The sequence below is a fragment of the Glycine max genome, chromosome 9 (genome assembly GCF_000004515.6).
Source record: "Glycine max cultivar Williams 82 chromosome 9, Glycine_max_v4.0, whole genome shotgun sequence".
NCBI classification, from domain to species: Eukaryota; Viridiplantae; Streptophyta; class Magnoliopsida; order Fabales; family Fabaceae; genus Glycine; species Glycine max.
Genome location: NC_038245.2, coordinates 29255334 through 29327422, shown reverse-complemented (window position 1 = coordinate 29327422; position 72089 = coordinate 29255334). Strand labels below are relative to the sequence as shown.

Here is a 72089-nt window from a genome sequence, read left to right as displayed (position 1 = left end):
CAAACTCAGCAACTTAAATTTTACACTTAAATACATTTTTTCCCAGTAATATAGTGATTTTTATTTTCATCTCTTGTAAAAAAATATTCCTTTAATTCTTACAAATTTTTTATTTTTTATTTTTCATCCTTACGATTCAAAATGCTAACTAAAGCATTTTAAGAATGAAAAACAAAATAAATATATTTGGTAAAGACTAAAAAAAATTTTAATGATGAAAATAGAAAAAAAGTTAAATTATAGATTAATAAATGTATTTAAATCTAAATTTTACAAAATTTTATAGATTTCATTCTTATTTAATGAGTTAATAAATTTTAATTAATTGATAAAAAGAGTGTATTAGAAATAGATTTGTACAAAAAAAAATAATTCAATTGATTAAACACGTTTTGGTTGATTGAACAATTGTTAGTTATTATATATGTCTCCAATTTGTCTTGGAGTTTTATGGATAATTCTATTTTTTTTTTTTTTTTGGCAAATTGAATGTTGAAATGTGCTTGCTTAATTAGGTGGTTCATTTGCTTACTTGAGAGTGGAGCTTGGTGATTTCGTAGCATTCATAGCTTCAGGCAACATTCTTCTCGAATACGTGATTGGTGGTGCAGCAGTGGCACGCTCATGGACATCCTACTTCGCCACTCTCTGCAACCAACCCTCCGACAAGTTCCTCATCCAAGTCCACGGCCTCGCAGCAGACTACAGCCAGCTCGACCCTATCGCCGTCGTCGTGCTCGTCGTCATCGGCTTCTTCGCCGTCTTCAGCACGAAAGGCTCCTCCCGCTTCAACTATATCGCCTCCATAGTCCATGTCATTGTCCTCATCTTCATCATAGTTGCTGGCCTCACCAAAGCCGAAGCCAAAAACTACTCCGATTTTCTCCCCTTTGGCCCTCGCGGGATATTTCAAGCTTCGGCAGTGTTGTTCTTTGCCTATGTTGGGTTTGACGCAGTTTCAACCATGGCTGAGGAGACAAAGAACCCCGGAAGAGACATTCCTATCGGTCTCATCGGCTCGATGGCGTGCACGACGTTCTTGTACTGCATGTTGTCCGTGACGCTTTGTTTGATGCAGAAGTTTTCGGATGTTGATGAGAATGCTGCTTTCTCTGTGGCGTTTGAAGCTGTTGGGATGAGTTGGGCTAAGTACATTGTTGCATTTGGGGCATTGAAGGGGATGACTAGTGTGCTCCTTGTTGGGGCTGTGGGACAAGCCAGGTACCTCACACACATTGCTAGAACCCACTTGTTGCCTCCATGGCTTGCTAAGGTAATGACAATAATATTCTATAGATTTAAATACATTTTTTATTCATATAATTTATTTTTTTTCCTTTAAAGTATTTTAAATAATATTTTTTATGTTCACAACAATTTTTTTTTAGTATTTTAAAGCGTTATTTAAAATACTTTAAGAAAAAAACAAACACATTAAAGTAAAAATATTTTTTTTGCATGGGACGAAAATTGAAGAGATTTTATTACTTTTGGCATATATACAAGTTATATGGTTGGTACACTATTTATTGTAGAGTAATAACTTATAATCATCGCATGACAATTAACACATTAAAAAACAAGTATAATGTCAATAATCCTTCAAAGTTACATAACAATAATAGTTTAATGATTATATTATTAGTTTAAAATCTTTTACACTGTATCAATTAATAAAAAAATTATCGTTTATGTAACTTTTAAGATTTTCAAGATAACTAATATATGTAAAAAAAAAACCTAGTACTATATTATCGCCTCCATAGCTTTCTAATTAGGTAACGTTAGAAAAATATAGATAGGAGACTATAGTAAACAGAAGAGATTCTATATTTTTTTTACATACAAACTTCATGAGTCAATACTCTATTTATAGTATAGTCACCTATAATCATTACATCACTTTTCAATTAAGACACTAAATAATTATAATATCAAATACTGGTTTTTCAAATACCTTAGTAACATAAGAATAATAGTTTAATAGATTAAACAAAAGAGATTCTATTTTTATTTTTTTTACATACAAACTTCATGAGTCAGTACTCTATTTATAGTATAGTCACCTATAATCATTATATGACTTTTCAATTAAGACCCTAAATAAGTATAATATCAATAATGGTTTTTCAAATACCTTAGTAACATAAGAATAATAGTTTAATGACAATCTATTGTGAATTTAAATTTTTTTAAATCATCAATTAATCAAAAACTATCATTATTATGTTAATTATGATATATTTTAAAGATAATTATTATAAATACTAACAAACTTACATGTTTAATAATTTATAATTGAATGATAATGTAAAATTATTTTATATATAGACTTTTTTTTTTTCTAAGTACAATAATCCATAGTAACTCAGTTAATCTTTGATTTTCTAATTGTTGTTTCTAACAGGTAAATGAGAGAACTGGGACACCCATCTATGCCACGGTTGTTATGCTTAGTGCCACTGCTATTGTTGCATTTTTCACAAGCCTTGATATTCTAGCTAACCTACTTTCAATCTCCACTTTGTTCTTGTTCTCCCTTGTGGCCTTAGCCTTGTTGGTTCGCCGCTATTGTGCTAGAGGGGTGGCTACACAGTTGAATGTTGTGAAATTCATTGTGTGTATTATTCTCATAGTGGGCTCTTCTGTTGCCTCGGCGGTTTATTGGGCCAATACCACAAAATGGGTTGGTTACACCATAATGGTGCCTCTTTGGTTTGTGGGAACAGTGGGGATTTGGCTATTGGTTCCACTAACAAAGAAGCCGAAGATTTGGGGTGTGCCACTAGTGCCATTTTTGCCATCAGCTTCTATTGGCATCAATATTTTCCTTCTTGGGTCGTTGGATAAGGCTTCGTTTAGAAGATTTGGAGTGTGGACTGCGATTTTGTTGGTGTATTACCTGTTTGTGGGATTGCATGCATCTTATGACATGGCAAAGATACAGAAGAAGCAGAGATTAGAGGCCAAGACTGAGTCAAAGTTGGATGAAGAAAATGTTGCTCCATCCGTGACAGGGTCTGGTACAAATAATGAAGATCATATATAGGAGTTTAATTTAACTAGTTGATGATTATGTGGTCATTGTTATGTCCCACTTTGTATGTCATTATTGTTTTTGTGAACTTCTTTGACAAATAAGGCTTGTTTGGATTGATGGTGTTTCTCTTAATTTATTTTAAGCTAAAATATGTTTCATCTTTATAAATATTGAAAAAATTTAAAATTCATTCTTATAAAATTTTTAGTATATTTTTTGTCCTTGTAAAATTAAAATGTATTGTTTTTTGGCCTAGAGTCAAGCTTGGATGAATCCGAGCCTACGTGGCATTTTTTAAAACTTAAACTATAAGCTAAAAATATTTTTCGTTCCTATAAATATTGAAATGTTTGAAATTTGTCCTTGTAAAATTGAGTCATTTTTTTATCCTCGAAAAATTAAAATTTGTTACTTTTTGACTCAGACGTAGGTTCGGAAATCCGAACTTACATGTTATTCTTTCATTGATGGCTATGAGAGTGAGTGATTTCTAAGATTAAAAATTGTCACAAAATGCAGAGAGACCCCCCCCCCCCCCCACAAACTTGTATATCCTTCTTTCCTAACCTCCTTCTTCCCTAACATGCTTCATCTTCTCCGTCCACCAAGCTAATCCGAGAGAAAGGTGAATTCGGAAGCCATGTTGTTGAGTTTGTCGGGGACGTTTGATTCTGAGAGAACATTGAAATTGATATTTGTAGCATTGAGTTTGAGAGTGAAGATGTTAGGTTTTCAAAAGAAAGGGGAATTCAAAGAAGAAGAAGAAGAAGAAAACAGGGTCAATAAGTTGGTGTTGGCCATTACAGTTGAATATAACATTTAAAAAAGAAAAAGAAATTTTTTTTATTTAGATTCGAAGATGAAGAAAGTTAGGAAATAAGGAGGTTAGGAAAGAGGAATTTATAAATTTGTAGGTTTTTTTTCATATTTTGTTGTGGTTTTTAACCCCAGAAATCACTCACATCGATAGTCATCCATGGAACCAATGAAAGAGTGACACGTAATTTCGTATACCTGAACCTATGTTTGGGCCAAAAAGTAATAGATTTCATTTTCTTTTAAGGATGAAAAAAAGACTCAAAATTTTGCATGAACAGATTTTGAATATTTCAATATTTATATGTATGAAAAACATATTTTAGCCAATAATTTATATTTTAAAAAATGTCATGTAAGCTCGAATTTGTCCAAGCCGAACTCCTGATTAAAAAACAACATATTTCAATTTTACGAGGACGAAAAACATACCGAAAATTTTGCAAGGACGAATTTTGAACTTTTCAATATTCATATGGATGAAAAATATATTTTAGTTTTTCATGTTTCTTAATTACTATATGATACCATTCATTCATGGAAGATTTATTGAAAAACACACCTTTGTAACAAATGAATAAGTGGTATGAAATAAGATTTATTGAAAAATCAGTATCAATTTAGAGACTAAATTTTATTGCAAAAGTTTCTTATTCCAATTAGGGTGTAATCTATGCCACCTATGTAACAAAACTAGTATCAATTTGGAGATTAAATTAAGGTGTCTTTTTCAATAAATCTTATTTTATGACACAAAATCCTAAATGTCAATTGAACCCTAATTTAGCTTCATAAGTCACCAATTTTGTATGATAGTAATCCCAATTCTTAAAACTTGCCCAACAGTGATGATCAATAAAGCTAGTTTTCCTTCTGTTTTGAAATTTGTTTTTGTTTCACTATATTATGTCATGGATTTTCCTTCTCCTAGTGTGCTGCTGAACAATTTGAGTTTGTTTCGTACTATAAAGCACAAACACAAAACATAACACAGCTAAAATCTAAAACATAAGATGAGACACACGACACACACACACTCACTCACTCTCTCTCTCTCTCACACACACACACACACAAATTTAAAATATGATCAACAAGACAAAAATGTTCAAGGATCAACACATCCAACATAAAAGAAACATGCTTTTTTTCTCACCCCAAATACTAGCAAAAATGTTATTATTTCAGAATTTCAGTCATTGAAAGAAATGCTCTTCTAACATTACAACCAATGTAATTTTGAAAGATACCTTAATAAAAAAAAAATCAAAATAGCACAAACACTACAAAGTCAATGTTTCTCAGCTCAATAATATTATATTTGAATGATCTAAAATACTCATAGTTTTGATGATAACAAATATATAAATTGTTAATAAACTAATGAATTATATGAAGCATAATAGGACATACACGATATTAGCTCAAATGGTAAAAATCTCTATCCTTAAGCTTTTTATAAGTTATCATCCAAAGGCTATTGGAACTTGTTTCATTAACAACTTATTCAATGGGCCAACATTTTTGTGAAAACCAGTACTTATCTATTAAGTGTCTTTACACGTTCAAAAGGACTAACTTACATCAATTGTTTGTACTCAATTATTTAACGTCCACATATTTTGTTAGCACGCAAAAGCATCTCAATGATGATTCACTCTATAAAACATTCTAATATTTGAATTTTCCCTCTTGACGTATGTTGTAAAATTTTAACATTTGAATTTCAAGCGTACAAGGCTTAGACAATTTGGAATGTCATTAGCGACATAATCAATCGCACAATTAGTGGAACAAAGAGTAAAAAAACTATAAGCTACTGCTACATAGCATAAAAGACAAGTTATTGATAAGAAAATTATTAGAGGAAGATGCATATCCCATGATGAATATTTTTCTAAATCCTATAAAATCTAACTCAGCCTCAACATAATGCATAAGAATTCATTCAATCTTTACAAGTGTTGAAAGTCTATCAAAAGTATTAGATGCTCAAAAACATCAGAACCTACAAAGTTTATCCTTTGTTAGCAAAGTTATTTGTTATTCAAGATTAATTGTATATCCTCTCTTTGAGATATTTAAATATTGTATTCAATCAAATTATTGTTTGGAAAACTAGCAGTGACTTAGTGATCAAAGAATACTTGGGTGTTCTTAATCTCAGGAGGAGATTAAGGGGAAAACCAAAAATAGCATAGAGAATACGTGTTGTAGCCATAAGTGACAAAGTAAAATCTCATTTGCAATCAGTTATGATTACTGGAATCCTTTATAGTTTTGTGAAGGAAAACCAGGCGTAGCTTAAGTTAGAAAATCAGTATAAACATTGTGATTTTACTCTACTTTTGTTATAACTTGTTTATCTTCAATTGCTTCAATCTTATCTTTGGACGCATAAGTTTTTTATAAATTGACTTTGTGAAAATATGTTTTTAAGTGTAAACGCTCTTGTTAAGAGCATTCTATTCAAACTTGTGATAAGCTTTGTGAAACTTTCTATCTTATTGTGCGTGATAGAGTTTATTGATTTTAAAAACGAATTTTTATTATGTAATCTTTTAATTAGATTTTTGAAATTGTGAAGAAAAAAAATATCAAAAGTGTCTCTGTCCAGCAAATTAGGTTGTGTATTTCGCGATGCGTCCAATTGTTTGGGTTGTGTCCACAACATGTCCAAGTCCAAAAAAAAAAATAGGACACAACAAAAATGCGTTTGACACCATTTCCACCATGTGTTAGAGGAGTGTCCATGTCGAAAACGTGTTTGACACTTAGACATGACAACATTCATCAGAAGTGTCCATGCTTCTTAAGTTTGGTATGAGTTTTTATTTTTATACTTTGTTTTTTGTTATTTCAATGTTGTAGTGTATATGGAATATGTTTTTTTTTTCATTATTTCTTTTATTTATTTCAATGTTGAATTAAATAAACTCAAATGAAAAAAGAAATAATAGTGGTTGGGGATGAACTTATTGGTCTCGGTGGTGTTGTTCTTGAAACTTGAAAGAGACCAAAGTTAGCTTCTTTTGTTGAATTAGTTTTGGTTTTTGGGTATGACTTCTGCGTGTAAAAGCAAAGTTGCAGTCTTAAAATTTAGCTTAATGCAAATGTAGAGAAGCAAGTATGAAAATAGAAAAAGGTCGCTCACAATGAATGGGTTAGCACGGATCAACATTAATTTTGACAGTCAACACAAGTAACTTGATGGAGAAACCAAAATTCTTAATTTTTAAAACCAGGAACCAAATGTCTTAACTAAATTTTAGGGTGGCCAAAATTTCAAATTTGTCAAAACAAGATGACCAAAATTATATGTTAGCCTTTATTTAACAATGCATAGTACTATTTTAAAGGAAAATATTAAAAACACAGAGGCGTTCACACACTAGTGTCAATAATACGAGTTCATATAATCACTTTGTGAGTTTGAGTAAGTTAGTTCCCATGATTATAAGTGGTTTCAGTGATTTTTTTAAGCAAAACAAATTTATTAATATTAAAAGTAGCATCTAGTACAAGGTGTACCATGCCACTAGCCCTTCTTGTGATATTTTTCTTTACAAGTTCTTGGAGCCTCCCACCTACTAGGGTGAGAATTGGTATGTGCAACGAGTCATGTACATTGGGGATTTACATATTACCTTCAAGTTAGCTAGAGTTTCGTGTTTATCTCACTGATCATCAACATCACCTTGATATTCTCCCACCCGATTGACCAGACACTACTAGAAAATAGGGTTTTAATATCGGTTATTAAGGACTTTTACCGAGGTTGAAAGTAATATCGTTAACATCGGTTTTCCAAAACTAATGTTAATGTAAAAATACAACATCGGTTATTTAAATAACCGATGTTATATAATAAGAATTATAAAAAAAAATTTATATATCTTTAGATCAACATCGATTTTTTAAAAAACCGATGTTAACTACCATTAACAACATTGGTTTTTAAAAAAATGTTGTTAATGGTAGTTAACATCGGTTTTTTGAAAAATCGATGTTGTTAGTGGAAGTTAACATTGGTTTTTTTTAAAAAAAATTGATGTTGTTTTTAGAAAAAAAATTTAATATGCTGTTCGTTTTTTCAATAACCCTAAAATTAACCTGCAAATTTTAAAAGCAAACCGCACAATATATCATTTTCATTTTGTTTTGAAACAGCTTTTACCAGAAATTCCATGAGAAATTTATTAATTACTATGAATTAAAAAATATTTAATGTTAAGCAGACATGAATTGTAAAAAATGTAAAGTAAGTAAACTACAATTACAAAATTGCCTAAACAACCTAGGTTTCATTTTTAACTTTCAAATAATACTTTGCCCATTGGATGAGAAGCGCCTTCAATCTCTCTGGTTTCAATGGTCTAACATCATTGAAATACTGCATGATATAATAAAACATAAGTTAATAATATAATACCAATCATAAGAAAATGAAATTTGTTTGAATTAAACAATTACCGTTTCTCAATTATTCTTGAAACTTCCTAAGATTATAGTTGACATCCAGTGCATGACGTAATACCCACATCCAGTGCTTCCTTTTTGTCTATTACACTAAATACATTATAAAATTTAGATATTCAACGTTAAGTACAAATTAGTCTATAGTGTACTTAAATATAACTAGAAACATTGTTTAAATGATTTACTTTAACAACAATCCACCTAGCAGCAGCCTTGGATTTACTTTGTGGAGTATCGTCAAGTCCTTTCAAAGCACTATTGAATACAAACATTAATGCTTATTGTAAAATTAAAATATTGATGTTCCCGACTAATGCTAATGCAAATGTATTGAAAAACAACAATGCCTGTTAATTATTCCTTTGAGGTAGTTGTCTGGCCTATTATGCAACGAACAAAACCAGATGACAACATTTTCTTTAGGCAAAATGACAACCATTTGTCAATGTGCACTGCAGTGGAGACCAATATGTATAGGTTATTATACTATTATACATTATTTAAATTCATTTGTTTAGTTTAACTTATCCATTCAGGTAGGCTCCTAGGTACACATCCTGTTTTGAATTCTGCATCTAGTTCTTAATGTAACTTTCTGATTCAAATTGAGATTGCCCAAATCTCTGGATGGACTGTGGCTAGAGGAATCCATACACATCGGCATTCCCCACTCACATACTTGTTTCAGTCATATGCCTATTGTTGTTAACATAAAGTAAATTACATATGAATATAAAACAATAAGTTAGGTAATAAACAATAATGTAAACTCACTTACAGAATCCACAATTGTATAATAGAAATGCTGAGATATTGACCACCGTGTGTTATTTCAGACAAATCTTCATGCTTTATGTACAAGGGGAAGTTCTCATTAAACACCCGAAACACAGTAGCATCCCACATAACCTACAACGGCTTCAAAAAATGTTGTGGGATGGTCAATGTCATCAGATATAGGGGATCATCGACATCATGATCCGGCCTATCTGCAGGTTTCATCGGTCCCACAACTCCCTGTTTATCCAACATAGTTAATTAACATAATTTAATTACAACGAACACTTTAATTTAAAAAAAAAAAAGAAGCATTTAATGACACTGAAATACATGTTCTAATAAACTCTTGACAAGATGTGTTGGCCATGCAAGGAAGGTGTTAAGTGTCTGCCCCACTAACTTAACCTCTTCAGTAGGTACATGAATGAGAGCATATGCATCTCTAACCTCCTCAACACCAACCTTGACTTGATCATTGATGTGCCATCATTTTCTTCTATTTTCTAAACCCTTTTTGCACCATTTTAATTATTGATTGGTCTTAATTGTCAATTAATTAGGCAGTTTTATTATTTGGGCTCATTTAGCTAATTTGATGTTTTTAATCTAATTTCAGGAATTAATGAAACATTGGGCTTAATCCGGATTTTGGTTGTGGACTTGAAGAGGGCAAATAAAGCAGCGCTTACCTTAGTTAATTTCTAATTAGGAAATTTCGCAATTTTATTTTATGTTGTTCAGTGTTTATTTCGTTTTGGGCCAGAATATTGTAATAGGGCCCAGTGACTTTGAGTGACTCTTTTTAAATAGCTGCCTTGGGATTCGTGCAGGGCATTCTATTCTGCTATGCTATTTTCATTATTCAAAGCTTTGGTTTTAGGTTTTCACGTTTTTCTGTGCCCTTGTTACAGTTTTCGTTCTTAATGCAAATTTCCGTTTTCTGCTTCTAATTACGAGTTCATTCTTGCTTCTTCTTCTACTTTCATTTACGTTTCTGTTCATTTACGTTCTTGTTCATTTACGTTTCTGCTTCATGTTTCATTTGCGTTTTCTGTTTGAATCCATGGAAGGCTAGATTTTCTGGTGTTGTTTCCTTTTGAGGATGAAGCCCAACTCTCTTTGAGGTTTCGTTTGTAATGTGATTTCCTGGCAGTTTTCCCTTTACCAGTTATCCCAATTTCGTGAATATTAATCAGTGCACGCTTCGTGTTCGATTAATTGCCTCTGAGCCTAACTTGCGTTCATGCTTAATGGACGAAGGGCTAACTGGTGTATGTGGTGCCTAATCACGTATTGAAAACCCTAAGTTGATTTTCGCTTAGTAAATTGAAATAGGGTTGGATTAAGTGGTTGACTGTTAGGGACGAATTCTCCATAACCCAGGATAAGAGAGTGGCTTCTGAATCAGAGGAAACAACCCGTTTTTAATATTAGTAGTTTCGTATTCCATTTTATTTGTTCTGCTCTTTAATTACCAAACAACCAAACCCCCCCCATCGTTACTGTTAATGCAAGTATATTATGAACATTTGGCTTGTCACTACTCGTTGGGAAACGACCTAGGATCACTTCCTAGTTACTGCATTTTCATGTTTATTTGATTCGGGTATGGTCTCGATCAATCATGCAGCAAAGGGATGTTGTGAATGGTTGTGGATCTCTCATAAAGTCTTCCTAGAGTAACCAGGCGGGAAGGATTTTCTTTGACGTACAACCCGTATTTGTCTGAGTCACCCATGTCTGGATCATTCCCTGAGGGATCAACACAACTCTCCTTTGTTCTGACACGAGCAACTGAAGGACCAACCTCAAGCTCAGGAGGCAGTGCGAGTCCATGTGATTGCATCTGCAACTGAAACTGAGACTGCATCTGGCTGAAGGATAACATTAGCTGTCGAGTCACTTTTTATGTGATCGACTCCTCCAACTGGTCCCTAATTTGTTGCGTCAGCTGCTCCAAGTCTTCGGGAGCCATGGAGGAAGATGTGCAGGAGGTCCTTGGAGCTGGTCCAAAGTATTTCTTGATTGTGACACCGGCTCCAGTAGCACGCACACGACCAGGGTGTTCTAGTCGCCCAATGACAGCAGTCAGTACATCCTGACATCCATGGGCGACAAAGGAACCCTGTGAGGTCTGCTTCTCCAATGAATCCTATAAAGAACACGTAATTGGTTTACTCAATCACACAATAAACATAAATAATTGCAATTAATAATTGAAAGTGACTTGCAATCTTCTCAGCAATTTCCTTTGCTGCCTCAGACGTCATTTGCCCAATTTTCTTGGTGCGGGTCATCTTCCACTTCACGTGTCGTCTGATGGGAGATGGAGGATCTATCACGATGTCAGTGCTTCCGGATTAAGCAGCTTCCTCTAGTTTTTTCTTTCTCCTCTCATCCATCAACTTGTTTTCTAAATGTTCATAACCCCCACGAGACAACACATGAGGGGCAGTGTTTTGTTTCTAGATGGCATGTGCCTTCTTTCACACATCCTATACAAATTAAACATTATTGAAAGTTATCATTTCAATATATAATAGTAAATCAATTTATAGTTTAAAACAATGAAAATCACAAATTTACCTCCCACCAAGGGTCTCTGCGGGTCTGACAAAATTGGACCTACTTCTCCTTGCTAATGTCATACTTTTTGCATACAGTGTCGTCGACACTTTCCTTGTCAATTGCAAGTGCCGATTTTGACCTCAAATCAAACTTAATTGTCTCCACCGCTCCCCCACAGTCTGAAGTATTTTCTTTTTTGTCCTCAAATCAAATGCTTCAGTGATATCAAATTCAGCCTGACAAATAGAAAATTAAATTCTATTGTTACTAAATTACAATTTGATTGTCAATGAACAAAATGAAAGATTTAACTAAAATACCTGAATATCCTCCCATATCAAATCCTTCTGAGCAGCATGGACTTGTTTCCAATTCTCGTAAGGGACATTCACCTTATCACGAGCGACGATCCCCAAATATGTTCTTAACTTCTTTCTGTGGGGACATGATTTACTATGAGATAGTATACGCCCATTAAGCTAACACTCTAAAGCTAGATTGTGCTAGAACCTCTGATTATTATGCATTACCAACTACAATAAACTTGAAGGTAAAATACACTTTGAAGTTCAAACCATAAAAGGTTATATTGAATTTGATAAATATATCAAAAAGGTAGTTTTCGCATCCGAAATCATGTAAAAGATTCAAAATTCAAAAACAACTTCAAGTCTTCAATATGTTCAAAGCTGACTCAAAACCATCTCATATCTTTCATAATTAGTATAAACTAACCTCAACCTCCTTAAACCCTACATGCAAAATTTGAAAAAGAATAAAGACAAAGGAGACATATCTATGTGGCAATTAAGATACGGGTAGTGAAAATGAAAACCTTTTGCTATCCACACAGTTCAAACCACATGTTAACAAACCAATATAGCATCTGGTTTTTCCCTCCTAAGCCTCACTTTTTAATCTATATAAGCACCAAAACTCACACTCACTTGTAATCGAAATAGCAACTTCAACTACTGATATCATATCACAAAACAGTGAAGGATTATTAGGGAAGTTTTATTAGTTTGAAACTGCACCAATTTATTGGAAAAAAAAGCTTGCAAAGACCTAGTGACATAAAAACATCTATTGAAAAAAAAAACAAGCTTGCAAAAGCTCACAAAAATGAGAAAAGAAGCAAAACATGTACCTTACGTTGATGCCGAACTCCAACGGAGGATGCTCTACCTCACGGTAGTGACGAACCCCAACGGCGATCGTGAATCCCAGTGATGACGATGGTGAGGAGGAGATGACGATGATAGGTCACAAACAACGATCGCAGGTCTTGCGGGTGAAAGGGAGAAGAGAAAGGTTTTGTTTGCGAGAGAGAGCGCACGGAGAGGGGAGGGGGGAAAGGTTTTGGGTTTTTATTTATGTATAACACAACATCGGTTTTTTAAAGAAAACTGATGTTAACATCAACTGATTAACATCGATTTTATAAAAAATCGATGTTAACGATCACATGTTAACATCGGTTTTTTAAAAACCGATGTTAACCAGTTGTGTTGACATCGGTTTTGAAAAAACCGATGTTAATCAATTGACGTTAACATCGGTTTTTTAATAATCGATGCTAATGATCTCATGTTAACATCGGTTTATCCAAAAAACCGATGTTAACGTCAACTGGTTAACATCGGTCTTTTCAAAACCGATGTTACTTAACTCAAATTATTTACGAAAATGTCACCATATTTTTGTTAACAACTATTTTTTCAATAACCGATATTAACTGTGTGATGTTAAATCTATAAATTCTAGTAATGAGATGTGGGAGCAACTGATTAATGAGCCAAGGGGAGTTGTCTATAGGATCTTTTGTTAGGAGTCATCCATGTGGAGCACCAAGACCTAGATGTGCTCTAGTCATAGTATATGAGTCTGATGAGGAGGATCCTTTGAAGGCGTTGGATTCTCAAAGTAAGATATAAGGATGGTCAGTAAGGTATGGGTCTTACTTTCTGACTATGGAGAATATATTAAGCATATTTTGTGAGAAATAATACTTTGAATGACTCAAATTTCAACCCCCTATGATTTAAATATTCATGTTAAAAATAAAATTAATTAAAATAATTCCCAGAAAAAAAGGATATGCATTTTTTTAAAAATCATTATCCTATTACAAACCACTATATAAGGTAAGATTATTTATTTTGATTATAATCATTCTAAAAGTCACATAAGTTAATTTTTAGTTGGTTAGCGGTGTAATTTTTTTTTGTTAACAATTTATATTATATTATATTATATATATATATATATATATATATATATATATATATATATATATATATATATATTATGATCAAAATTTATCACTATCATTTTTCATATTTTTATAAGATATGTGAAAATAATTCTCATAATATTAATGTGAAAATTATAATTATATATGAATGATTGGCATTAAATGTTTCTTTTTAAAAAAAATCATTATATTTATCATATATATAAAAAATTATGATTTTTGAAATATGATAATTCGTACAATTGAAAATATTTAGTATACAATTACTCAATTTAATCTTTTTACAAATATTGATAATTCGTACAATTCTCATTAATTAAACTCGATTCCTTAGCATTAAATTAGCGCCATCATTACCATGTGATGTGTTGATGGCATTAAAAATCAAGAACCCAACAAATTAAGCAGGTGAGGTGTTGAAATCGGTTTGAGTATCTAGAAGAACTGATAGCAAATTCTTAAAAAAAAAAAAATAAATAAACTGATAGATAGAGAAGTGTACTATAATTTATTTTTTCTAAAGGAAAATATACTCAAACACCTCAAATGCTATTCTTTGTCTAATGAAAAAGAGAGAGAAAAATATTAAAAATAATAGACTTAAATATGTTTAACATCTTTAATAAATGATCAAATTTTATTTTAATTTTTTAATAAATTTTAGTCCTTTAATAAAGATTAAATGAAGTAAAAAATAAAAAAATATCTTAATGAAAATTAAACTCAAGATCCTTTATTTAAAGATAAAGTAATAAATCATTAACATACTTGTTTTATTTAGTTAACTACATTAGCATTTATATTTTGTATCATTACTCAAGAGTTATTATTTTATTTAAATTATCAAAATTTATAATTAAAAATATTTAATATATAAATCTATTTAATTTTATTTTATATGTTTTTATTTTCAATAATTTACATATTTTTATTTTTTTACCAATTTATAATAAAATTTCATAAATTAATATGTAAATTATTTACATAATTTCTTTTGTAAATTGATTTTAAAAATACAAATTATTTTTACTCTAATTATTTAGGAAAAATTATTCATAAACCATTCAATAGAACTCTTACTTTATTTACTTAACTATATTGACATTATTTTTATGTATAATTAGTCAAGAGTTATTAATATTTTTCAAATTATCAAAATTTATAAATTAAGAAATATTTAATATATTAGTATTTTAAACTTTACTTAAATAATTAGAGTAAAAATAATATGTATATTGAAATTAATTTATTAAAAAAATATGTAAATAATTTACATATTAATTTATTAAATTTAATTATAAATTAGTAAAATATGTAAACTTTTCAAAATAAAAACATATGAAATGATATAAAATGAAATTAAAAAGATTTCTATATTAAGTATTTTTTTTTAATTTATAAATTTTGATAATTTGAAAAAAAGTTAATAACTTTTGATTAATGATAAATAGAAAATAATATTGGTGGAGTTAACTAAAGAAAACAACTGTGTTAGTAGATTTTATTATTACCTTGGTGGTGAATGTACGTAGGATCATAAGTTTAATTCTTATGAAGATAATTTTTTTTTTATTTTTTAGTTCATTTAATCTTTTTTCACATAAAAAACTAAAATTACAGACTTAAAAATATAAGATGATCAAAACTATAATTTATATATAAACACCCTAAATACTAGTTTTTTTATCCGCAAATAACAATATATTAAAATTAAAACATGGTACAAGGGGTACCCAAACCCATTTAGAAAGACCAAATGAGGAAATCCCACTAAGGTTACTGGACATTTACCATAAGAACAAATAAATGTCAAGTAACCAAAGGATTGAGAATCCTACCCAAATTGTATCCCCATCTACAAGCCTGTGTAAACTATCATCAACAAAATACATGGAATGGCCAACCAAATACAGCTCCAAAAACGTCTACTGCACCCCTGGTCTCTCCAACACGCCTACATTAAAAATCATCCCCCAACACTGCTCACTGAAAACGCACCCTGCCTACTCAAAATTAGATACACAATCACCTAATGAGGATGCCCATTGTGTATATGAGTAAACAAAGAGAGAGAGAAAAAAAAGGATAAAAAAATATAGGTATAATATGTAATATTCCGATTATATGATATAATAGGTAGAGATAAAAAAAAAAAAAAAGGTGCTTATGAAGTGTTTGAAATAATAGAATATTCAAATATTATTACCTAAAATATAAGTATGATAGGTGATGTAATGTGATAGAAAAAGAAATATAGAAAAAAAATGAAGATGCTAATAAGGTATTTAAGATAATAGATGTCCAAATATTATAAAAAAAAAATAGATGTCCAAATATTATTTTTTTTATAAAAAAAAAGTATGATAAAAAAATGAAAGGTATATAAGACTACGACGATTTAAAGGTAAGTAGGGTATGCTAAATGACTTTTTAGAGCGTGTTTGGCTTTCCAAATTATAGACTAAGCATGTTTCACTTTTCAAATAAATAATACTAATGATTTATGCATTTGATTTCAAACACATGCTTGATCTATGTTCTCACTTCTTCCTGCATGTTGTGGCTTGTGGGGGAAGGGAAGGGATTTTGGTCATTTTGGAAGCTCCCAATGATAGATTTGTTTGAAGCACAGTCAGCCAAACAAGAAAGCAAAAAAGTAACTTTTTAAAATGAAGTGACAAAATTCATCCTTAGCCAAATATAGTGTTTGAAAGTGCACTACTTCTAATTTGATGAGCCGACTATCAAGTTGGACTTCACGTTTGGACTTTAGTGTCTTGTCATACTTTTAATCGTTTGTTTATAATATTTCTTCGTTATTAGTCTCACATTTCTTCACTTTGACAAATGTTACTCCCACTACCTAAAATATTTCATGTATACTTTATTTGACTTTGGGGATACCGATTATACTGAATATTGTGAAAGTTTGATTTGAACCTAAATCACTTTTCAACAACTCACAGTTAGGAAGGAACCCGTTGCTGGTGAAGTTTAGGGTGTTTCAAATATACCTGCAAGAGTCAACCAATTTCATTGCACATGCAACAAATTAATGTCTCGTGTCAAGTTATGTTTAGATTGGTAAAAAAAACGAAATGAATTAAAATGGAATGGAGTGTGTGTCTGGTTTAGCTTCAAGTACACCCGTTTCTTGAAATCACGTCAAATCAAGTTAAAAGAACTAAAATCTACAAATTATAGCTTCTACTTGGCGTGCGAAACATAGGGTTAATTAAATGTGAAATCATACATAGAACATAATTAGTTAATGAAATAAAATTTATTGTTCATATGTTTAGGTATATTATGATGGAAAGAAACAAAATTCTTATTTCTCCTAAATTAGGAAGAGAAATGAAAATAAACAACAAAATAAAATGAAATATGTGTTTGGAATTTGGAAACTTCTCAAGGATGAAATTTGGATTGAAAAATAATATTATTGGAGTCAAGGAAGAATTATTATAGGTATAAAACTGTCTAGACAAGTATCTTGTATTTATCACAAGTTTAATAGTTCTAATTAAGTTAAAATAACAACTCAATGTAATTGATACACTCAATGGTTAGATTCTAGTTGATTTAAAGAGTGAAATATAATATTTCTTTTGTTTCTATTTGTAAGACTTTAAGTTTGAAATAGTATTTGTAAAATATAATCTATAATATTTTATACATTAATTTTTTTAAACTCGAAATACCCATTATTATAAGAAAAAAATAAAATATATTTATAAAATCATTAGAAGAAAAAAGTATTAATGATAATGATAATTTTAAAAAAATTATAAATTTAAGATAAATTTATTATTATCGACTAAATTAATCACTTTAATTTTCTTAATCTTAATAAATTAAATAATTAAGTCTTATACATGATAACAGAAAAAAAAATATCATTATATTTCATCTCAGTTAGAAAATTTCTCTATTCCCTCCGTGATTGCCGTTTTTTGCGTCATTGAAGAGATAAGAAAACAAAACCAAACTCTTGCGTATAAAAGTTCGGCAACTGGGCCTGGCGCGTTGAAGATCATTACAAAACACGGTAGTTGTTGTTGAAACACAATAAAACCCGAATCGAGACAACAAGACCTATCACACATGTAGCACCACTACAGCCATTAAACAATCAATTATTAGGTCTACTATTTTTTCCCTTCCGAAAGCGAAACCTTCTACTTATAGTTTACTGTAATTCCCTTTTTTTTATTGTCAAAATGCCCGTGATTAAAAGTTTTTCAAACCCTGTCTTATTATCATTGTCTTTCTTTTTAATAGGTGATTATGATGTTGATCGGTGACCATGTATCACTTATATGAATCTCAATATTTGAACAGATTAATCTTTCTCTTCCGTGTAGAATATTCTGATCAAGGGTCCCCAGCCTGCCTAATTTATGACCAATCCCATATAATAAACCCACAACCACCCACACACAATTCCCACTCCCACACAACCATCATCTCCCCCATGTGAACGTTACATTACACCTTAGTTTGGTTTTGTAGCATTATTATCCCCAACCCATCAAAAGCAACAATCATTGAATTAATTGCACCAAATATTGTTTTGCTGTAATCAATACTCCAATGGGGAATGCCTTGGGGGGAAAGAAAACCACAAAGGTGATGAAGATTGATGGGGAAACCTTCAAGCTTAAAACCCCAATAAAAGTTTGTGATGTGCTAAAAGACCACCCTGGCCTTGTTCTGTTAGAATCCGAGGCTGTGAAGCATTATGGTATAAGAGCAAAGCCTTTGGAAGCCCACAAGGAATTGATGCCGAAGAGGCTTTACTTCCTCGTGGAACTTCCCAAGGAAGTGACGGTGGCGCCGAGGCGGGTCCGGTCGGGGATCAACATGAGCGCCAAGGAGAGGCTCGAGAGCCTCGTTTTGGCTCGACGGTCGGCTTCAGATCTCACGATCATGAAACCGCCGTCGAGCCAGAAGGAGGTGATGGAGAGTGGTGGCGGGGTGAGGCTTAAGATGAGGCTGCCCAAGGCCGAGGTGGAGAGGCTGATGAGAGGGTGCGAGACTGAGGCTGAGGCTGCGGAGAAGATTATGGGACTTTGCATGGCGAATAATGGTGGTGGGGTTGAAGCTAGAAATGGAGATGGGGAGGTGAAAGGCAGAGTTGGGGAAAGTACAAAGGCACGTGAGGTATGCTTCCTATAAACTACACATGATGAAATTTTTCATTAACCAAGAAGACAAAATAAATTTATTTTTTCTCTCCTAGGTTAAATTAAAATCAATAATAAATATATAGTATGTATTTTTACACAGCCAGTTTATGACAAATTATTACGTGGTTTGGAACTATCATGATCCCTTTTAATCTTTATATAATTCTTAATCAAACATTTCTATTTTTTTGGGTAAAGTGAATGACTTGCATGTTTCATGTGTGTTATTCGACATTGGTTCAGACAAGGAACACAAGGTGATTAGTTAATATTTTCTCATCATTTTACACTATCATATAATTAAAAATATGATAAATTTGTTGATTTTTATAATAATTATCTTAAAAATCATATTTATTATTGATAATATTAAAAAAATTCACTGACTATGTATAAAAATTAAACACTAAAATCAAGTTGTGCATTTTAACACTATTATATTAAGTACTTTTATTTAATTTTTCTAAAAAAATGAGATGTATAAATTAATTTTAACGTATATAAAAAAATTAAGTGATTTTATTCTTTTATTTTTCTTCGTTTAAAAGAGTCTTTGTGTATTTAACTTTAGACTAAATTCTTATGTCAAAAAACAAAAGCATTAGTCTAGTATGGTTCGTAGTACGTACCATTCATTTCATTACAATTGATTTCGTTTACTCAGTCGACCACAAGGATTTTAAGTATAGAAGGAGACTAAAAGAGGAGAGATTATTAGATAGTGCAGCCCTACCATGTTACATGATTATTGGTAAGGATCATGGAGACAAAATAAAATATTAGGATAATTTAGGGTGTTTAGAGGAGGCCAATAAATTATTTTTCTTATAAAAAAATGTGTTTGAAAGAGGAACTTATAATTTATTTGACCTTGTTTTATAATATAAATATTTATTTATGTGTTTGAAAGAATTTATGATTATTAATCATGAGTTTTATGAAAATTACTTATAATTTATGTGAAAACAATTTATCTTTATTAAATTTTAAGATACTGGTAAATTTTAAAATTATACGAAGGAAAATATAAATGGTACTACCTCGTGCTTTAAACCATTAATATATATTTAGGGTTACTGTACACAGAGGAATATTTAATAAGTGTAAAATATTAATATATTTAGTTTATATATTATATTTATTTAATATAAAATGTAAATGTGGTTTGTTGTTTGTTAAGGCAGTATTTTTCAAATAAATTATAAACATTATTTTTTTTTTATAAAAATCTAATCTTGTTATTTTAAATAGGAAAATATGTGAAAAAATAATGAGAGTTAAAATTTGTAAAACAAAATGGAACCGAAGTAACTTAAATTTATATCTTTTCTATCCCAACCTGCACAGTTTCGTAAGTACTTCTTACATTTTATTGGATAGTAATTTTCTAGTGTTTTAATTTAATAATTCATATGCCTAATACCAGTTTTACGTAATGTCTTTTAGCATACAATAAATTCAAGAGACTTCAAATATTCCATTTATTTAACAAAACAGAGTTCGCATAAGTATATTTCTTACATTATTATTCGATTAATATTTGAGTCAATACTTAATAGAATCGACTCTTCTTTTACAGTAAGTTGGCGTAGCAGGTGCAATCATCATCTATACTATCTATATTCTATACTATTATAAACGAAATTTGATGCTTTAGTCATTTTATAAATCATTTATTATTATCGATTACTTGTTCGGTTGTTCAATGATTTATAGAAAAATATCAAACGGACAAAACTATAAAGATATTTTGTTAATCATGCATATATTTTAAGATAAACATTAAAGGACAAAATCATTAATTAATATTTTTCCTTTTAAAACATAGATATTTTTAAGTATTTCTTAGTATATAAAATTATAATCCACTTTAAATACTTCTTATTATTTTTAATAAATATTAAATAAATATATGAGTTGACCACCAAAGCACTAATTAGATATAAAAGATGTATTATAGGGATACAAGTTGTATGTAATCATTAAAATACCAATTGTCTATTGAATACATTTTATTTTACTATTCACGACACTAATTGGGCTACTAATTTGTAATACTCATACAAAATGGTCCACACATATATAACTATTTTAATATAATTTAATAAGAGCTTGTCTTATAAAAATTTAGCGCTATAATAATCATTTCAGGACTCTTTTCTCTTATGAAAGTTCCTGAGATATTTTACCGGCCGTCATATGGTAATTAAGGAAAAAGGAATCTACAATTCTGAAAATTATTTATTCGTTCTCCAATAATTTTATAATATCATTTAATTACAATCTATTATATATAATATTTTTATTAATTTTAATTTAAAAGTCATATAAATAAAATTTATAATTAAATAATAGTATAACAATACCTCATCATTCAACTCTTAAAGTAATATTGTTTTTATTAATATTTATTTTTATTGATTATTCAAACATGGTATATCGTGTCAATTAACTTTGAGTCTTCGACCTACATATAATTTACAACTTTATACTATATACCCTGTTTTATATAGATATCAATCCTCACCTACTGAGTACTTAAATGAATTTACATCATAAATGCAATAAAGAGCAATTACAGCGAGTAACGTACCATCTGAACAGATTCTTTTCCATCCATATTCATATAGTTGATGACAATCAAAATAGTATGGATAATGCATGAGAGTGTGTAATGGCTAAGCAATTTAATTAAACATCAAATATTTCATGCATACAATATATTGTTATCCAAAGGGTTAATTAAGCGCCATCACGCCATGTCCTTTTCGAGTTGTTGGGTCTGCACAGGATAAAGATTCTTCCAAAGATATTGTATAATTTATAGTTTATTAAAAACAAACTTGAAATTATTTATGAAAGAGTGGTTGCGAAAATAAAATTATTCTACACACAAAACTGTATTTGTATGCATTCATTATCTATAAAATTTGTAGCTAAAACTATTTCGTATCAACATGATTAGAAGAGTTTGTATTCATTCAAGATCGACCTAAGAACTAAAATAAAAAAACTTACCATATAATTTTCTTATTTTAAAAAAAAAAAATCTCTTGAAATTTACTTTACTCAGGCCTTACTCATTGTTGGGCAACCGTATACCCATTAAATTAATGGTTTTGTTGGATTAACAATTCTTGCAGAAAAGGGTGAGTTTTATGCCAATCAATGAAGGAGGAAGTCCAATAGCTGTGGCTTCATAATTACCACGCACTCATTTTAAATTACATTAGCTTTGAAATACATAACACCCTTCGGTGTTGCTGCTAGCCAGGGAGGGTTATCTCACAAAAGGAATGATCTTCCACTGATGCATATATAGTTAATTAAATATATAAGAGTGATGTTATTATTTACATTTTCATGCTATATACTTTGAAGTCATCGCAAACGGTACGTTGCTATAATTATATGGGTGTTTGCAAATATATATATTAGTTTCACTGAACAGTAAAATGTAGTTCAGGTACCTTAATTAATTTGAAGCTGTGAATTACTGTGAACTTATGGGGTTTCAATAAAATTAATTCTTAAATTAGCTAGTATATGTAAATATCGGGAGATATATATAATTAAACCTGTTGAAGTGTAGAGAAGAGACGTCATGAATGAATGTATCATCCAATGGTGCTTCCCTAGCTACTTAATCGTTTGCCTTAACCTAAAAGGTTAATTTGAACATAGAATCTAGAACTAGCTTAAAAAATAAAGCCAAAATCATTAAAGCAGACTGTTAATTCTTACTAATTAAATTGGGTTTTGGCTCTAGTGAATAGCGCGACAACCAACCCTCACTTTTGTTTTTGTTTTTTTTTTTTTCTTTTTTGAAGGAAAACCAACCCTCACTTGAGAGGTACTACTTTATAACATACGTGATGATGTTATTTAAAAGAGAAATTATAATTGTACAACAAATTAAACAATAAAATATAACGTCATCCTCTTATTTTTTTTTTTAAATCTATGATTTTAGTTTTTCTTAATTGAAATATTATATCTTTCATTTTTTAAAAATTCACAATTTTAATCTTCATATTTTTTTAATTAAGACATTTTATCCCTCACTTTTTAAAAATATGTAATTTTAGTTCTCTTTTTCAATTTCAAACTTAATTATGTATTTTTTTTTCATTTTTTAAAAATTAACCTTGTTAATAATTAAAAAATCATTTTTTAAGTAGATATTAAATAGACACATATTAATCAATGTTTAAAAATGACCACAGATTAAAAAAAAAGAGACTAGAATCGTGAATTTATTAAAAGTGATGATAAAATATCTCATTTAAAAATAAAAAGACTAAAATCACATATTTAAGAAAATAAAGAAATAAAAATCACATTTTAACTTAAAATATACAACTAAGACAGAGAAAAGAAAGATATATGTTTGAATTTAAAATATAATAAATGATCAAATGAAGGAAAAAAATAGATACAAAATATGATGTTATATAAGAGCATCTACAATATATGATTACTTAAATAAGATATTTCTCTAAAATTTATGAGTCCTACAACACTACATGGATTTAAAAATTTTAAAGAACAATGTATTCTGATACTAAAGTTGTTAGAATGAATATTTAACTTGAGTCATGTTAAATTTTATAATTGAAAATGATTCATAATAATAAATTAAACAACTCATTATTAAGTCATTTGTTCTAATAGTAAAAATTTGTTAAGCAATAATTTTTAGTTTTAAGTAACTAATTAAGCACCCATGTTATACGTGTATTACTTATTAATTTTTCAAATTTTAAATCTCAATCAAATTAGTACTTTCATTAACCCAATTAATTAATAGCGTTAAAGATGAGATGCATGTTAAGTGTCATGATGACTTCCATATGTAGCAAGGGCTAAAAAAGGACAGTTCAAATTCATGGTTTTTTCGTTAACATTTAACAGAGACTAAAATATATTGTGTGTCCAAGTTTAAATATATTTTTAATTTTTAAATTTGAGTAATTTTTTTTTGAAAAATTTTATTTTTATTAGTGTTTTAGATCTTTAAAAAATTGTTTTTAATTTCTATCACTTAGTGTTATAATTTGTGACACTTTTTTATGTGTTAATACTGTTATAATTTGTGATACTTTTTTATTGTCAGAAATGTTTTTTAATTTAATTTCTTCAAAATGATTTGTGATAAATTAAAACTATCTAAATATGTAAAAAATCACAATAATTTTACATTAATGTTTTTATTTTTCTTCTTTAAAATTGTCAAAATATGTAAAAACAATAATTAAAAAATCATAAGAGTAAAATATTTTGACAGTTTAAAATCATAAAATCATTTTTAAAATAATTTAAAAAAAGTAATTTTGGTGATTAAAAACTGTGACAAATTGTGAAATTATAAGTACAATAAATAAAGAGGGACTAAAAGAAATTTTTCAAAATTTTGAAGGACTAATAAAAATAATTATTTTTATTAGTGTTTTAGATCTTTAAAAAATTGTTTTTAATTTCTATCACTTAGTGTTATAATTTGTGACACTTTTTTTATGTCTTAATACTGTTATAATTTGTGATACTTTTTTATTGTCAGAAATGTTTTTTAATTTAATTTCTTCAAAATGATTTGTGATAAATTAAAACTATCTAAATATGTAAAAAATCACAATAATTTTACATTAATGTTTTTATTTTTCTTCTTTAAAATTGTCAAAATATGTAAAAACAATAATTAAAAAATCATAAGAGTAAAATATTTTGACAGTTTAAAATCATAAAATCATTTTTAAAATAAATTAAAAAAAGTAATTTTGGTGATTAAAAACTGTGACAAATTGTGAAATTATAAGTACAATAAATAAAGAGGGACTAAAAGAAATTTTTCAAAATTTTGAAGGACTAATAAAAATAATTTTTTTAAAGGACTAAAAAATGACTACCCAAGTTGAAAGACTAAAACCATAGTTAAGTTTTTGTTAGAATTATGATACTGGACGCATAAGAAGAAAAACACATAACAAAGATACAAGTTATATAATAATTTTTTTATCTTGAAAATCGTTTGACAAATAATAGACAATACAAGTAAAATAATATAAAATCTACCAAAATATCTAATATTAATTATCTTAATATAATTTATATCAAATTTAATGTGTTTACCAAAATAAAAAGAGAGATTAGAATATAAAAAATTCAATCTTTCCTTTTTAAAATAATTACACTGTTTAGCTACTATTTTTTATTATTATTAAAGAGATACAATTAGGGATATATATGTCTTTAATACTTTATACCTAGGATAAAAAGTTGTCCCACAATTTTTTTAACAAAAATTAAAGATTTTATCATATTTTCAGTTGTTAGATTTGTGTTGTCCCCTACTCTTTTTTTTTCAAATCAAACATAAAATAAAAATATTTATCTTATCAAGTACCATAATTTTTAATAAGTCAAATGAACTCAAATGGTCTTAAGACCCAAATTAAAAGTAATATTTTATTTTTTATAACACTCAATCTATAATGTTTTTATGTTAATTATTTTAAAACTAAAATACCTCAAATTAGTTACTCTAACAAATAATTAGAGGAGAGAGAAAATTATTAATGAAAAGGATAATTTTTAAAAAAATATATAAATTCAACATAAATTTATTTTTATTAACTGTTAATTTTTTATTATTTCTGAATAATTAGGTAATTGGTCTTAAAAATAGGAAAGAAGGAAATAATATATAAATATTGCTGTCAGAAATTTCAACTAAAATGATCATTATACAATTAAAGACATCTTTTAAATGGATTTGGATAAGCATCCAATTAGACAAGTGATTATGGTAACGAAGACTAGTGATCATACAAGTGATTAATTCCCCCATAATATCCTTTGGTTCTGTACGTCAATATTTCTCTATCCACATCAAAGAAAACTGAACAGTACGTAGTGATCTTTAGCTTGGCTTGCTTAGAAGGTGAGCGTGAAGGTAGAGAGGGTTTGCAAATTGCATTTGTTGATACAGGAATACAGGTTGGTGCTTCCTGCGTTCTTTTCAGATTTTTTTTTTCATTTCGGATGATCATTTTAGAAGTCAAAATCTGTAATCATTATAAAATATAATTTTACATTTTGGATTGATAAGTCTGAATACCAAAAACAAATAGGCGCAGGAAACAACAAACTAGGAATGCAACTCAAACATTAACAAACAAATACCCTTTGATTTAACAACTTAAAATTAGGAGCTGCTGCTAATTTACAAATACCAGAAAACCAAGGATAAATGCACAGGTCAAGCAAATATAAAACCAGAAAATAGAATCACCAAGCATACACTTATAATTTTATTTTATTTTGAAAGAACACACACTTATTATTAAATTGTGTGTGTGTTTGTTGACCATTATTTGATCTAATTTAAAAAAGTATTAAATAATTCATTGTATCTCTTTATTTTAACGTAAAAATTATACATAACATAAGTAAATTTGAGGTTTAATTATCTGGTTTCTATACTTCATATTTACTGATTTTCTACGGTGGAGACGTAAGGGAAATATGGTTCACGTGGTGAAGTAAGAAAATAATATTTCAATAGGTCAATTAAAATTGAACCAGTAATTATGAAAAGACCTTTAAGCCCTTTGTAAAAAATGGTTTACTTACTTTACAGGATCATTAACATCAATTACGATACCCTATTTAATTTAAAAATCATTTTAAAATAACCCATCAGCAGGTTAATGGTAATTTTTCACCGATCAACTTTTATATGGCAATTACGATACCCTATTCGACGATCATTAAATAACACAGACACACCAAGACCATATTCTACAAACATTAAAATACTATTTAAAGACTGGACGGGTGAATCATTTAATTAATAGTTCACCCTTGAATCTACCTTAATTTCTATATGAAAAAAATTCTAACTTTTGATCCTTATATGAAATTAACGTTACCTTTTCATTCATTTAATCGGGTTAAACAAGTGTTGACGTGTGCAACAAAAAAGTGACATAGCATAAAGTCATCAAATATGTTTTATTTCTTAGTTTGCATATAAAATAAAATTAACATTACACTTTAATCCCTATATAAAATTAACATGTCTATGAAATTAAGATACACTTTAGTTCGTTTATAAAATCTTTTTTAAAAAGAATAATTGAATATATTCTTTTTTAATAATTTTAATAATAGAATTATGACGTATATAGTGATATTGATATTTAAAAAGTATAATATAGAATTGTTGATTTATATTTATTATAGGTACATTTTAATATTTTAATACACATAACTTAAATAAAAATATATATATTTCTTTAAAAAATTTAAATGATATGTGAACATTTTTTTAAAAATTTCAGAGTATTATTAAAAACTAATTACTACTGGAAAAATATTCATTTCACATGTCATCAATTTATTTGACTTGATAATGAAAATATAAGATACTTTACCTAACGTTTATCATATACGGACTAATATCAACTTGTTCCATTTAATAACTTCAACATTAAATATTATCAACGTAACAATTAAATATAAATTCGTTAAGTAAAAAAAATCTTAAAAAAAAAAAAACTTAAATCTCTCTTTGTTGGAAACCTTAAGCACATGCAAAATTGACATTCTCCTCCTAATGATTTATTTTATACCCAAAATCTAATCAAGATTCAAATCCTAAATCAATTTATTAAGAAACCCAAATTATTATTATGTGTCAACTATTGTCAATGAAGCACGGACACCTCAGTCTCTTGTCGTATCCGATGTCCGACACGCATCTGTGTCAGTGTTCAACATCGACGCAACACTCATACTACGTTCTGTATTTTAAACATTACAGGTGTCCGCATGTCCGTATCCGACATCCGTGTCGATCTCGGTGCTTCATATACTATTGTTTGCATATTGCTTGCTATTTGTCACGCTTTTACGTCACTTACGTATATAAGCAAATGCTAAACTATGTAGTTCATTTCGCCAAATAAAAAAAAAGTAGGTAGTTCATGTTCAGTAACCACTTATATATTATTTTATTTGGTAGCAATATATTACTTCACGAATAACAAGATTCCTGTCTTGATCAGCATAGGGGTAACTCTGTTCGTGTATCATGGCACTTCTTGTGCTCCATAATATATATTTGTTTTATTTGCCTATGAAAAAGGAAAAGTCACACATAAGTGACAAAACAGGGGAAAAAAAACCGATACAAAATATTGATAGATAATAGTAATATCTTAAGAAGGCCAATCAAGCTCGTCCAGTGCGCCTTCCAACTTTGAGTGCTAATTCGGTATCAATTTTGAGGGAGACGTCTAGTGCTTTCACAGAATGAGTCAACGAACCACTGCCAAAAAAGCCAAGTCAGTATGGTATTATGTCGGCATCCTCAATTCATTTGATAATTATCTTACAATTGTTTAAGAGTTATACACCATGTTGGTTTTAATTATAGGTGAGTACGAGTCAGTGTATGCAAAAAGAATGTTGGTTTTTTTTTTGGAAAATATAAATTATATTAAACCCAAAATGATACAATAATAAACGGGACATACCTCACCGTTAAAGAAAATAAAAAACTTTTCTAATACAAGAAAATCTATCTCAAGATACTAAAATAAATGTAACATGTGCGCTTGTCTATACATAAGAAAAAAAAAAAAATGTTGGTTTTAGTTATAGGTGGATGAGTCAGTCTAGTTCGTTTTGATCTGCATTTAAAAAGATCAGCTAAGCTAATCTACTTACTAAATGGACCACATTTATGCCTTGTCTGTGTCTAACCCATTTGGTCCATGGGCTAACGGACTGGTCTGTAGGACCAATAATAAAAAGTCATAAAAAAAAACTTTAAAAATTGTAAATATCATATATAAAATACGATTAATGAAAAATATAAAAAAATGTAAATGAATTAATGAAATAATAAAGTTTAAAAGAGTTACATTTATGTAACTCATACATCAGATAAACAATAAAATAACTCAACAACTCACCTTTTATATCAAGAAACTATAAATATTCAAATACTAAAAAATATATCAGAATACACTAAACACCAAGAAGTTTTGTTCAAATACTTAATAATCTTATCCTAAATATATCAAAATATACTGAATACCAATAATTTTAATTAATTTGATTCAGATTTAAAAATATAATGAACTATCCAGACCGAATCAATCTGACTAAAATTGGATTGATTTGGTTTGGATCATCCGATCATGATTTATTTTTCAAGTTATTACCTCTAATTATTGTCTATTTGATATAATTTTTTAATTTCATATTAATGCAAGATAAAAATATTTCATGCTCTTCAATGACTAAATATTTATTTAAGTAGAAAAGGAAGGAAAATGGATTATAATACCATATTCTATGAAGTGGAACAACCGAACTTAAAGTTTACCTAGAAATGTAGGTCACTCCGCTTTGCCCAATTTTATGTACAGTATCTAGTGTGACATTGCCTGATGCCTGACATCACAAAAATGACACTAGAAATTAGTACCTAAAGTCATCCTCGTCCAAATCTAGTTGTCAACACGCTCTGTGATGGGCTGAAATTTGTAGATAATCACCAGTTTTGATGGATCTCATATTTAAATTAGGAGATAGAATCTTTAATGATAAGTGAGACCTATTAAAATTGTTCATCTTTAACAAATTTCAGTCAATCACTGAGTGTGTTGAAAAGAGTGTTAGAGAGAACGTTCCTAGCATTTCTCAATTTATGATCTCCACATAATATCCGAGATTCTGAAATTAAGTGACCCTAGTTAATAAAGATCACGACAATGCAAGAAAAACCAAATAGTCCAAAGGAAAAAGAGAATATGACTTAGCAAGCTGATGACAACCAAAAGAATATCTTTCACCGCATGAGCCATGAACCCATAAAAATATGACCTCTAGGCATAAGGGCCACCATTAAAGAGTAAACCCATAATTTTGGACATCACGTATCGCTGAGCGAATTTCCACTACCTCTTTAGACGATTAAACAACTGAGTAGACATGCTAGTTTCTCAACAAATTGACAGACACAAGAATGATAGAAATAAAAACATAAAACCAGTACCAAAATATTCTGCATCGTTTATTCTAACAAATAATCCAAAATATTTTGTAAAGATTAAACTAAGCAAATTTAGTCACGAATACCTCAGTCTCATATCTCCCATTTATCAACTGCACAGCTTCTTTTAGCATAGATATGTCCACATCCCCATTTGGTAGAGGTACAACCATATTGTCCAACATTATTCGAGTCAAAGAAGTCTTTGTTTGAGATGAATAATGTAAAACTTCTTCCACTTCCTCAAGAGTCCTGGTCTCAACCTAGAAAAAACACAAAAAAACCTTGAAACACCAATGGGACCCCACTGAAGTTATGCCAGCACTCAGCAGTTACAAGACATTTACCCAAACATTCATATTGAGGACAAGGTGAAGTTTTAGATGAGTATCTAATAGGAAATTAGCTTCTAAATGGGATAGGCCCTTTAAGGTATACTCTAGAAGGCCCAAACATATTAAGGCCTGAGAGTTGTAGTGAGCACTGTGGGTTAGTGAGAGTTAGTTAGAGGAGAGAGAAGGTGAGGAATATTTCTGTTATAATTGGAATTGTGAGTTTGGCGGTGGGGTATGATGGATTTGGAATAGAAAGTGGAGCTCAGAGAACCTTTCTCTGACTTGGGGCAGCATTGCTCATATTTCATTAGTGCCTTTGTCTTTTCAAATACTCATTCTTATATTTTGTTTCCATTGATAACTAAAAACATATCACTGTTGCTTCCATTGAGTCTATGCAAACGAGAATAGTGGCTCCGTCTAAACAATGTTGAATCCAAAGTTGCAGCGATCGAAACCATCCTTCACTCTCAAGATCCAGCCATGAAGGATCATTCCACCCAGTTATCTTCCTTGCTTACCAGCGTCAATGAACTCTCCCAATTAGTGACTGCTATGTGCACAGAGATGTAGGACACTTTGTTGTGTTGTTCCGATTCTCCTGGTGCGACTCTTACCCCGCCATATCATACTGGACCCAACTCAGACAATGCATGATTGTCGGCGAAACGTGTTGAACTTCCGCCATTTTCTAGCGACGATCTACCGGTTGGCTTGCCAAAGCCGAAACGTATTTCTCAGTTCAGAGCACCCCCCCTAAAATGCAGATCCAACTTGCCCAGATTTGCATGGAGGGTATGACTTGGCATTGGTTCACGGTGCTGTCCAATTCCGACCCTCATCTACATTGGGCCTCTTTCAAATGCGTGCTGCTCGAGCGTTACGGCAACCACCAAATGGGTAATCCTTTTTCTCAACTTTAGCTCCTCCACCAAACAACCACTATCGATGAGTACGTCGAGGCATTTGAAATTCTCATGGCGTAGGTTCCTCCACTCTCGAAGGATCAGTATATGGGGCCATTCTGCTAGTGGACCTCTCAGTCCAGCCCATTCTGCTAGTGATTCTGCTGGGGCCCGTGACAAAGGGGCCAGATCTGGGTCATTTAATTTGGGTTCGCAATCATCTCGAGCGGTACTGGTAATCTTTCTTACCTAGAACTTATGGATTGTAGAAATAAGGGTCTTTGTTGGGTGATGCTAGGTGCACCAGCTCTATTGCTTGTGCACCCAGCATTTTTTGTTAATTCCAAAATTACCCTACGTCGAAAATACGCGAATTCGTGGTTGATCCGTATGGTTTGTATGGATGAACTTTATCTGTAAGTATAATTTAAACATACGGATCAACATGATCCGTATAACTCATACGGATCATGTTGAACTATATGAAGCATACACATCAAGTTGATCCGTATGGGCGAAAATATCCTTCACTCAAGTTGACCCCCATGATCTGTAAGTCCATACAAACCATACGGATCAACTTGATCCGTATGTTTAAATTATACTTACAGATCATGAGGATCAACTTGAGTGAAGGATATTTTCGCCCATTCACTTAAAATGTTGGGTGCACCCAGCAATTTAAAATAATTTCGTAAATGTCCCTGCTTTCTTCTTCCTTTTTAAGTTAGTTTCTGTGCTTTTTTCTTTTACGCCTCCATTCTTTTTTCTTTGCTTTCGTGTTGGTTTTTTATTGTTGAGAGAGGTGCCGCTTGGATCGAGGTGAAAGTGTTACAGGTCGGTGGTGATTGTTGCGGTGGTTGGTTCGTCGTCGAAGGTACACCAGGTACACGATGTTGTTGGGTGAGTGTGTGACTTGATCCGTATAAACCATACGGATCAACTTGATCCCTATGGTTTACAGATTTTGATTTTTTTTAAAATTGTTTAAAGTTTTATTTTTTAAAATTATTAATATGTTTGTATGTACATTTTTAAAAATAAATTATTTTTTATATGTGTATTTGAAATAATGCGTATGTAGATTGATATAGGGTTTTTGCTTTTTAACATATATTACTACTTTTCATTGAAATAAAATAACACTATTTATAACTATTTCATATCAACATATATGACTACATAATTAAAACACGAAATGCATAAATAAAATAACTACATAATTAACTTATATATGACTATTTTTCATTGAAATAAAATAACAACCTTTCAAACTATTTCATAACACCATATATGAATAAAGAATTAAAACACAAAATACATAAATAAAATAACAACTACATAATTAAATAACACATGACTATTTTCATTCAAATAAATTAAACATAAACAACTACAAAATTCATTTATTTACTATTAAAATTTAAAACTATTTCATAACACCGTGCAATCATACATATTATTTTTTAAAACACACACAAATCAAATATCTAATTAAAAACATTTTTCAAAAGTTAAATACCTATTTTTAATTTTTTTTAATTAAAAAAGGTTATACAGCTCATGTAACACTTAAGGATCAACTTAATCCGTACGAATGCAAAAATCGAAATACGAGAACGCAGCAGTCATTAACAGAGACACAAAGCTTACCTCGACGGTGGAAGACCAAAACAAAGCTGCAAGTGCTCAATGCCGACGACGAATCACCCAATGCGAGACAAACGAACCTCCAACCAAACCAAACGGCACTAGGAGGAGAAGAAGAAGAAGCTCAAACGGTGCAGCGAGGAAAAGTAAAAGGAAGAAGCTCGTACAAATGAAGTGAGCAGTGCACTGGGTGTACAAAGCTTTTAAATTTTAAGTCAAGGACATTTTCACCCATTCACATAAAATGCTGGGTGCACCTAGCATCACCTATCTTTGTTTCAAGTGTGGATCCAAGTGGAGTCCAACCCATGTGTGCCTCGACCGCCATCTCTGCCTTCTCATTTGGGAAGGTAACGAACAGTCCAACAATCCTACTCTTACCAACAATCCTCCAGAATCAAAAAATCAAGACATGGTGTGCCACGTTTTGGACTATTGCGCTCTCAATCCAGTGACCTTGCACATTCGAAGACCATCAAATTGGAAGGAGAGTTGGCTAGTTATCCTATTCTTCTCCTCGTTGACAGTGGGGCTAGTCACAATTTCATTGCATGAGAACTGGTGAGTTCCCTGAACTTGGAGGTCACAGCAACGAAGGAGTTCAATGTCATCCTCGACAACGGCAACAAATGTTCCTCTCATGGTGTCAACGCTTGTGTGTTCTTGGGGGCGTTGATCTTGTGTTAGGGGTTGAGTGGTTGAAAACTTTAGGACAAACCACATGGATTGGAACAAAAAGATTGTGAGCTTCAAGGACAAGGACCAGTTAATCGCCTTGCAAGGTCATCATATCAAAGATTCCTCTCACTCTACTGCCTTATAGGGCCTTTTGCAGTGCCTAGCCTCTGAGAACACTACCTGCTTTTGCTTGGAACATCAGATCATCCCGAACGATATGCCTCAGGACTTGCAGCATGTGCTGGATCAGCATGCCTCTGTCTTCACTGCTAGAAAGGGGCTGCCACCTCAACGAGCCCATGACAACTCTATTAATCTGCTTCCGATGAACTCAACTTGTGAGTGTAAGTTCTCTTTCGGCTTGCCTTCCATTGACTATTTAGGGCATGTAATATCTGCCCAGGGAGTGGCGATGGATCCCGATAAGGTGAAGGCAGAGTTGGACTGGCCGGTTCCAGTAAATGCCAAGGAGGTTCGTGGTTTCCTCGGCCTAACTGGTTACTATCATCAATTTATCAAAGACTATGGTAAGTTGGCCCAACCCCTTACTATGCTTACAAAAAAGGAGGGTTTCTTTTGGGGACAGAATCAAGTGAAGGCTTTTGAATGTCTCAAATAGTGTTTGTCCTCCTTTCCTATTCTCACTCTTCCTGATTTCACTAAAGAGTTTTTCATAGATTGTGAAGCTTCTGGCCAGGGATTTGGAGCGGTATTGATGCAGGACTGCCAACCTATTGCCTATTTCAGCAAGGCCCTATCTGCGGGAACTTTGTCCAAATCTGTGTATGAGAAGGAGATCATGGCCTTGGCTTTGTCCATTCAACACTGGTGACACTACCTTTTGGGTAGAAGTTTCAAGGTATATACAGATCATAGGAGTTTGAAGCATCTCCTTCAACAACGTCTCACCACCACAGATCAGCAATGCTGGTTGGCAAAACTCATGGGGTTCCAATTTGAGGTTGTTTTAATTCTGGTCCAGAGAATAAGGCTGATTATACCTTATCCTGTCAGTTTCCTTCCACTGAGTTCAACACCATCTCCATTAGTCCTTATTGGGTGGATTTCCCTGCTGTCAGGAACAAAGTGCAAAATGACCCTGGCTTGGTCAAGTTGAGCTCCCAATTGCAATCTGATTCTGATTCTCTGCAACACTATACTCTGCGCGACGGTTTACTTTTTAACAAAGATCGTTTGATGTTGCCTAAGACCTCCTCTTTAATCCCTACTTTGATGGCCGAATTTCACGACACGGTTACAAGTGGCCATTCGGGATTCATGAAGACATACAAGTAGTTGTCTTCCAGCTTCTTTTGGAAGGGAATGAAAGCTACTATAATGGAGTACATCCACCAATGTGACGTTTGTCAACGTAAAAAGTACCAGGCCTTGTCTCCAACAGGGCTGTTGCAACATATTCCTATCCCAGAAATCGTATGGGATGATATCTCTTTGGATTTTATCACCAGCTTGCCACATTCTCAGGGATATGACGTAATTCTGGTGGTGATCGACCGCTTGTCCAAGTATGCACATTTTTTATCCCTCAAGCACCCCTACACAGCGTGTTCAGTAGCAGAGGTATTCATCAAAGAGGTCGTCAAGTTACACGGTTTTCCCAAGTCTATTATCAGCGACCACGATCCTTTGTTCCTTAGCAAATTTTGGAGTGAACTGTTTCACCTTCAAGGAACTGTGCTAAGGATGAGTACTACTTACCATTCCCAAACCGACAGTCAAACGGATGTGGTAAATCGTTGCTTAGAAACTTTCCTCCACTGCTTTGCTTTTGAGAAACCTACCAAATGGCATCTGTGGCTTTCTTGGGCAGAATTTTGATACAATACTTCATCCCATTCTGCAATGGGCAAGTTCCCCCTTTGAGATTGTCTATAGTCGGAATCCACTTTCTGTGCTTCGTTATCTGATTGGGGAAACCCAAGTTGATTCAATCGCATCAGTGTTGATTGATCGCGACAAAGCCTTACGTCAGTTGAAGTTCCATCTGCACCGTGCTCAGCAAACGATGAAGAAGTATGCGGATGCTCATCATCGTCATGTCACTTATGAAGTTGGCGAGTATTCATCAAAGAGGTCGTCAAGTGCTTTCCCATGTCAGGGAGGTGGCGTACAAGTTGCAGTTACCAGATGCGGCTAGAATTCATCTAGTCTTTCATGTTTCTCAGCTCAAATGCTCTGCGAAGAGTGGTTCTTCTGTTACCATTTTGCCTCCCAGATTGGCAGTGGATAATCCTAAAACCCCTAGACCTGAGGATATTTTAGCCATTGGCGAAGGCAAGCACCTGAGAAATTCTGTCGAAGAGTGGCTTATCCTCTGGAAGTCTCAACCTGTGGTAGAAGCAACATGGGAGAACACAGCACCAATCAAAGACAGATTTCCCAATTTCTGCCTTGAGGACAAGGCAGTTGTTTTAGAGGGTGGTATTGATAGGAAATTAGCTTCTAAATGGGATAGGCTCTTTAAGGTATACTCTAGAAGGCCCAAACATAGTAAGGCCTGAGAGTTGTAGTGAGCATTGTGGGTTAGTGGGAGTTAGTTAGAGGAGAGAGAAGGTGAGGAATATTTCTGTTATAATTGGGATTGTGGGTTTGGCGGTGGGGTATGATGGATTTGGAATAAAAAGTGGAGCTCAGAGAACCTTTCTCTGACTTAGGGGAGCATTACTCTCATTTCATTCGTGCCTTTCTCTTTTCAACACACTCATTCTGATATTTTGTTGTTTCCATTGATAACTAAAAACATATCAGTATCATTACACCAGATAAAGTTACTAGGGCAGTAGGGACGTGAATTTCAGTTGTCACCACTGCACATGTGGCAGGTAGGAAAGGAAGGAGGGTATGGAGGTGTGAAATCTGGTAAAGGAAATGATAAGAGGGAGGCAAGGAGGAGAAGGGCAACCAGTCAATTATTCAATTCAATAAGGAATTAGGGCCCTGCGGCAGGAAGGAGACCCTCAACAAACCACATGTATTTCTTTCTATCTTCTTTTTTTTGTTTTTCAGTGAAGAGGATTTTCCCTATTGTAAGGAATTATTACTTATCAGTAAAATCTGTTCCTATCATCTTGTTGCTGCATCAACAAATCATTTGTTACACAAAATAGTTATTAGTTTATTGTGTGGCAAACAGCAGCAACTGCTAATAAGTCACAGTTGGAACCTGGCAGGCGTCACAATTTTCATGAACTTCAAAGTTGAGAAAAGACCAAAAAGACCTCAAAATGGAAAAAAAAGAAAAGAAATGTGTAGAACAATGAAAGAGAGCACCACCTCAACCTCCATTTGAAGATTATTTTGCTCCAGATACAGGTCAACAGCTTTAAGAGCATCAGCAACACCTCCAGCTGCTGATATATGATTATCTTTTATCATCACCATATCAAACAAACCCATCCTATGGTTCTGACCTCCACCAATTAATACCTATCAAAGCACATGTACACTAGTTTATTGAGTAAACTTTATGTGTAAAAGTATAAATGGTTATTAATTATTGGAAGGAAGTGATCAAAAGTCCATACCGCCCACTTATCCACTAAACGAAGACCTGGAGCAGTTTTTCTAGTCTCCAACATATATGCAGGGTATGCTGCATTTGCCATTGCCTGTGGGAAAGCACGAAATCTATAACACAGTCAAGAATTATAAGATAATAAAGGTTTCACTAATTATTGGGTCAAGTGAGATGTAACACATTACCATCTTTTACATTCAATCTGATTACATACGTCAACTTATTTTCATATTTGTGACATTGATATGTTTCATTACATTTACAAACATCATTGTAAGAAGCCATATTATCATCAACAATTTGTGAAATTATCAGCCTTGATGAGCACAATGAGTAATGGGTAGATGGGGAATTTGGATGCAAAGGGCTGTAACATGGCAAGTGTAGGAAGAAAGGACTGGAATGAGAAGATAAAACGGAAGTATGGGAGTGAAGAGTGGGTAGAAAATTTGTGCAAAGGGAGGTATTGAGTGAGATTGGCCGCCATTCCTAAGGCAGGAATTCTCACTCTAGGAGTCTCTCTATTCCTAAGGCTGGAACTCCAGAATCCAGCATTCTCTTATAGTGTAAAGAACACTTCATTTCTGTTATTATTAAAACTAGTTCCTATCAGAAAGTAATCGAGACCATATCACTTTATAGATTTGCTTCAACTGTAAGCTATGGTTGCAAAGTGTCTATCAAACTCAAAAGAAAAGTCTACCAAATGACAAGACCAGCAATGCTATATGGTAGTGAATATCAGGCAGCAAAGCCAACAAGATCACAAACCAAGCTTAGCATTGATGAGCATGTTGTCGTGATGACATACCAGGAAAACTAAGATTGGGGAAGAATATATACAAAACAAAGTTGGAGTGCACGCCAAATCTACCTAGTGGCACAATACTTTATTGTTGTTGCAAATTGCAAAGTTTTTCAAAAAAATTGGGTTAAGATATATGAGAAGCCTACACAGTATGGAAACTATCCTAGACCATAGTTCTCTCAAATATAGCACTTGCCATTGCCACAATAGGCAGTTCATAACACTAACTATAATGCATATAATTTAAAATAACATCTTAAAAAAAGAAAAACAAACAGACAAACTGATATTTGTAATACCATTCAAAACTATAACTACGCACCAAAAACAGCTAATAGAATTTTTAAGTAATTATTCATTTGTGTTTATTATCCCAGACTGAAAAGAACTCATCTCCAACAAGTGAAAACCTTGTCTCGTCCCAAGATAGTTCTGGACTATTATGTTTAAAGTCAGCTGCTATACATGTAGCATAGTGCCATGCTATACATTTAGCATAGTGCAACTGTGCAAGAACCTATGACAAGCCATTGAACACTATAGCATGATATTAACAACTATGCTCTAGACAAAATAGCTAAAAACCCAAGTAAATCATCTTAAATCTAACCAATTCAGCCATTTTGCAATTGTGATCCAATAATCCCAACTTTGTCAATAATTGACATCAAATATTTTCAATAGCCTTACAGAGATCTTTAAAACAGCATATAATGTTAGCTAACTAAGTTCAATAATCACAAACTGTTAGGTAGTTAAGCATATTACAAAAAATTCAACAAAAAGAAAATATTTTAGTAAACAACAGATTACCTTAGTTAAAGTTGCAATGCCACTCATCCTCTGCATAAAGTTTAGCACAACTCTTTCAGCTACAACAATGTTATGAGCCCGTCCTGCACGATCAATAGAAGTCATTCATGAAATTAATTACAAATGAAGCCACTTGCTTTTGTAATTATGTTTTCCTAATAATGACCTTACCACGAACTCTTCCAAACTGTAGCCCTTTATGGACAAAATCTCCATCATTTTTACTCCACTCCACCTGATAGTTGAAAGTAATCCTACAATAATTCAGCCAAGCACCAACCACAAATATAATGATAGACCATCTGCATATTGCTTTCATACCTTCAGAGAAGGATCAACCTCATGAAATATCATCTCTGCAAGAGCTATTCCAGCAATGATGCCATCCTCCTTTGCCAAAAAATAAGCTTCCACTTCCATGTCAAATGGAATGGTGGCCAAGCATGTTACATCACCTACAATCAAAACAACATCGATACCCAATGTCATGATAACTACCAAATAACAGTATGTATCAGCATTAGCTATTTGCGAAAGCCCGATGGCATAAAAGAATTTACACTTGATTATAATAAACAGTGAAGATAACATTAACAACTCATGAGTGTGAATTATAAATTTAAAACTCAGGAAGAAACATGGCAGCTAGTGCAAGAAACTTAAGAAAACGTTCAGAAATAAACCTCGATCCCCAGCATCTTCTTCAAGTGCTAGCTTGATAATGCCCTTCAAATCATAAGTTGGGTGCTCAGGAGGCTTTATTGCAAAGGACTCGTATGATATCCTAGAGCTTGTGACTTCAGTTGCAGACATTTTAACAACCCTCCTGCACTTGTACACAATTTAAAACAAATCAATCTGAAAATACATGAAGTCCATCAAGTGACACATGAAAATATTACCACTATGACCAGCAAAAACACTCTTTAGTAAGTTTCCAAGCATTTAGGGCCTGTTTGGATAAACAACTTAATTAAAGTATATAATCACTTATGTATTGTAAGTTGTTTTTATCATCGAAAAGGGGAATAGGATTAAACGACTTTTACATAAGCTGTAAGTTGTTTTCATAAGCTATCCTAAAGAGCTTATTAAAATAAGTAGAAAAAAAGTAAACAACTTAGGGACATATCAAAAACTATTTTTATAAGTTATACCAAACACTTACACAAGTGCTTATGTATAAGATAAGTCCAAATAAGCAGTAAATAAGCTCTTTCAAACAGGGCCTTAATCAGTTACATATGTAACTACCAAAAGGCAATCTAGCTCAGTTGGTTAAAGAAGGTGCGTATGTTGTTGTAAAGTCCACGGTAACTATTTTTGATTCCTACGGATCAAAAATAAAATTACATGTTTAACTAATTATTTAATTCAAAATGCCAGGATTCATACACAAACAGCACCAAGAAATTCATATTAACTACGCATACACGTTGCCATTTACAAACAAAAATAGAAGTACTGTCATACATGTTTAATAAACATCACCATATATATCACCAAGTAACACTAGCAAGAAAAATGCTTGATTTTAATTTGACAATAACACTTGTTTAACCTTACTTTTCACTATACCCTATTCTAGAATTATAATAACAATCACAAGTTCTTTCTCAGAATAAAAAAAAAGTATGTTACCTGACTTTTGAATGTGATTGCGGTGGGAGTTTAAGTGAGAGGCTGTAAGAAATGAACCAAATTACAGAAACGTGAGAAGGTTTTTGGTTTGTGTTTGCTACGAACACTTAACAAAAGCAATGAAACGAAACGCCGCATTTTATTGCGGGGATAAGAGAAAGAAGAACAAAGACCTTAGTGGAGGTGGAAACGCTGTGGTGGATTCTCTAGTGTGAAAAGCGGGCCATAGCAAGAATCCTTGTTTGCCGCAGCTTATAGCCATATTCAAACGCAATTTGAGACTATTTTCTCTTCAGTTTCAAAATTCGTGGTTTCAAAGTTGGGGAAATAATTGAGTGGTGTTTCTTGCAGCATTAATTTGAAGATTTTATAAGTTTGTTTTTGGGACCTCAACGAGAGAGGAGGATAGGCAATGCAGATGGCATGAAAGTTGGAAGTGACCTTTATTCTGATTCTGAAATCAAAATAGTTCATTCCAGGTGTGACTCGTGGGTGGGTGGCTCGGCATGTCTAATGTATGGTTTTCATTACTTCTTTTGTTACTATCATCTTACTCATTGTTGGTACTTAGTATGAACAGTTCGTGATTAATATTTATTGAAAAATCTTATTGATTTATTTTTAGTTAATTTTTTTCTTTTAATTATGTTTTTTTTATTTATAAAAAACTCAAACTGAGATCTTGATTTAAGAAATTAAATCTAATATTACAAGGAACTTGTTGGTATAATTTAATAATAATAATAATATCAAATTTTACTTTTTTATTCTCAATCATACACACTTATCATATCAAGTTATCCACATTTGAGAAGTTTTTTCTCCCTTTTTTTTCAATTTTGTAATTTCTTTTTTCATTTTTTCCTTATCTTATTACTATATGACATGTAAAAATTATTTAATCAGTAAAATATAATTTCAACATTTCATTTACTAATAATTTAATTATATGCAAAAAAAAATATTTATAAACTTCTACATTATTATACAGTTATATTTTTACAAAAGAATTTATTTATTTATGGCATTCTCTAAACTTATGGCATTGATATTTTCAAATACAAAATCATATCTTTTCTTGGTTGAGGTATGGTTAGTAGAGGAGGTGAAACAAGGAACTCTTTGAGCTTTTGAAAGTTAGCTTCACATTTCTCGTTCCACTTTGTTCATGTTTCTTCAATAGTTTGAAGAAAGACTTGGTTGTGTCAGCAGCTCTCGACAAGAATCTGGATAATGCTGCTAATCAGCCTGTTAGTCTTTGTACTTCCTTAAGAGTGTTTAGGCTTCTCATCTCAATGATAGCCACACACTTCTCCGGGTTGATTCCCATTCCTTGAAGGATAAGCATGAATCCAAGTAACTTTCCTCCTTGTACACTGAATATTCATTTATCAATGTTTAGCCTTATGTTGTATTTTCTTATCTCTATAAAGATATTTGCTAAGTCTTTTGCGTAAGAGGTGGTGCTTGTACTTTTGACCACTATGTCATCAACATAGGCTTCTAGGTTCCTTTCGAGTTGCTTGACAAATATCTTATTCATCAGTCTCTAATGTGTTGCTCTGACATTCCTAAGACCAAATGACATAACGGATTAACAGTAGTTAGTCATATAAGTCATGAATGTAGTTTTATCCTCATCCTGCTTGAACATAGGGATTTGGTTATATCCAGAATATGCATCTAAAAAGCTAAGGGTGGAAAATATGGATGCTCCATCAACTAGGCGGTCTATACTCAGAAGTAGGTATAAGTCGTTGGAGCAAACTTTGTTTAGGTTTGTGTAGTCGATGTGTAACATCTTGTTTTTAGGAGCTAGTTTATTAGTTGTTATTACTTAATAAGTACATGTGCTTAAGTGATTATTACTTTGCTTATAGAAATTTAAATAGTTTTTTCATTATAGAGATTGTAGCACCTTTTAGTTATTAAAAATGAGATTTGTAAGCATAGAGTAACCTAAGTCTTAGTAACATGCACCCGAAATCAATAATTTTATAATCACTAATATCCACGATAAGGATTAAACACTTTATAAAACTAAAGTAGTCAATTAAAAAGTACAATTTCTATTGTTTGTTCTGTTTGTCTCATCATCTAAATTGATTTGCTATAGTTATTCCTAATAATTTTAAGATAACTATTTTTGTGTTCAAATTTATTTGTAATCATACCATTATATCATGAAGTATATCATATACTTTTTATTCTATTAAACCTATACAAATTTTATTTTATTTTATTATTTCTACTACTCCTACATTGTTAATCCAATTCCTTTTTATTAAAACCACCTTTTATAATTATGGGAAAGTAGCTACCACCACCCTCCACTTTCTTTTCTAACTAACAGATCTTATATCCCCTAACGTGAAGCATCCAAGTGCCATCACCACTTCTTTTTCCTAAATTCATAAACATAGAATTTATATTCAAAGCCATGTTACTCTACAAATTGGTAAAACACCAACTCAACATTCACCATGAAATAAGTTTCCTTGTATCAACTGAATTAAAGAATGAGGGTAAGTGATGTTGTGTGCCTGAACCTCTGGCCGCACGATGCATGTAAAGAATTACGGCACAGTAGAACTAGAATAGTCCTCAAGGGTGACTCTGCGAGGCTGATCTTCAGCCATCCTGTGAGCTTCAGATGCACCAGTATGAGATTCCCTTGGTTGTGGAAAAATAGAAGATGGCTCTCATGAACAAGGCTCCTCTAGAATTGGTACTGCCCTTTCTTGCAAGATTTTTCTCCGCCTTTCTGCGTTGTTTCATCTCCAAGTAGCTTCAATCTCCAAGTCCAAATAAACCAAATCACCTGCAAAAGATCTACAGCGCATACAAAGCACTAGCAAGAATAGTGGTTAACCGATTCAAGAGAAAAAAAATTCTGCATTAACTAAATATTCATAAAAAAACAAATAATCAAAGAATAAAGAATTGATGTCTACAAACTGAACTAGACTTCCCAAATGGAAAGAAGTTCCCTGACAACGGCGCCAAAAACTTTTGTTCGAACTCTAGGACAGTCCCGAACTTTATCGGAAAGTGTACCAAGTCATTAAAGTAATAATAAAATGGTAAGAAACCAAGTATCGAACTCAGGGAACTTGTTTCATTCAGCAAGCAGACATTGATATAAAGACATGTAAACAGAATTAAATCCAAGATGTATATACTATAAATCTAAAATAACTACAAATACGCTTATCAAAATGGGAGAGAAAATAGATGATTAAAACGTTGGGTCCTTCTACTGAACGCTTGATGTAATTAAAAGATTTTTCTCTATTTAATGTTATTTCAGTGTTCTATGTTGAGGACTAAAATACCAAACACTGATTCCTCGCGTGAATGGACTAATTCTAATTAAACCTCGTTCTCAAATGTCTCGTTGAACTTAGCCTAACCGAACAACATTACAATCACATCATATCAAAAACTAAAACCCTGCACTCTATGGCTAGCAATGCAGTTATCTAGTCCTGCTCTATCCAGTTCTAAGGATTAATACATTTTCCAATGCTAAAAATCCTAACTTTACACACCAATGGGTGATCAGATCAAAAGCATGCAATAATTAAGTGCAGATAGAAGCAATGAACACATAAAACAACTTTAAATAGATAGTTAAGAATTTACATCAAGTTTCAGCAGAATTTCCCAACAAAGATGCTTAGCCTTCCATCGCAAGGCAGCACCTTTCAGATACAATATGAGGGTTTAAGAAGAAAATAACAGATTACACAGTGGTGGGGATGTCTCCTCCACCTATAGGAACCTAGAAATTACTCCTAAACCTAAGATCCTCTTGAAAGCTGAGGTTTTTGGCTTCCTTGCTCTATTTTGCGCCTCTGTTCTACTCTCTACGTTCCAATCCACGCTCTCTCAGACGAATAATTGATTTTTCCAACTTCAGCCTTAAAAAGGGCTTTCTGTCCTTGAAGGCTCGCTTAGCGCGAGTTATTGAAAATCCGTTGAGCGAGCTGGGCGCGCTTAGGCGGGAAGAGACAAACTCCTCGCTAAGCGAGCTGATGACGCACTGAGCGCGCAGATGCTCCTCCATATTCTCCCAACTCGCTAAGCGGGCTGAGTGCCTCGCTTAGCGAGACACTAGCTACAAGCCTTCACAAATTTCATCCTTTTTTACCTGAAATTGAAGTTGAAACACATTAAATTCACAATGTTGGGCATTTCTACTGAACAAAATTAAACTAAACCTAAAAATATGTACAAACCTACAAAAAGAACCATAAATTGGGAAAAAGATAAACATTTTATAAAACTTTTCTATACAAAAGTTAGTCGTAAATGATGACTAACACACACTTCCTCTAATACTCGACTTCGACTCTCCATCAATGGAGTGTAGTGGTCGAATTTGGATAGAGGCAATCTATCCACTTTGGATTTTCCCGGGCTACGACCACTCTTGATCTTAGCCTCTCGCTTCGTTGGTTTTCTTGATGATTCTCTGTGCACTTTCTCTTGGAACCTAGTCATATGTTCCATTCGAATGAACCCAACAACAATTTCTTTGTGCACTTTCTCTCAAAAATACGTAATCTTGACAACCGTTAGAAAGAAAATAAAAAATTAACTGCCCCTCAGAATATTACATAGTATCACCAAAATGATTAATACAATAAAATATCATGACATTGCATACAGAAATCTTCCCACCCCAAATATACATCAATAAGGAAAAACAATCTTGCACTCAGAGCAGTCACTACCCAAGACCCACAAGCTACTTAGGGCAAAGTCATATCCTCATAAGGGTTGTTCTCGTCTCTTGAGAAATCTCATTCCTCATCGGACGAAACCGTCTCTCCTTTAGATATCTCTTCACCGCAAACACCTTGGTAGAATGCGATCTTGGATGACGTGATATCCTCATCGTCAGTAAAATCTTTCACATATTTGTAGAATTCGACGATCGTATCCTGGTAGATGGTAGATCTAGTAGCCATCCCCTCAAAGTCATGCCCAAAAATTTGTTGTTGGAATCACAATGGGTTGTCTGGCAACTCAAATCCCAAGTAGGTGTAGTAGGAGATGACATGGTTGATGTCGCACTAAGGAGTACACTCAAAAGGAATGTGATATGTAGTGTGGGCCTCTATAGTGATCGATGGTATCTGAGGCTCATCCAACAACAAAAAGTGGTGTTGGATGACCAAAGTGTGCATGGAGGCGCGTATCTTCCTCCACTGTGTAACTGTAGCGGTAGCTATTGATACAAGTAAACATCTTTTGTGGATGCTCCATGATCTCCCCTTGAAATGGTGGTTGCAAGGGTTAGTCCTTTGCTCTTCAAATGCCACAAACAAAAGGCAATATCAAAACAAAATTAAAACATACAATCTACGTAACCACCACGTGTAGTTATCTAAACAAACAACACTCTCACATCCTAAACATGTAACTATCACACTTATTTAACAACAGAGCCCAATCACTGCCACCAATCCTCCAGGTCTTGATGGTCTTACGAAATCATGTGGATGACAATCAAGAGTGATCGTTACATATGGATACATCATACACCAATCTCACATCTCCCAACTCAAAAAACACAGTCTCTAAACCCGTCAGGAGTATCAAAGTGAGGCCTATGAGTTACCTGCGCCAAATAAGTGCATCAAGTGTTGGGTAGTCACCACTCGCTAATTTCCCTAGGTTCTTCGAACCTCTTCACCCACTATACCCTAGTGTATCTTTGTCTATCATTCACTCCCTCAACGTAACCTCACCTACTCACTGAAGGAAATAGAACCATTGATTCCTTAATCTCTATCCAATCCTCTTGATTGTTACCGTTGCATCGCGTGTGTGGCGCTTGTGCCACGTGCATTAACGAACACATACAAATAAATAAGAGAGACGAGAGCCTATGTAGTACTCTCAAGGAACCAGTCGTGGTCCCTTAAGCAGTAAAACCACTTGTCACACAAAACAATTGGACAATATAACGATTGCAATTATAGCTATCTAAACAAACATAATAAACAATTTATCGAGGGTCTAACACCCCGAGACCCAAAATAAATTCACATCCCACAGATATAGTTGTCAGAGTTCACACTCTATCAGTCTTATCATTCAAAAATAACAATAATAAATATACGTGCATGCATTTTAGTAATTTTATCTGCAGAGAATCATTACAATTCTAGAACATGTATCATTCATTAGATCCTGTATCTCAGCAATATAATAGCAATTAAATTAGTAGTTCCAGAAAATAAATAAGTCCAAGGTAATTTATGTGGAGGCATGGATTCCAAAGGTAAGCTATCTACTATCTAAAATTATTTTGTTGCTTAGTTTTACAAAGCTCTGCTCCTAACTTATTTTTAATGCTCTCGGTACTCTAGGAATCGAATTTTCATAAATCTTATATACTACCCTACATTTTCAAACCTAAAAAACTAATTTTTGTGGTCAAAACTTTAATAAAAAACAGTCCATAATGTTCTAACACTTAGTCCAATTTCGTGGTAGATTTTCATTTTACAAAAGGTCCTTCAACTTGTTTTATTCGTAACTTTTGCTAGAAAACTCCGATTTAAGTGAAATTTAAGACTAACTCTATGTTTTAACATACAAAGAACTCATTGTTGGCATAAAAACATCAAGGAAAATGCCTCAACGCACAGTCACAACATGACAACAAGCACAAAAATTTCAAAACATGATCAAGGAAGTTTAACAACAAGCATAAGGTTCAAGAGTTGGAGAGACCTCTTTACCTCTTGATGAAAGTCACTAAGTTTTGAAGGAAGAATGAAGAATGTTCAGTTTTCAAGGTTTCCCTTCATTAGAAAAAAAAGGAATCTTTTAAGTTACTAGAGAAGATAGAACAATAAATAATGAGAAATCAAGTCTAGGATGAAGAATAAAACTTATTTACCAAAGCTTGATGGATCAATGGCTTAAGAACACTTGGAGAAAGCTTGGAAGAAGAATAAAAACTAGACCTTACTCCCTCAATGTTGAACTCGTGAAAATGGAGGAATGATGGGTTCAATTTTTTTTTCTCGAAATGAACAAGAAAATGTGGTGGAAGCTTCAAGATGATAAGCTCAAAATGACACTAGAATGACCCCCCTAGCTAGCCATTTCAACATGACCAGCCATGACTCAATTGGGTGGTTTTAATTTTTGCAAAACTACCAAAAATGGAAGGATAAGATTTGCCGAAAATGAATATTTTCACTTTTTTACCAAAACTAGTAACTCTATCTTGATCGTCTAGTTTATTGTACTAATCTCCTTAGGAATACGTGTACCCAGAGTGAATCTCACATAGAGTTAAATTACACTACCGCTCAGTGTGCGATGCAATTTTGCTACAAATGAAATTTTTTGTTTAGAAAGTTTTCAAATCTTTGCCAACTAACTAAATAAATTATTTACACTAAAAAATAAATATGACTAACACGAAACTTATACATTTAATATTATATAGAGAATATATTAAATCGCACAGATATATAATAAAATTACACAATACAAAATTTTCCAATGTCTAGTCCTTAATAGTGTAATTTTACACGTGTAGGAAATGAATTAAAAAGAAAATTTTAGAGTGTTACAATTTCTTGCATAGGTTTTTCAAGAAAGGTCTAGACTTCAAAGTCATAATCATCGAAGTCAGTGCTACCTCTGGACTCAAGTCTTGGATTCAAATTGAAATTGATGAGAATCTTAACATAAAGTTATGTATATATCCATCCTCGTCTTGTCGAATGTTAGCGAGTGTCATTGCTATTAAGTGATATTGCTCCGAAACACGTTTTGAGGGTCACAAATGAGTCGATGAAGTTTCTTGGCAAGTGAGTAAACCAATGAAGCACTGCACCTTTATTGTTGTTGGAAATACTCACCACATGATAGTGTCATCATTCATGGCTCATTTATGTGACAAATGTGTCCATGTGTTCATTCAGATCCGAGATTTCATTGTAATGATCGATGGATAGCTTCTTCCATCTAGGCGGGAGTTATGCCTCAATAATCCCATCGACAAAGGGATGCAGTTGGGTTTCATCATTTGCTACTCTTTGAACTGGTTGCATGACAGAAGGAGTTCCTTCTCGCCACATCGTGTCAACCTCCTAGATCATGGTCGGAAGGGTCTAGTGAGTTGTAGCTGCTCCAACCAAATTTGAATTATGGTCTTCTTGAAAGTAAGAGAATATTTTAGTATAAAAAAAGTAAGAATATTTCAGTAAAAAAAAAGTAAGAGAATATAAATTATAGATTATTTTTCTTGTTAAAAAATGAGATTTTTTTTAAAATTTTAGAAAAACTTAATTAACGAAAAGAAGTTAATGCTGTTAAAAAAATTAAAAGAACTTAAAAAATCATAATTGCACTTTTTTTAAAGCAAAGTATTCCCTAGTTGGAACATTGAAACTAATCTTCCAAGCAAAAAAGATCATCAAAGTGAATTTTGCATATACATAATTAGAAAGTTAAACGCTGTTAGTATGATTAAGGAACTCAATTATCTATAATTATTTTGGACCTTATTTTTTTATTCGGAAAGAATTGAAGGCGATACAGAGAATTTACTACATTCATATATTATACTCAATCAACTAAACTAAACTTCTTTAGTGTTTTTGGACCTTGTTGATACACATAATTTAAATTAAAAGATAAATGTATGATTAAATGTCATAATTAAATACTTAAATAGAAATGTGAGATAATTATAATCGTAAACGGTATTTGACTATATGAGCAGATATATTCCTTTTACGATCAAATGTGTCATGCGGCTCTATGTTGACCATGATTAAAATAATATTTTAACAGTTAAACAGATAGAACCGGTGGCATTGTTCAAAGTAGTCATAATGAAGTGTGGGCAGTGGGAACAAGCTAACATCGACAAGAAATTCGCCGTTTTGAACAATCTCCTTACGTCTTCCACGCTCATTATTAGTGTAAATTGATACATCCTTCCTACAAAGTTTGAATAGTTATTGCATTCAACTTTGAAATTTAATAACTTCATTAATTTATATATATTAATTTAATGTAACTAATTCATTAAAATTTTATATTAGTATCATTAATTATAAAACATGATCAGTCCATTGATAGGAATAAAATCTACGATGAATATTAGTGTGTAATTAAACTGATACATCCTTCCTCTAAAGTTTGAATAATTATTGCATTCAACTATAAAAATTAATAACTTCATAATAATTGATGCGGTTTTTTTAACAGAAATATATCGATGTAATTAACTCATTAAAATCTGATGAGTATAATTTAAATATAAAACATGATCGGTCGATTGATAGGATTCATAGGAATAAAATCTATACAGTCAATAACAAACATTACGGCAGTAAAAACCAAACAAACATTACGATGTCGTGACTCGTGAGGAAGAGTTCGAACACCTTAAATCAAGTATAATATTTGAGTTTTTGGATGAAAAAAAGAATGGAGTTGTTTTGTATCTATATATGTACTTATTAATTATATATTTAATTACACATAAAGCATGGAATCTCTTTTATTTTTGGCTGTATATGGAATCGTTTTTTTTACTAATATATGAAAATTAATTCAATAAAATGCTATTAGAAATAGAATCATCTTTACTATGCTCGCATTTTAGATAGAGTCTACTTTTGTCACGGTAAAAAAAAAATACTGTCAACTAATAAAATATTATAAATATAAATTTTAAAATAATTATTATAAAAGTTAACAAATTTTTTGACAGAAGAGAATTAACATCATCACATATTATAAATAGAATTTCATAACTAAGTTAACAAATTTTTTACTAAACTTATCTTTCATAACATATTATAAATAGAGTTTCATAAGTATGTATTGAGAGTTTAAAATAATTTTATATTATTATCTAATCATGAATTACTGTTTAAATTACTTTAACATAATTATTTTAAAAATTAATAAATTTATCATGCATAATAAATTATGATTGAATGATTATGTAAAACTTTTTACATTATCAACATATAAAATGACATATCTATTTGAGAGTGGGGGCAACTACCCACTAGATTTTTATTTCTTCTTTATATAATATATGTGTGATTATAAATTATTTCTAAATTTTAAAATAAATTTAAAATTAAGTTGTAATATCAGTTTTGCTGCCACTAATTTATATATTCTCACTGGTCTTATACATAAGAAAAAATATTTTTTATTTTAAATATAAATTTTAAAATAAATATTATAAAAGTTAACAATTTTTTTTTACAGAGAACGGTTAATAAATTTATCTTTCATAGTATATTATAAATAGAGTTCAATAAATATGTATTAACAGTTTAAAATAATTTTATATTATTATCTAATCACAAATTATTGTTTGAATTATTTTAAAATATTTATTTTAAAAAATTAATAAATTTATCATACATAATGAATTGTAATTGTAAGACGGTATAAATTTTTTACATTATCAATATATATAATGACATATCTATTTGAGAGAGAATGGGGCAGCTACTCCCACTAGAATTTTATTTCTTCTTTATATAATATATGTGTGTGATTACAAATTATTTCTAAAATTTAAAATACATTTAAAATTGAATTTGTAATATCAGTTTTGCTGCTACTAATTTAGGCTTTTTTACCATTTGGGTGCAATTTTTTTCCACTTTTTTTATATGGGATGATTTTTAAATTATTTCTCAAGAGAGGTAAATCATAACAGCTGTTACGACTTCTGTTGAGTTAGAAGTTGTTCTGTTACAACCTATTTTTTTAACTAAAGTCATACAATATTTAGGACTTTAATTTAATTTTTTATTTATGACTTCAAAGTTGTTAAGTTTTTTTTTTAATTTCACCACTTCAAAGTTGTAAGTTTCTTGTTTACTCGGAGGACTTTGAAGTCGTAGTCTTTTTGCTTTTTTTTTTTTACAGTTTTAGAATTTTTTTTATTTACTTGTATTTTTTGTTTTGATTTCAGTTTTTTTTAAAATTGTAATTAAATTTTATTTATTTACTTATTAAATAAATATTTTTAATTTTTCTTTTTATTAGTTTTATTTAATATCTTGTATATATTTTGATATAGTTTTATTTAATATGTCATATATTTTTTAAAATATTTTTTATTCTAAATATTTTTAACAATTTTTTAATAATTTTTTATCTAAAATAATTTATATATTTAAAATTTAGATAATTTTGTAAATTTTAATATTTTATATATTTAACGTAATCGTAGTAAATATGCATATAAACAAGTAGATGACTATATAATTTTTTTTATGTTTCTCAAGTTGTATTCTTCATTCTATATTAATGTATTCAATTATTTTTAATTTAACAACTACTTTCATGATTAAATTATTAGATGTTGTTAATAGTAAATTCTTTTATACAAAATAAATAATATTTATTTCATAAATTATAAGTTAATATTAATAACAAAATATTTTAATATTTGTTTTAAAATTTGTTTTCTAAAATTTATGTATTTAAAATAAAAAAATATTCAAAAAAATATTAAATATCATTATGTTAGTTTTTTATTTCATTTACAAAACAAATAGAATTCAATAGCATTATTAAAAAATTATATAAATTTTAAATATACTAAATAAAATAATATTAAAAAGTATACAAAATATTTTAAATAAAATAATATTAAAAAATATATAACATACTAAATAAAATCATATAAAAAATATATACAAGATATTAAATAAAATTAATAACAAGTAAAATTAAAAATATTTATTTAATAATTAAATAATTAAAATTTAGTTACATCTTTTTTAAAATGACAACAAATCAAAGAAATAGAAATAAATAAAAAAGTCCAAAAACAGTAACAAAAAATACTACGACTTCAAAGTCGTACCATTAAGAAAAACAACTTATGACTTTAAAGTTATAAAATTAAAAAAAAAAACTTAATGACTTTAAAGTTGTAAATTAAAAATAAAATACATTGAAATCATAAATAATTTTACAAAATTACAAAAAATAATAATAAATCGTAACAGAAATTACAACTTTTAATTCAACTCATAATATCTGTTGTGACTTATTTCTTTTATAAAATAATTTGAAAAGCAACCCATATAAAAACAGCTGACAAAAAGTGCACCCAAATGGTAAAAAAGTCACTAATCTATATATTTTAACCGGTCTCATACATAAGAAAAAAACAATTTTTATTTTAAATATATTTTTTTAACTAACTTTATCTCAATGTTATTATATCTAAAATATCTTTTTTTTAATTAAGATTTTAATTCTAATGATTATTTTTATTCATGATATTAAATTCTAATGATGAATAAATTGGAAAAAAAAATTATTTTTTAATTAAGATTGGTGTAATTTTTTTTGTTATATTTGATACTGGAAAAAGTATATGATTACTGAGTATACAATCCTTTTTCGTGTGTGTGTATATATATATATATATATATATATATATATATATATATATATATATATATATATATATATATATATTATTTTTTTATTTTTCAAACAACGTTTTTCGCTCGATAAAAACAGATGAAATCAGTAAATATTTGTTCCAAGCGTATTGTTGTTAATACATAAACATTTCCTCTTTTTAATGCTGTACTACCTTTTGAGGTTTTTAAATATAGTATTAGATAAGATAAACAGAGAAATTCAAGTCAGCCTTTTAGTTTTTCTGAAGTTGGCCCACTTTAGTTGGTTCAAATTAAATATAATTATTAAAGGTGTCACAATTCTCTCGACTAAATTATAAGACAACTACGTTTTCAACAGTTAATTTTGACATCATGTTTAAATTAGTTTCCTTTCAATCATTTATTTTGGATTTACTAATATAAAATTATATTTTTACAGTCAAAATATATACGTTTTCAATTTGACACTACTACACATATGATCTTTAATAATATTTTTTTACTAAGATTTAGTAAAAATATTGTTAAAATTTTTTAACAACATTTAAAAAATATCGTGAAATATGAATAAATGTTGTTAATATATTTTTGTGATATTTTATCAAATGTTGTGTATGCTCCTTGTTATTAAAACTTTTAGTGACAGACGATATACATAGCATTTGATAAAATGTTACGGAAATATATTAGTAACATATATTCATATTTGATGATATTTTTTAAATTTTATTAAAAGCTTTTAGTAATATTTTTACTAATAATTAGATAAAAAAATATTATTAAAGATCGCATTTGCAGTAGTGTGAAATATGCAAGTTCTAGCTTCCTATAGATAAAATTAATGGATAAATAGTCATTTTCGTTCCTGAATATCTAGAACAATGAAAAATTTGTCTCCGAACAACTAAAATTCAAATTTATTCCTGAAAGAGCTAGCATACGCGACACATTAAGGGACAAATTTGTTAGTGTTCTACACATTTAAGAACGAAAATGACTATTTATAAAAAATATAATTTAATCTTTATTTTCCCCCTTTTCTAACCGTTGCAAGCATAATATTACAAAAAACACTTAAAAAGAACAAACATAATATTGATTAATAAGCATAATCTGTCTATTGCTCTAAAATTTCTATTGTAACAACATTAGGTTGTAATGTTGTTACAAAACCAAGTTGGATCTCATTTTTTGTAAGGATTAATTTAATGACTGTGTATTTTTGTTTGAGTCTCATGTTTTGTGTAAGGTAATGTCACATTAGAAATTTCAAAGGAATAAACAGGTTATACTTATTAATCAATATTATGCTTATTATTATGTTTGTTCTAACTTATATTCGTTTTCCTATTTTTTAAGTATTTATTGTAATGTTATGCTTGCAACGATTAAAAAAGGGGAGAGGGAAAAGATGAAGATTAAATTATATTTCGGATAAATAGTCATTTTTTTCCCTAAATGTGTAAAGCACTCACAAATTCGTCCATGAATGTGTCATGTAGGCTCTTTCATTAACGGTAACGGACGAAAATTAACGGATAAATAGATTTGTCACACTTTTTTCACTTTCGGAAACTAAAATTTGAATTTTTATCTTTCAGCGATTTATATATTTCAAGGATAAAAATGACTACTTTACCTTAAAAAATAATAGCAATATTTTTACTAATTGTTAGATAAAAAAATGTTATTAATGAGATAAAATTTCACACAATTAAAAATAATTAAAATTCAGATTTGATAAAAAAAAGTTTTAAAATTAATTATTAGTAGTTTTATTTTTTAAAGTATATAAATAAGTATTAAAAAATGATAAAGTTACATGTGATAAAAGCGTGTATATTCAGCAAAAAACAGAAAGATAAAAGCGTGTACAATAAATTTTTTTATAAATAACGACTCAAATTTACAACATAGAATGATTAATAAATTATAAAAAATGAATTTTAAATATTGGAAATCGTTTGATTTTTATACTATATATACCACAAGTGCGTGAACACTAGCTAATTATATATGTTCTGACATAAATCACATTTTGCCTTTCATAACCTGACGCATAATCTAAACCTTAAACAATTGGCATCTAAGAAATTACACAATTTTGTCACATACCATAACAATTGCTTTAAAAAAACCATAACAAGAATATAGAAAAGAAACATATATAAATTAAAAACCTATATGTAGTACGTGAATGTCTCTAGACGCCACACTAAGAAAACAACACTAATTTATGACATTAATATCACGAACCATGAACTAAACACGTACGAATTTTGTTAGCCACGTACAAATAGAAGTAATTTGATATGTGGTATTTCACATTGTGTTCAAGTAATTATCTGTTTTTTGGTTTTGAAATCACTTATTTTGAAAACAATTTTAAAACTTAATAGATTTTGAATGAGAAATTGCTTCTTTAGTGGTGTAAAATGTTTTAGAAAAGGCTAAAAATACATTTTTTGTATATGTAATTTTTTTTTTGTATTTTTGTTCTTATAAATTTATTTTTTCCGTTGAATCATTATAAAATATGCTTGTATTATTTTTTGTCCATAAATTACTTTAGATAATACTTTTTTCAATGTTCAAAGCATTTTTTTACTGTTTAACACACTATCTAAAGCACCTTAAAGATGAAAAATAAAATAATTGTATTTTACAAAGACTAAAACAAAAAATATTGCATGAAAATAAAAAAATAAAAAATTACAGGGCTAAAAATGTATTTAAGGTTGTATATAATTTTGGAGTTTACACACGGGCACACGTACACTAGGTTAGCTTGAGGTTCAAAATTGGTGAAAATTAGTGTCAAAAGTCCCGTTTTTATCGGTTGTCACCTTGTTTTCTAAATTGGCTGCCGCTATTAATATATTCAATTCACAACAACGTTTTCAAACCCTCGTTCAAAAGAAGCTAGCTAATTCCACTACAAAAAGCATCTTTTGATGTTTTATGATTTGCGTCACGGGCGTTGAAAAAACATGAAACAAGTTAATACATTTCGCTTTCCTTGTTAGTACAAAAATTCAATGTCTCATCTCCACCGTTTTCTTAACCAACAGTGTACATATTATATATATGCATATTCTCCTTCATAAAGCATAGAGGTAGATAGAGTTTGGGTATTGTCAAATTCAGGAGAATTAGGAGAAAAGCATAACAAGCTAGCCATTATGCCGTGTTTGGGGAGATCTTGTTTGATTCTCTTTGTTTTGGTACTCTTGGGGGCTTCAAGTACAGGTGAGTGCACAAGAGACTTAAGGGACTTCGAAAGCTTGTTTGGAAGCCAATTACCCAAAGGGCCAGTGCCACCATCTGGACCCTCTTCATGTCACAACAAGCTTAGCCCTTACAAATACAGCAAAGCTTCATTCCCAGATGATTACTATAATTTTTGTCCTTAGTTGCACTTGTCAAGGATAGATGCATGCATAAGAAATATATGATATATCTAGCTAATTGTAAGAAGAGTAGATTGCATAGTTTTTTGTGAAAAGAAAGAGAGGAAAACCAAAAACAAAAGGAACCATTAAAAAATATCTCTTGTTATCTAATGTTTTTGAGGTATTAGTTTTAACATTGTCAAATGACGACCTTATATGATTTATGTAGTTGAACTTACTCAAGTGAGATAAGATTTCCTTGTTGATGTTATTGTAACTTTTTTGGTATTCTCGTACCATGTTATTAATAGAGGACAAATTCAACTTAAGCATATGTTTAATTGATTTGAGTTGTAATGATTTTATTTTCAGTGATTAATTATGGAGAACCTTACATTATCAAATGAAATATTTAGGGTGTGTTTGGTTTGTATTTTCATTTTCTGTTTTCTTTTCTTGTTTTTATTTTCTGAAAATTCTTTTCATTTTCAAAAGATTAGAATTCTGAAAATATGTTTGGTTTGACTTCTTATTTTCTGCTTTCAAGAAATAAAAACACTGAAAATGCGTTTTCAAAAGGAAATGCATTTTTAGATTTGCTTAACATTACATTCCTTGTCACCGTGTTTCTATTTTAACCAAAATGAGGTTTCTGATTTCAACTGAAAACGAGATTTTATTGTTTCCAATTTTTGGTTCGTTTAGGAAAATATTTTTACTGAAAATGTTTTCAAAAATTTAACCAAACGCATTTTCATCATCATTTTCTATTTCCAGTGAAAATGAAAATAGAAAACAACCAAACCAAACATTTCTTTATTGTTTCACCTCTTTTTCTCTGAACGAGTCAATGTTTGTGTTTTTTTTTTTTTCCTTTGGTATGTTAATACTTGACTTTGAGCCTTTTTCTTTTAATTTTCAGTCTTCATTTCAAGTGTTGTTTCTTCAATTTTAGGAGGTTGTGTGTGAGTTACTAATGCCAATGGTAAAAAGTAAAAACAATAGAGCTATATATGAGTTGAAATACTATCATGGCAGGACAAAAAATACTATCACTATATATTATAATAAGGTTTCCCTAAAGCATACCCGAAGATTTATGTATCTACCAATGAGTGTATTGATCGGCGGATATGAGAATTTTAATTTAAACAATGATATTCGAGTTAAGCCTACAAAAAACAGTTGCATTAAAACTTTGTATGGAGAATAAGGTTGATAAATGAATCCATTTATTCATTACTAGTCTGCAACCCGTGCACATGCACGAGTTGTTTGGTAAGCGTTTTCTACATGTTCATGAACACCAAAATGATAAAGCTGATTAACAGGGAAATGAAAATTAACAGCAAAATGTTAACAACAAGATAGCATGAATAAACATTAACATTGTTTGTTGGAACTGAAGGCAGTCTAGTGTGCATACTCACGGGTCATTTGTTAACTGATTTCGTATACATTTTTTTCATTTGCAACATAGACATAAAATGAAACATAGTGCTAAAGCATAATAAAGCTAAATATTGATAAAAAAATAATTATTGAAACAACAAAATTAACAAAACATTGTCCGTAAAATAATAGGAAAAAAATTAGCCAAATTTTTTCATGTAAATAAAAAAATATATACATAATCTGTTCATAACAACATTCAAAAAATAAATTTACATAAAAGATCTACAACAATAACCTAAAGATAACTATGATTATGTTAGAAAAATCAAGAAATAAATGATACCATCAGCTCCTCAAATTGTAGAAGGTACCAAACTCGAATTGCCTTTATGTAATTTCTTAGAATACGCACACTATGTTTCTCTATTCTGTAGAAATGCATTGTAGTTGTAGAATTTCAATTGTGTGTAGGTGGTGATAACAAAGAAAATAAAAAAAAGGGCTTAGAAGATTAAAAAGGTACTCCCTTGGCTTGATTCCATTGCCCGTTTCTTAAAAGAGTAGTCCAATATTTTACTTTTTTTTATTGACAATTGATATTCAAGCAAAGTCTGAGTAATTTGAACAATCCAGATATGGTCTCGGGTATGCATGTCAAATTAACATAATAACAACAACAACAGCAACAACAACAATAATAATAATAACAATAAGTCTTAAGTAACAACAATAACAACAATAATAATAATAACAATAAGTCTTCAGTAATTTGAAGAACTGCTCCAGAGGCTTCTTGAAATGGATCACCTCACAAATGAAAATCTACTTCATTTAAGAACTGCTCCAGAGGCTTCTTGAAATGAATCACCTCACAAATTCTCATATTACAATTTAAGTTCATGATTTAAGTGATGCTTCTTGAATTCAAGTAGCAACAGGAAAATTTAAGTGAAAAGAAAAAAAAGTTGGGACTGAAGAATGAGAGAAAAAATAGAAAGGTCTCTGATTGATTAAATACCTGTCTCCATAAGTCAATACCTGCCTTACTATATCTTCTGATGCAATCATATGCAAAAGCAATGAGTTTTGAAACACATGACGTACTATGTGAAATCAAACCAACCCAATTCCCCTTTCTACATGTTGTTGTTATTATTATTATTATTATTATTATTATTATTATTATTATTATTATTCTTCAAGTCAAGTAACCATGACTATGTTAGGGTGTTGTCTACGATATTCCCGTGATTCAAATTTGCCACCATGAGCAGGTGAAGGCAACCACAAAATTTGAAGAAGTGGTCCTCTCATTTTTAACTTCAATTTTATTTTATTTTAATTATACTCGTTGCGTATTAATCTACAATTGTTTTTTTTTTTTGGGATTCGGCAAAATATATCATAATATAGAAGGAAGCAAAGACGCAAGAGGGACACATTATTTTTAATTCAGGTGCGAAGAGAAGAGTAAATGAAAAAAATTAGATATCATTCAAATGAAAGAAATTAGATATCATTCAAACTACCAGTGAGAGTTAGAAAGAGCATACTCTGGACTCTAAATTCATTAGAACTGCAGACTTCGTGGATACCTTGGCTCGGTCAAGTTGTACCTGTGTAACTGCCATTGCAGGAAACCTATATTTAATTTGGCACATATCAGGATACACAACAAGAGACAAAAAGCAACGCAGATCAAACCTTGTCCTAGTGATGCACTTGTTATTAATTCTCTGGCTGCTAAATCCACAGCTTTTGCCACAAAATCAGAGCCCTATATTGATGCATAAGAAAAAGCACTCAATTTTGATATATAAAGCACTAACTACTATTGTCAAAATTAGTTCTTAGTTTCCTCAGTATCTGTCCATTTCTTCCCTTTTCATGTATTATTTAAAAGTTTTTTTTTTTATTTGCCTTTGGCTTACTATTTTTCCTATATTATTTATTTACTCATCAAGCTTTATGATGGTACTAATTTTCTGCCCCAATTTACTCATTACTTTCCTTTGTTCATTTGTATACATATGTTATATGTTATGTTATTGAAAGCAGATGTACATTTGATATGCTTTTTCAATTGAGAATTATCATGATGAATTTATAACAGATTGATATACTTATGCTACTAAATCAGGATCGGATGGAATGGTCTTTTCTTATAGGACTTCTAGTATAGTAAATAATTTGACCACCAAATGAAAAATATAAGATTGGTTGAGTAATTAAATATTAAAAAAATACAGTTCAATTTTTTCTACTAATAAAATTAACAAACTAATCATTAATATTTAACTACAAAAAAATTCACCTCAATCTCCTTATGCATAAACGCACTGCCATATTTTCCATTCATTCAGTTGTACATGTTTCGATGCCTAGCTAGTAGCTAGACAAATCAAGATCTTCTTTCTGGATATACATTGGCTTCGATCTCAGTATAAGTTTGCTTCTTCCAAAGCTAGCTACTCTCTCTTTCCCTCTCTCTCGCACTCAGAAATCAACGGTGGTCCATTAGGATCTAATGTACCGTAAAGAACAATGATGTATCCATTTGCGTCTACTTCTGGGCGTTTAGTGGCACATAAATGAGCTATCTCATTTATTATCCATAGTGTATATATCCGATTTCTTTCTCTTGCCAAATTTAGTTTGTTACTTGCTCTTATCTAGCGATAGATGAAAGGGGTCTTAGTTATATATTCACATCTTAAACTACTAACTATCGATCCAGCTCACACAAAGTGTTAAAATTGATTGAGAAATTAATATGATATAATGTACCTGATATGCTGAGGATGATGACCCGAAAATAAAGTCTTGCGGGAAACTGCTCCGGTTGAGATAAGAAATGCCATGAATGGCAAGAAATTGCTCCATCTCTCAATTCAAGGGCCTCATAAATCCCTTTAAATTAAACAAAATATAAATACAGTTAAAATCGAGCAAGACGGCAGCATACATGAAAACATCTCATGGTAGATTCGACAAACACACTACCATAGTGTTACAGAGTTAAAAATATTAGTAAGCAAATAAATAGGACTTGAAGACGTTAGAGATTGTTGTTGTACTTGTGCGTGTCTCCATATTTGAATACAGCAGTAAGAGGTTGGATTAGATAGAATAGAACAAACCTCAACAATTCGAAGTTCATTGAGAAGAGAGTCTGAAGGAATGGTAATTGTCTGGGTGATATGAGAGCGTTGAAATTGCGAAGGTAAAAAAAATTTAGAAAATCATAGAGATTGTTGAAGTTTCAGAGGAGTAGCAAGTACTGACATAGTTATCAATAAGCTTCTCGAGTTGAAACTGCAGGTGTAATTCTTCATAGCAGGGTGACTGATTTCCATTTCATAGTCTCGATGAAAAAGATTGGCCTCAAAGAATCCATTTTGATCTGTGGTTCCTGATAATTTGCATAACCTCCTTTCAGAAAGGAGCCTGTCCACAGCATATAAGAGAGAATCAAATTTTGTACATAAAGAATTATGAAGATTGAAGAACAATAGGTAGTACCTCAAAATAGAGCTCAGCGGGTCCTGATTCATCCACTGTGAGACCACCCTTAAGCATAGACCAACAATTAGACTCAGCAAAACTGGCACCAGCAAATTTTAATCTTGTAGTTGTTTTCACAACTGCTGTTACAGGAACGTTGCTTCCCTCACTCACTTGTATCCAAGCTGCATAATTTCAACCCAAGCATAACCATGAATGAAGAATAATGCATTTCGGTTATTGATATTTCATTTACAATAATAATGACCTTATAAATGGGAAAAACTATATGCACGATTTATAATATTTTAGTACAAATTTTACCGGATAAAATATAATGCTTATCCTTTTCAAGGTAAATCTTCTGGGAGACACAATCACGTGCTTGATTTCTGCTATGGGCTACCACATATTTGTTGCCTAATGATTCTCTATATTCTATTCTTGCCTCCCCAAATGCAGTTCACCCTTGAAGTCCATTATTCAGTTCTGGTTTTTGGATAATTCCTCCATTGTATAGAGGCTTCTGTGGGTGTGCCAAACACTGAGATTGAAAACATCTAACACCCACGATTAGAATGAAATTTTCAGTAACATATATAGTAAAAACAAATGTCACAGGAACAAAGTTTAGAGTAGGGTTTTCAATCAACAAAAAGAAAGTACACAAATTAATCAATATTGAATAAATTAGAGTGTATATATAATGTCATTATTGATAATGTAATGCCACTTCCACAACTGGAAATTTTGTTCTCATGCTTCCAACCAATAATACAACATGCATTCAACTATAAAATTTAGTAACTTCATTAATAATTTATGTAATTTTTTGAAGTGAAATATATTGATGTAATTAATTCATTAAAATCTTATGAGTATAATTTAATTCAATCTTTGTCCATTTGCTTAAATAAGATTCAGTACTAAAATAAACCTTCAAATCAGGCTTGATGGGCATGCAAGGCACACTGCGTGAATTTGGGTTTCGGGGATCTTTCGCTGCGTGATATTCTCAAACACTTGGTGAGCATGCTGCAAAGGGGATTACTCATTGCTTTGTAAGAGTAGCACGACCCTGAACCATCTGCTCTCACACACAAATAGATAACAAAAAGAAAGCAATACATTAGAACCCCATTCAAGTCAAGGGCAAAAAAAAAAAAAATTAAAGCCTTCACAAACAACAAAATAATATCAAATCATATATATTGTCAAGCAACTCTCTTGCCCTCTTCATCTCCACTCACACTCTCTATGTATCTTGTTTGTGTTTCTTTTTGGATTTGTTTCGCATGCATGAATCTCCTTGTCACTTGATTCTGAAGATCTTATAGAAATCTTTGATCTGTTGGACAGTGTCAACTGTTATCAATTTCTAAAAATAATCAGAATTTTAGGATTGAGATAATGAACTTTGGGATAAAACAAAATTTCAATAGACAAACACATAATAAATAAGGAACAAAATTATTTAAAATCACTTTGACATATATTTTTTTTTAACGAAAACTAAACTAATTATATATGGTACCACTAAAGAAAAAGATGGAGCTCACACCTTGCTTGGATTGAAGTTACCGAGAATCTCCAATAGTTTGAAGAGCCTATACAAAAAACATGCATGTAATTAGATTTCAGATTCAAGAAATTGAAAATCACACTCATATATATTGTTATAAATTGCGTGAACAGCTTTAACAGGAGAAGAATCTCATGACTCAACCACAAAAAAAAAGAGAGGGGAAATTATTACTTAGGGATCATTTCCTGCGATACCAAAATAATCTGCAACAGGCTTTCAAGGAAAAAATAACAACGAAGCATCCAAAAAAACCACAAAAAATCAGACAAAAAAAACATAAACACAGTTTTAATAAAATCAAAATAGAAGAACCTCTATCTTCTTCTTAACTTCTCCCACAACTTCTTTGCCAAAGCCGTCATTGTTACGGTAACCTGTTCCAAAAATAAAACCACAAAAAATCATACCAATCAAAGAAAAAGAACCCAAACCAAAATCGCAAAAAATAGAATGAAGATGGAAGCCCTCAACAACTCTAAAACTCAACCAAAAACAAAAGAAAAAAGTGGAACTGAAAAAGACACCAAAATGAAGAAGAAAGAATGGAAACAGAGGAAACAAGTTGGTGGGGAAATGACACAAATGAAGGAAGCAGGTTTGAAGTTGGTAGGGAAATGATCGGAAACGCTGGAGAAGAAGCCACGTGCATCACCAACAGAATAGTCAAAGCTAAACACTCAACGCGGCATAAAACGTGACACAAAACCAAGGCAAAGCTGAAGGGGCATAAAATGACCAAAAAACCAATAAAATGGACAAGTGTCAACAGTTGAAGCACGGACACAATAGTAATTTTCCTGGGTTCTCTTTTATAATATAGAATATAGATTCATCTATAATAAATCCATTCAATTCATCCATTATAAAAATAAAATGGATGAATCAAAATCCATACATTTAATTTTATAAATAGTTAATGATCCATACATTAATTTTCAAAGTCCAATAGATCCTCTAGTCAATACTTAATGAATCAAAATTGATCCAACTGAATAATAAACGAATTTATGGACAATATTCAACAAACGTTGATTATAATTTTTTTTTTTCAATCATCGTTGCCCGAGACTATTTTTTGGCAAATATCAGCTCGAGTTTTTTAGCCAACATCATCTAAGACTATTTTCTAACTAGTATTTTTTCGATTGACTTTGGTCAATGCTACTTTTTGGCCGATCTCATTCAAAAAAAATTTGGTCAACGTCGACTGATGCTATTTTTTGGCCAACTTTGGGTTGGACTAGTTTTTAGCAGATTTCTTCCATTGTTTTTTTTTTGGCTAATGTTGGTTGATGATGTTTTTTTTATCAACATTGATTGGGGATATTTTTAATCGACGTCAACTAGGGTTTTATTTCAGTCAATGTTGCCGATACCATTTTTTGCTGACACGATTAGGGCTTTGTTCAACATTGGTCATGACTATTTTTTTGTTGACATTGACTAGGGATTTTGGTCAACATCCATCATGACTAATTTTTTTGCTGACATCATGTAGGATTTTTGGTCAACATCGATCACGACTATTTTTTTTATTGACATCGACTAGGTTTTTTTGGCTGACATTGGTTAGGGTTTTTTTAGACGATGTCAATTGGCGATATTTTTTGGTCGACATAAAAAATTTCACTCACCGACATCGTTCAAAAAATCCTAACCGACAAAAAAATAATCCATTTCCAACATTGACAAAAAATTAGCCAACATCAGCCAAAACAATAGTGATGACCGATGTCGGCCAACAAACATCATCGGTTGACGTCGGCCAAAAAATAGTCTCAGCTAATATCGATATAAAAACCTAGTCGATGTTAGCAAAACAAAGTTATGGTTGGTGTCGGCCAAAAAAATCTAGTAGATGTCGGCCAAAAAAACCCTAGTCCACATTGATAAAAAAATAGTCATGACCGACGTCGACCAAAAAAATCTTAGCCGATGTCTACCAAAAAACATCACCGACCAACATTAACTAAGAAAATCATAATCAACCTTGAACAAAAAAATATTCCTAACCGATATCGGCCGAAAAAAACTTAGTCGATGTTGACAAAAAAAATCATCAGTTAACGTTGACTGAAAAATAATCTCAGTTGATGTTGATAAAAAAAATTATCATCGATCAAGGTTAGTTGAAAACAAACTTAGTCGACTTTTGTTGGGATTATTATTATTTTAGAAATTATTATGAATTTTTTAAAATATATTATTTTTAAACTAAAAATAATTAAGTTTTAATTTTGTGTATGAATATATTGGATGGAATTCTTGTGTGAATGGATTAGATTGATTTTTGTTATCAAATGGATTGGATTTCATCGGATCAATTAAATAATTTTTAATAAATTAAAATGAATTAATAGATTATTTTGATATGATTCATTAGAATACAAATTATGATTATGATCTTATCCATCCATTTGCCACCCCTAAAAGAACTTTGTTGCCTTGTAACATATTTGGTTGGGTCATGTGGCTCCCCTTCACGGTAAGCTCCACCCTGCTGGTTTCAAACTAATCAAGGGTTTAGCACGGACAAATCAACTTAAGATCAACATATTAAAAGAATAGCAAGGCTACTTTAATTTACCATTGAAGCAAAGCTAGTTTCCATAGTTCCACAAATGTCCCAAACAGATTAAGCTTCACCAAAGGAAACCCCCCTACGCTTTCAGTGTGAACCCATGAACTTCTTATCACTTCAACCATTATATTAATGGTATGTATTTTATTCTGAAGTTACTGTCAGAATCTTATTGCTTAGTAATACTCTGATTTGTTAGTGGTATGGTAGGTATATGATGTTAATTATTTTTCTTGTATAAGATTATATTAGTTGTTCTAAATTATAATGGTACTACTGTCATTAGTTTTCAAAGCAATGGTGCAAGAAACTAATTAACGGCCTTGCCTGATCCATTTATGTAAATCACCTGTTATTATTTTATTCTTTTGAAAGGAAAAAGATATTATTAAAATTGGCATGTTTGAACACTTTGTCCAAAAGGTACCTATAAATCTGAATACAAAAACAGATGTTTGCCCCCTATACAATGTTTACAGCACGCAACAGTCCAACACAACCCAAAGCACCCTAAACTACATTAACAGAATGTAAGCTATATTTGCTCCCCACCCAGCCAATACGTGGTGTTAGAATTAATGTCTCATCTAAGAGGTATGTGACTTGTGATTTATGTAGGTATTAATAAATAAATAATTAATAATTAAGGATTAAATTGTAATTGAGTTAAATAAGAAAAATTTCTAAAAGTAACTTTAGTAGTAGTTGTAAAAGGGGATTAATACCTATTAACGTTAAATAAAGTGTTATCTAATATTTGACCATCACAAATATAAAGAGATAAAAAAAACAGTCAAGAGAGTAAAATCTTATTTTTCTCCTTTTCCAAAAAATCAAAGTATAATGGAGAGAGGCCTCATTACGGAGAAATATACTTATTGTTTATTTATTATGTGTGAGAATCATATATTTCAAGATTATGTTAATTTCTTATAATTATTAATTTAAGAAACCCTTAAAAGTTTTACATGATACAAAGATAACATATAATGTTGTAGACCTTGCAGTTGCACACAAAGTTTGCACCCCCAGTTATAAGATTAATTTGGTATAATTGAGAAATGGGATTTAATAGCGTGATCTTTGTTGTCGTTTTTTATTTTTTATTTTTTAAATGTGCTTCTAAAACATGCTCTCCCCAACAAAAGAAGAAAGAGGTGCCAAAAAATTAATCACATGGCCCCAAAATTAAAACAAATAAACAACAATTACTTTTGAAATGCACGATCAAGAACAACAACAAAAATAATGCAAATAAGCTACCCAAAACAGAGACTTCATACTTCAGTATCAAAACGTAAACAGAGCCATGACCCTCACGTCATAATAACAAGCCAACTAGACAAGCCCCTTCTATAACTTTTTATTTTATTTTTTACGTATGACAATTTGTTGTTTGCTACCGCTAGTGTGAAAGAAACAAATAATTTGTTGTATACCATTCAATTCTATGGAGTTGTTTCAGGATAGAAGGTGAACATGAGCAAGATCAAGATATATATATCTTTTAGCCAAAAATGTGCCACAAAATAGTAGAAACATGATCTGTCAATGGAAGGAAAGAGTATCATTAGGAATAGGCATAAAAGTGGTGTTATTGTAGACCATTGCTTAATCAACATCGATTTATGTTATGAGTTGATTCAAGATGTCAAAGAACCAGATGATTTTTTCAAGAAACACTAACCATATTGCAGTCAATTATGCTAAAAAGGATAGAAAGAAAAGGCAGAAAATCAAATTAATAAGAAAGTGATACACATATCGATCATTAATAGTAAATAGTAGATGACATTGAATGAGGAATATTGTCATGATCACCTTTCCAATACTTTTGGATTCAGATGAAGCCACCTGCAGCATTTTCTAGTATTGATTGATTTTCTAAATGGCCAGTTCTATTTCGTCGTTATGCTAGTAGAAATAACAAATTATGGTAGTAGAAAGTTTAAAAATAAAAGATTCATTATTTTAAAAGAAAATCATCTTATTATACATGTTTTAATCTTTTTTTTTCTCTTCATTATATAATGTTATTATACAATTTTAGTTAGCAAATACAATGTTTCGTGAAGAAAAAACATCCAATAATACGATAATTTCAAAGGCACATATATAAATAATATGATTTCACTTCTACAAATCTAACAAACAAAAAAAACTGAGCGTAAAGTACAATGTTTCCAAACAACAAATCATCAGTTGATTTTCTTGTCCATGTTCTTCACGAGCTGCTTCATCTGAAACCTCCAAAACAAGAAATAAGCCAACCCAATTCCAACCATAACATACAACCAAACATTCTCCCCCTCACTCTCCTTCGGCGACTTCACCTCCTCTATCATAAAACTCTCCCTCTCCGAATTCCCCAAAATGCCCTCCATCACACGCCCGTGCAGCACGTACGCCCTGTCCCTCTCCCCCACTACAACCGAAGTGGGAAACCCCTCCTCGTCAAGGTCAATCTTGTCAAACACCGCACCCTGGGCCCACCCATCATTACTCTTCACAAACCACAATTTGCTAAAGGACACCACCAAAACGACGCCGTCTCCCCTCAAGGCAACTCCGTCAGCGCCCATTAGATCCTCGTTGAGAAGCACTTGTCTCACAGTCCCATCGTCCTTATCGATTTTAAACATCTTTCCCGTATTGGATTGCACCACCAATAGATAGCCCTTGTTGTTGTAAACGATGCCGTTTAGGCCGCAGAAGCTATACACTGTGTCGCGTACCACGGGGTGTACGGTGAACTTCGGGGAATTTGATAAAATCGAAGCTTCTCCGTTGAGATTAACCTTCCAGATGTAGTTTCCTACAGAATTGGTGACGTAGGCGTTGCCGTTGAAGTCTGCAGCGACGTCGTTCGCGGTGGCGCGTTTGTCATCGCCGGCGGCGGAGGGGAGGGGGGAGAGGAAGAGGCGGCGGCGGGAGCGGAGGTCGTAGGCGGCGAGCGCGTTGAACGGAGGGAGGGGCTCCGTGGCGTGGATCGCCACGAGGACGCGGTTGTTGCGGGAGTCCACGGCGAGGCCAAGGAAGGTGACGTTTTCCGGGAGGGAGGGGTCGGAGATTAGGGTTTCGACCACGCCGGCGTCGGAGACGGCGGAGATCGTGCGGTGGCGGAGGGATCCGACCAGGAAGTGCTGCGCTGTCGGGTCCCACGCCAGGCCCTCCGGGAAGAGGTTCGGGGACCGGAAATTGATGACGTGGTGGTTGCTAGCGAGGACCGTGGAAATTCCGACGGCGAAGAAAAGGAAGAGAAGGGTGGTGGCCGCGGCGGCGCCGACCGGGTAATTGGTAAAGGGGGGTTTGGATGAGAGTGTTGGCATTGTTACGTTTCGGTGCTGTTTGATTACGAGCTTAATAGGTTATAACTTAGAAGTATATTTATAAACGATTTTTTTTTTGATACCGTGGAAAATAAACAACAAAACTACTCACATTGTTTAGTATCAACATAATTTTCAGTTGTGAACGATTATCTTCATTTTCTTGTCTAATAAGTTGCTTTAGGTCTCGAGGATTTCTTGTCAAACGGGTTGAACTTCTAGGATTTTATTTTTTAAGTATGAAGTATTTATTAGTTTTATAGAAAATTAATTTTTATTGAAAATTTTGTTTAGTTTGCATTTGCGTTTGGATAAATGGTAATAAAATTAATTTTGTAAAAATGATTATGGTTAAAATTGATTTTGAAGTATTTGGCTATTTTTGGAAAACAAATATTAAAAAAAGTGATTTTCAAGATAATATTGATTGAGTTTTTTTAAACTTGTTTTTAAAAACAAACATTTTTTAATAAAATGAGTAATTTTATGTTTTTTTTACTTGTGTTGTTCAAATTGTTTTTATTTAATAAATATTTTTTTATTTTAAGAAGTAAAACATATTTTTGCTTCTTAAAAAAGTATTTTTTTATATAAAAAGTGCCTATTTTAAAATTATTTCTTTTAATTGTTGGAATCTTATTAGTCACATGCCATTATTAAGCCTTTCTAATTTATGATACGTTAATTTACTCATGTGATGTGATTGTGTGACACTTAATGAACATCTAGAGTATAAGTAACTTTTATGTTAGTGGACCTACTTGATCTGTAAGTGACTTATGGATCAAGTTAATCCGTACGTGTCCCATAACAATTGTCGGATCAAGTTGATCCGTAAATTTATTACGGATCAAGTTGATCCGTAAATCTATTACGGATCAAGTTGATCCGTAGGTTGATAAAATCCTATTACGGATCTGTAAGAGTAATTTTTTTAAAAAAAAATTATGGTTTTTTAATTAAGTTTCCTTTTTTAAATTATTAATTTGTTTGTATGGTCATTTTTTTATTTGAGTTAGTTAGATGGACGAAGATCAGTGGATGTATGAAAGTATAATGTCTGAAGAAGCGGATATGGATTATCAAAATGATGAAGCATGTGGTGCGAATGAAGCACATGTTGATTGTTCCGATGCGTTCAATACTTCTCAGGTTATAATGTTCATGTTTGTGAGTGATTTAATAAAATGAATACTGGTAGAAAACTTAAATTATGTGGATTGCTTTGTAGGTGTTTGATAGCCGAGAGGATGTTTTGCGGTGGGCTCGATCCGTTGCTCATGAAACGGATTTGTGGTGGTGATTATAAGGTCGAACACAAACACAAGTAGTAGAGGAATGACTTTGTTTGAGTTAATTGGCTGTGAAAGGAGTGACGAGTATAGGCGTAGGAAAAAAGAATTTATTAGAAGAGACATTAGGACTAGGAAATGTGGGTGTCCCTTCAAGCTTCGTTGCAAGCCAGTGGTTAGAGGAGAAGGCTGGATGGTGAAGTTGATTTGTGGAGTGCATAATCATGAATTGACCAACTCATTAGTTGGACATCCATATGCGGAACGATTGACTAAAGCTGAAAAAACAGTTATTGCTGATATGACGAAGTCTATGGTGAAGCCAAGAAACATTCTACTAACTCTGAAGGAACACAATGCTAATAGTTGCACGACCATTAAACAAATATACAATGCAAGAAGTGCATTCCGTTCTTCCATAAGAGGAATCGATATTGAAATGCAACATCTGATGAAGCTTCTTGAACGTGATCAGTATATTCATTGGCACAGAATAAAGGATGAAGACGTGGTTCGTGATATCTTTTGGTGTCACCCTGATGCAGTGAAGTTAGTCAACACATGTAATTTGGTATTTTTGATAGACAACACCTACAAAACAAACCGGTACAGACTCTCACTGCTTGATTTTGTTGGGGTGACACCGACTGGGATGACATTCTCCGCCGATTTTGCATATGTGGAGTGTGAACGCGCTAATAATGTGGTCTGGGCTTTACAACGCTTCCGAGGCCTTTTTTTTAAAGCGTGATGCCTTCCCTAGAGTTATTGTCACTGACAGAGACCAAACATTGATGAATGTAGTGAAGACTGTATTCCCTGATTGTACAAATTTGATGTGCAACTTTCACATAAACAAGAATGTGAAGGCCAAATGTAAATCACTAATTAGGCAAAAAAATGCTTGAGATTATGTCATGGGTTGTAGGGGATGCCTGATTGTCCTTCAGAACAACAGTTTGATGAATGCCTAAAGAAGTTCGAAATGGCTTGCTCACCTTGGCCAATGTTTGTTGACTATGTCAAGGAAACATGGATAATACCACATAAGAAAAAATTTGTTTCCGCCTGGACTAATAAGGTGATGCACTTAGGAAGTACAACAACAAACAGGTATGAAATTGTTCAACTATTTCTATTAACGTTGATGAATTGATGAAATTGTATTATTGTATATGTTTATTGTTATTTGTGTATTTGAAATGTAGGGTTGAATCTGCTCACTCGTCTTTAAAAAGATTGTTACAAAATAGCCTTAGAGACTTATGCAGTGTGTGGAATGCCATGAACAACATGATTACATTGCAGCACACGGAGATTAAAGCATCATTTGAAACAAGTACACATGTCGTTGGACATGTCTTCAAAAAAACCTTATACATGAGGCTTCTTGGAATGGTTTCAAGGTATGCTTTAAATTAGATGGCAAATGAATTAGAGCGCGTTGACTATGCTGGCAAGAATCCTTCAAGTTGTGGTTGTGTGGTGAGAACCACGCTTGGTCTTCCTTGTGCTTGTGAACTATCCAAATATGTTGGTGGTTGCATCCCACTGGATTCAATCCATATGTTTTGGAGGAGACTAAGTTTTTCAAACCAAGGGTTATCTGAGTCCGAAGTGAGCATCAAGGCAGAAATAGAAACAATATCCAAAAGATTCGAAGAACTTGATGTTTGTGACAAGTTTACTCTGAAGACTAAACTTTGGGAAATTGCATACCTTGATCAGAATTCGATGTGTGCTCCTCCAGCAAAGGTTAACACAAAGGGGGCACCGAAGAAACCTATGAGCAGGAACCCAAGGTCAACATAGCGCGATCCATCTTACTGGGAGTATGTAGATGCCTTTGAATCTATGCAAAATAGCAATTCGTCGGTGAGGCGTACTGCATCATCCTCTGAGCAATTGAATCGAAGAATGATGATGCTCATGTTGGATCAGTTTTAGCCATTTATGCATGACTTCATTGATAAGATTATTGATGTCAAAGTTGATGGTAACTG

General features: G+C 31.6%; 4 protein-coding genes and 1 long non-coding RNA gene across 9 annotated transcripts in view; 2 read left to right on the top strand and 3 right to left on the bottom strand.

The window, feature by feature from the left end:
* Window positions 1-3155, top strand: part of LOC100785183 (cationic amino acid transporter 1) — a 6265-nt gene extending 3110 nt beyond the window's left edge. For both annotated transcript variants that reach the window (XM_006587184.3, XM_003533059.4), the window contains 2 exons: window positions 516-1273; window positions 2408-3155. In XM_006587184.3, coding sequence (XP_006587247.1) covers window positions 516-1273; window positions 2408-3049 — 1400 coding nt within the window. In that variant the 3' untranslated portion in view covers window positions 3050-3155. The remainder of the gene's footprint in view (window positions 1-515; window positions 1274-2407) is intronic.
* A 15236-nt stretch (window positions 3156-18391) lies between these two features.
* LOC547692 (uncharacterized) lies at window positions 18392-22617 on the top strand. The gene is made up of 2 exons (NM_001398514.1): window positions 18392-19106; window positions 22276-22617. The coding sequence occupies exons 1-2, from the start codon at window positions 18537-18539 to the stop codon at window positions 22333-22335; spliced, it is 630 nt and encodes a 209-aa protein (NP_001385443.1). The 5' UTR covers window positions 18392-18536; the 3' UTR covers window positions 22336-22617.
* Window positions 22618-28122: 5505 nt separating this feature from the next.
* LOC100794013 (nicotinate-nucleotide pyrophosphorylase [carboxylating], chloroplastic) lies at window positions 28123-41103 on the bottom strand. 2 transcript variants are annotated; one of them, XM_003533897.5, is made up of 11 exons: window positions 40739-41103; window positions 40566-40607; window positions 39608-39750; window positions 39246-39379; window positions 39096-39159; window positions 38925-39007; window positions 37311-37394; window positions 37060-37212; window positions 30284-30460; window positions 29529-29596; window positions 28123-28463 (listed from the first exon to the last, which is right to left on the bottom strand). In XM_003533897.5, exons 1-11 carry the CDS (start codon window positions 40825-40827, stop codon window positions 28367-28369), a joined length of 1134 nt encoding a protein of 377 aa, XP_003533945.1. In that variant the 5' UTR covers window positions 40828-41103; the 3' UTR covers window positions 28123-28366. The 2 variants fall into 2 exon arrangements, with proteins under 2 accessions (XP_003533945.1, XP_040861462.1); XM_041005528.1 differs by lacking the exon at window positions 30284-30460.
* Window positions 41104-58470: 17367 nt separating this feature from the next.
* On the bottom strand, window positions 58471-62588 carry LOC100784658 (uncharacterized). 3 transcript variants are annotated; one of them, XR_005886554.1, is made up of 6 exons: window positions 61624-62588; window positions 61318-61484; window positions 60936-61242; window positions 60583-60705; window positions 59500-59572; window positions 58471-59419 (listed from the first exon to the last, which is right to left on the bottom strand). It is a non-coding gene; the product is annotated as an uncharacterized lncRNA (long non-coding RNA). The 3 variants fall into 3 exon arrangements; XR_005886555.1 differs by lacking the exon at window positions 61624-62588 and having other exon boundaries at window positions 60936-60986; window positions 61081-61242; window positions 61318-61538; XR_005886553.1 differs by lacking the exon at window positions 61624-62588 and having other exon boundaries at window positions 61318-61538.
* Window positions 62589-67556: 4968 nt separating this feature from the next.
* On the bottom strand, window positions 67557-68926 carry LOC100793489 (uncharacterized). Its single transcript, XM_003533896.5, has one exon. It carries the CDS (start codon window positions 68792-68794, stop codon window positions 67664-67666), a length of 1131 nt encoding a protein of 376 aa, XP_003533944.1. The 5' UTR covers window positions 68795-68926; the 3' UTR covers window positions 67557-67663.
* Between the last annotated feature and the right edge of the window lie 3163 nt (window positions 68927-72089).

Bases quoted from the DNA above. Each gene is read 5' to 3' on its own strand.
- LOC547692 (NM_001398514.1), top strand. From the start codon at position 18,537: ATGGGGAATGCCTTGGGGGGAAAGAAAACCACAAAGGTGATGAAGATT. The intron at 19,107-22,275 runs GTATGCTTCCTA...CAATTCTTGCAG, and splicing joins AAAGTACAAAGGCACGTGAG to AAAAGGGTGAGTTTTATGCC.
- LOC100794013 (XM_003533897.5), bottom strand. From the start codon at position 40,827: ATGGCTATAAGCTGCGGCAAACAAGGATTCTTGCTATGGCCCGCTTTT. The intron at 39,380-39,607 runs GTTTATTTCTGA...TTTTGATTGTAG, and splicing joins AGAAGATGCTGGGGATCGAG to GTGATGTAACATGCTTGGCC. The intron at 29,597-30,283 runs GTATTCGTGACT...TTGTGATGTCAG, and splicing joins ATGGGAGATATGAGACTGAG to GCATCAGGCAATGTCACACT.
- LOC100793489 (XM_003533896.5), bottom strand. From the start codon at position 68,794: ATGCCAACACTCTCATCCAAACCCCCCTTTACCAATTACCCGGTCGGC.